Here is a 72089-nt window from a genome sequence, read left to right on the forward strand (position 1 = left end):
AGTGCGCGGATGCGGAAGAGACTGCTGAGCATGTCTTCTTCGTGTGCCCTCGTTTTGTGCATGCGCGGAGCGACATGATGGTAGTGAGCGGGCCAGACACCACTCCGGACAACCTAGTTCGGAGGATGTGTAAAGACCCAAACATTTGGAGGGCGGTTTGTACAGCCGCCTCTCAAATAGTTTTAGAATTGCAAAACAGGCGACAGGTTGACCACCGACACGCCAGTGTTAGCTAACGGCCAGTCTCCAGGTTAGTTAGCTAAGTTAGCAAAAAGACCTAAAGAACCAAGAGGGTGCACAGAGCACAAAAGCCGCTCCCCGAAGCAATACCTAGCGGTGGTCCCGGGGAGTATTATGGGCTGGAGACTGAAGGGGTTTTAGTGGGTCCGGTCACTGATTCAAACCAACCCCACACTCCCTGAGGTTGGTCACCTCAGGGGTTTGGATGCAAATTTCCCCTTCACCTGAAACAAAAAAAAAAAAAAAAAAAAAAAAAAAAAAAATATATATATATATATACAGAGCCGGATTTAAGGGGGGGGCCCGGGCCTCCACATTTTTGGGGCCCCCACAAAACGACAAAAAGTTATTTTCTCTATCAAAAATGAGATTCAATCAAAAGTTCAATTTACAGTTAGAAAATTTGAACAGACCATGCCAATCTGAAACTTTCCTTCAGTGTTATTTTTTCGCGAGCGCCAATATCACAACCACATCCATAAGATTTCACCTTCGATTCTCTTGGAATGACACACATTAACACACCATTTGAATCGAACCAGCGCGCATGGGAAATCAAGCAGGAAAGAAGATAATCCACAAGTTTTTTTAATACATTGCTGTTGATTCCGAAAATAAGTTTACCTATCCGAATCAGGGATACTAGGTTTGCGTTGCAAAATGCAGGGGTAAACAGGGTAAGACCGCCCTGCGGGGCAAGACCGCCCACTGTAGTTTTACTACCAAGTTATAAAATAATTGAAAAATTTCTTTAACGTGTCTATCACAGTAGAATTACATAACATTTTGCACGTTTTTCTGTTTTGATAGTGCGCGAACGGTCGCAGAAATAATGAAAAACAACCTTTCAGCTGGCAACCAGTCAATGCGCTATTGTTTTGCGGCAACGGGACTTAAGGTTTTTCAGTCTAAAAATCTATTGTTTTGTTCGTGAATATACGTTTAATCGCTTGCCTGAATCTATCTTCTTTCGGGAATATCGAAGCCGTGAGTAATCTTGTAATTTTGACTACTTTTTCGGTCAAATATGAAAATGTTCCACTGGGGGTAAAGTCGCCCACTATACAAGGGGTAAAACCGCCACGTATCCAACTGCTTGTTGTTTTACTTCACGACCCAAATGCCTCGACACTACAGAGGGAATATTTACAGGATCAGTAAAGCAACTTCAAGCCACATAAGACATCGATGTTAATCGACCATTTTCGATTTGGTTGAAGCATTTCTAGTAATATATTTTAACAAGACTTATTTTTGAAAAAAGTAAACCTGTGTGAAAATGGTGTTAATGAACCAAAATTATTTTAGAGCCATGACGGTTTGTTTGATTGGTATGACGTCTCCGGCAGAATTGAAAATAGTAGTTTTTTACTTCCGAAAAAAATACACACTCTAAAAAAATTTTAAGAAAAGATATAAAAATAGAATTAAAAATATATTTTTTTTTCAAATTTATTTGAAAAAATATGTTTTTGCCTGTAAAATCTACAAAGGATAAGCTAAAATTTTATGGTTGTTGGATCATGGAGTAATAGAAATATTAATAGCTAAATTTTTGTGAAGAATTTTTTTTTTGACGAATTGTTTGGTGTATGAAGTCGTTGATAATTTTGTTCTTCAAAAAAAAAAAACATAGAAAATTGAAAATATAAATAAACGAAAGAATAATTATTAGTATTTTTCTATACATAATAAGTCTTCAAAAGAATCATACAGACAGGTTTAATGAGTTTTAATGTTTAGCTTAAAGATAGGTATATTATGTATTCAATATCTCGAAAACCCCCAATTCTGAAAAATCTATTTATTTTGAAAACCAAAAAAGTTACCTAAACATTGATCCGAACTTGAATAATCAGAAAACAAAATAAGTTGAAACTTAGAAATTTTTTTTTCAGATTTTTCACAGTGTATATTTTATTTAAAAAGAAAAAAAAAATACCATCCACAACTTTGTCAGAGACACTATACCGATAAAATCAACCGTTTCGGCCCTAAAAATATTGTTTATCCTCAAAAAATAGTGGGCGATCTTACCCCGCTGGTGGGCGGGCTTACCCCGCATGAAAAAGATCTGCACATTTTCAATCAATTTTTAAAAATTGAAAAAAAACTTTTTAAAAATTGAAAAATAAACAAAAATATTTCAGTTCTTATTTTTTAAATGCGGGTATTGAATAGAAGAACCTCTTAGCGAAGAAAAAATGAAATTGCAGCTGCAACTTTTTTTTTCTATAAACAGAATTGCTTAAGGGGGCGGTCTTACTCCGCATACCCCTAGTTTTTTCCTAGGTTCTGTAGATTATTGCCAGCGTAGCCTTATATTTGCGCAGTCTTTCTCAGTTTGTGTGCAAATTTTTGCTTGCGGATCGCATTTTTTTCGAATTGCGGTAGGTTTTTATTTTTCAGATATCAAGAAAAAAATTCCGGATTTCGTGCAGTTGCATACATTTATTTATTTGAGCCTAATGATCTCGAACGCAACTGGAGAAAGGTCTTTTTCGAAGATGAAACTGATTGAAAATAGGTTGCGTACGACTATGAAGAGACTTTTTGCTTTCGTCTCGATTAGACGCAAATTGTTTATCTCCGTTTGAGTTCGCAAAAGAACAATACACGAGTTATCGTACGGGTGTTTTTTTTCGATTAGTTCTTGTGTGCGATAACAATAGCCTGCAATATATCGGCAGAAACATCTTCTGCACACTGGTAGGGGCAGGCTACCCCGCCAGTGATCTGATACGCAACTGATATATCAGCAAGAATAATTCTCCCGCAGCGCTGTTACCCCGCTAGCAGCACGGACCACCATACGATCGAGCGAGTGGAAGTCAACTACAAGTGGCATCTACAAGGTCGCGTGTAAGATACGGCCACTGTGTCACAACACGAAGCTGGATCGTCATTGTTTGTTCTGCGGAGACACTCGATTAATCCAACTATCAGCCGTGAGGTCGTGACTAAGACGTTCGGTGAAGTATTACATTTAGAATTTTTACTATAATTATCAATATTATTACTATGTTATAATATTATTATTAATATTATTATTGATATTATTATTATTGTTATTATTATTAATATTACTACAATTATTATTATTATTATTATTACTATTGTATTAGTATTAGTATTACTGTCTTTTTTTTTATTTGATCCATTGTAGATTGAAAAATTGTTTTTAAAATTTAATATCAACTACTTGAACCCCCCCCCCCCCCATATTCGAATATTTATCGTTTGTGTGCGGTAGAGCGTAACGCTCCCGCAAAATGGACGACATGCAGGTGCAACTTTTCCTGGATGTGGAAACAAACGGGGAAGAAATTGAAATTTCTCCCATCAGCTCACCCCTACCTTCCCCTGTACCCTCCCTGCCTCCTTGCCAAGTCCTGTACCAAGAGTACCGGAAGTACGGGTAAAAGCTTACCCAGATGCCGCTGGCGGTCCCTACGTTGTTTTTTTTCGGCCCATAAAGAAGCCATTGAATATTATTCAAATTGGCAAAGACCTGGCAAAACATTTTTCGGCCGTAACCGAGATTACGAAGGTGAGGCCGAACAAACTGCGTGTTGTCGTGAGTAGCTTGAAGCAAGCAAACGAAATTGCTGGCTACGAGCTTTTCACGAGAGAGTATCGCGTGTATATCCCTGCCAAGGATGTAGAAATCGACGGTGTGGTTACCGAGGGGAATCTCACTGTCGATGACATTTTGCGTCATGGAGTTGGCTGTTTTAAAAACCCCTTGATGCAAAGTGTAAAGATACTGGATTGCAAGCAATTGCATTCAGTATCCATCGAAGAAGGGAAGAAGAAATTCCTCCCTTCGGATTCCTTCCGAGTAACATTCGCCGGATCCGCGCTGCCGAACTACGTCCGCTTGGACAGGGTTCGTCTACCTGTACGCCTGTTCGTACCGCGGGTCATGCATTGCCAAAACTGTAAGCAGTTAGGTCACACAGCCACCTACTGCTGCAACAAGGCACGCTGTAGCAAGTGCGGAGGCAATCATGCTGAGAACGCTTGCAGTGGGGATACTGTAAAGTGTCTTTATTGCGAGGGAACTCGGCATGACCTTCCGGCATGTCCCGCGTACAAACAGCGCGAGGAAAAAAGTAAGCGTTCCCTTAAGGAACGATCAAAGCGCTCTTTTGCAGAAATGCTTGAGAGGGGTGAGCCACCCTTGACAGGAAACATCTTTTCCTTCTTGCCAACTGATGAGGGTACATCTGACGATCCCGTCGAAGGGTGTTCCAATGCCTTGCCAGAGGGATCTAGGAAGAGGAGAATGCTCAACTCTCCTAATCTTTCTCGCAAAGGTCGTAAGATAACCCCTAGCGGAATGACCAATAAGACAACACAAAAAGGAAGCGGTGAAGAAAAACCGAAGCAAGTACCCCCCGGTTTTAATTTCAAATCAAACCAGGAGTACCCACCGCTTCCTGGGGCACCAAAAACCCCTCGTGCACCCATTTCTCGATCAGAAGATAAAAAAGAAACAGGGTTCATAAAATTTTCTGATATTGTGGACTGGATATTTAAAACATTCAACATACCAGATCCCCTACAAAATATTCTTCTTGCCCTTCTTCCTACAGTGAAAACCTTTTTGAAGCAACTAGCAGCAACTTGGCCCCTCATTTCAGCTATTATATCTTTCGATGACTAATACGGCGAAAGAGGGTAGGAATTTTTTCACTGTATTACAGTGGAATTGCAGAAGTATCATCCCCAAATTCGATTTATTTTCTCATTTGATGAATACATACAATTGTGACGCATTCGCGCTCTGTGAAACCTTTCTCAATTCGAACGATCAACTCAATTTCCACGATTTTAACATTATTCGTCGAGATCGAGACTCACACGGTGGAGGGGTACTTTTAGGGATCAAAAAGTGCTATTCTTTTTTCAGAATCGACCTCCCCTCGATCTCGAATATTGAAGTTGTTGCCATTCAAACGAATTTGAATGGAAAAGACCTTTGCCTTGTTTCGTTATATATTCCCCCATCCGCGCGGATTGAACAGAAGCAACTCCTTGATATAGCAGAATTGCTTCCCGCACCTTTTATGATTTTGGGAGATTTTAACTCTCACTGTTCGCTATGGGGGTCGCTGTACGACGACAACCGATCTTCTTTAATTTGTAACTTGATCGACGACTTCAATATGACACTTTTGAATACTGGGGAAGCGACACGTGTACCTAATCCTCCAGCACGTGAAAGCGTGCTTGACCTATCCCTCTGCTCGACATCACTAGCGTTAGATTGCCAGTGGAAAGTAATCAACGATCCCCACGGTAGTGATCATCTTCCAATCGTTATATCAATTGCTAATGGTTCAACTCCCCCGTACCCAATCAATATTTCCTACGACCTTACACGTAATATTGATTGGAAGCGTTATGAGTTTATTATAGCGGAATCTATCGAGACTCACGTGGAACTTCCTCCGGAGGAAGAATACGCGTTCGTAGCTGGCTTGATAATCGACGCCGCGACTCAAGCTCAGACGAAACCGATACCCGGGGTAACGATTAGACAGCGCCCTCCCAACAAATGGTGGGACAAAGAGTGCTCTGAGCTGTACGTGCGAAGGTCCGCGGCGTATAAGGACTACCGGGAGTACGGCACTGTCAACCTGCTTCGAAAGTACGAGGCACTGGGCAGGCAGATGAAGAGCTTAGTAAAGGCGAAAAAACGCGGGTACTGGCGGCGGTTCGTAAACGCGTTGTCGAGGGAAACAGCGATGAGCACTCTTTGGGATACCGCCAGGCGCATGCGGAACCGTGACGTTTCGAATGAAAGCAAGGAGTATTCAGACCGCTGGATACTCGATTTTGCCAAAAAGATCTGTCCGGACTCTGTACCGGAACAGAAAACCTTTCGCGACGCGTTTATAGTAACTACGGAAGAGCCTTCATTTTCGATGTTGGAATTTTCAATTGCTCTCCTGTCGTGCAACAATAAGGCTCCAGGGTTAGATAGAATAAAATTCAACCTGTTGAAGAATCTACCCGACTCTGCAAAAAGACGCTTGTTGAATTTGTTCAACAAGTTTCTTGAGCTAAATATTGTTCCGCATGACTGGAGGGAGGTAAAAGTCATTGCTATTGGGAAACCCGGGAAACCTGCCTCTGATCACAATTCATATAGGTCGATTGCGATGCTCTCTTGCCTCCGGAAATTAATGGAGAAAATGATTCTCTTACGGTTAGACAAATGGGTCGAAACAAACGGTTTACTTTCAGATACTCAATTTGGCTTTCGCCGGGGCAAAGGGACGAACGATTGCCTAGCGTTGCTTTCTACTGAAATTCAAGTCGCATTTGCTCGGAAAGAGCAAATGGCTTCTGCGTTCTTGGATATTAAGGGGGCTTTTGACTCTGTCTCTGTAGAAGTTTTAAGCGCGAAACCTCATTCGCAGGGACTTTCACCAAATTTGAATAACTTTTTGCTCAAATTGTTGTCAGAAAAGCATATGTATTTCTCACATGGCGATTCGACAACTTCCCGAATTAGTTACATGGGCCTTCCCCAGGGCTCATGTTTAAGTCCTCTCTTATATAATTTTTACGTCAATGACATCGATGAATGTCTTGCAAATTCATGCACGCTAAGGCAACTTGCAGACGATAGCGTTGTATCCATTACTGGTAGTGAGGCTAGCGATCTGCAAGGACCATTGCAAGATACCTTGGACAATTCGTCTGAATGGGCTCTTAAGCTGGGTATCGAATTCTCTCCGGAGAAAACTGAGTTGGTCGTTTTTTCTAGGAAGCATAACCCAGCCCAGCTGCAGCTCGTACTCACGGGTAAAACGATCTCTCAGGTTTTAGTCGCTAAATATCTCGGGGTCTGGTTCGACTCTAAATGCACCTGGGCTTGTCATATTAGGTATCTGACACGAAAATGCCAACAGAGGATTAATTTTCTTCGTACGATTACCGGAACCTGGTGGGGAGCCCACCCAGGAGACCTTCTGAGGTTATACCAAACAACAATACTGTCAGTTCTTGAGTACGGTTGTTTGTGCTTTCGCTCCGCTGCGAACACGCATATTTTGAAACTAGAAAGAATACAGTATCGTTGTTTGCGTATTGCCTCGGGTTGCATGCAGTCGACCCATACGATGAGTCTTGAAGTGTTAGCGGGTATTCTTTCGTTGAAACATCGTTTTTGGAATCTCTCTTACCGGTTGCTAATTCGATGCACAGTTATGAACCCATTAGTAATTGAAAATTTCGAGAGGTTGGTCGACCTTCAATCTCAATCCAGATTTATGACTTTATATTTTGACTATATGGCTCAAGATATTAATCCTTCTTCATACGATTCCTCCAATGTCGCACTTTTAGATACTTCTAATAATGCTATATTCTTCGACACCACCATGAAACAAGACATTTCTGGTATCCCGGATCAACTGCGACCCCAAGAGATCCCTAAGATTTTTTCCAATAAGTTTAAACATGTTAGTTATGATAAAAGGTTTTACACTGACGGATCTAATCTAGATGAGTCCACTGGCTTCGGTGTTTTCCACGAAAATTTTACCGCCTCCTACAAACTCGATGCTCCTGCTTCCGTGTACGTCGCAGAACTTGCTGCTATTCAGTACTCTCTTGGAATCATCGAAACCCTACCCATAGACCACTACTTCATCTTCACAGATAGTCTCAGTGCCATTGAGGCTCTGCGATCGATGAAGCCTGTGAAGCACACCCCGTATTTCCTGGGGAAAATACGGCGGTTTTTAAGTGCTTTAACAGATAAAAATTACCGGGTTACCTTAGCGTGGGTCCCTTCTCATTGCTCGATTCCGGGTAATGAAAAGGCTGACTCTTTAGCTAAGGTGGGTGCTATTGATGGCGATATTTATGAAAGACCAATTGCTTATGATGAATTTTATAGCATTTTGCGTCAGAGAACACTCAACAGTTGGCAATCATCATGGAACTCAGATGAACTGGGACGGTGGCTACATTCCATTTTTCCTAAGGTATCGACGAAAGCATGGTTCAAGGGGTTGGATGTAGGTCGGGACTTCATTCGCGTGATGCCCAGACTTATGTCCAATCACTACACGTTAAACACGCATCTCTTTCGTATAGGGCTTGTAGACAGTAATCACTGCGTTTGTGGCGATGGCTACCATGACATCGAGCATGTTGTTTGGTCGTGTGCCGAATTCTGTGATGTTAGGTCCGAGCTTATAGATTCCCTCCGGGCCCGAGGAAAACAACCGAACGTACCCGTTAGAGACATTCTGGGAAGCGGTGATCTCCAGTACATGACACAACTGTACTGTTATTTGAAAAAGACTGACATTAAAATTTAATATTCTTTTGTCTATTTGTCAGAATACCCGTATACGGCGCTGGAGACACGAACACAAAGAGCCTAAATCTATGTTTAAAAAACAAAAAAGAACACCAGTCGAAACACAAATAGATCGTATATCTTAATTAGTTTTAAGCAAGAATTGTATTTCCCTCCTCTCACCTTAAATCCCCACTAGCTCGTAGTCGGCCGCGAGAATAAAAAAAAAGCCTCCCTCTTTTCCCTGCTAACGTATAATTAATACGAATTGTACTTGGCTCAGTAAAACAGAAAATGTATCGTGCCGTGTCAAATAAACTAATTTTAAACCTATGAAGAGTGAAAGGCTGTCAAACTTAGCATTGTTAAGTTGAGAGTACAATATTCTGAAGGAGCTGAATGTTGATTATTCAATCAATAAGTTCTCTGCAAAAAAAAACTCGTAACTTTTCAATGAGAAATATGGTAACTTTTCAATGAGAAATAAGTGTTTTTAACTCCCCGGGCCCCCACAATCGTAAATCCGGCTCTGTATATATATATATATTACTTGATACGGTCATTTTTTAACGTCGCGAGTGCAATGAAGTGCGGTATCGTAAACTGTGCGCAAGGTGACAATCGCTACCTCTGGCGTTGTCACGGAATCTGTAACCGAACATTTCATGCTGCGTGCATAGGTGCACAAAGAAATCACGAGGAAATCCTGCGGACTTTTATGCTGCCGCTATGTCAGGACTGCCAGGAAAAGTTCGTGACCGACCTAAATCTTAAGGCTCTGACATCTCATCTCAGAAACATCTCAGAAAATATCGGAAAGACGCTTGAAGTAAACCATAAGCTGCTTTCAAATTATAAAAATCTCAGCGCGACTCATGATAACTTGCTGGAGCATATTGAAAAAAGCCTGAATGAAATTAAACTTACCATCACCAACGCCGCGAGCAGCAACAAAACCAGTGCCGCAGAAATAAAAAACAAAATGTCAACACTTCTTGATACACATTCGGACACCTCAGCAGCTGTTGAAGCGATGGCTAAGTCAGCAGCGACAGCAGCAGTAGCAGCAGCTACAAACTCAACGACAGGGTCAATAAAAAAACTACTCGCTACAATTGAAACCGGTTCAGCGCAGTCTAATGCTGATTCTGCTCTTCGTGAAATTCTTGACGAGGTAAAATTTGTCTCTGGAGCTATTACCAGTCTCCAAATTAATCAAACTAGCGCATCACAACAACACAAGTCACTGCATGAAGAATTAAATCAAACTTTGGCAGCTAACAATAAAGCTACGCTGGATGCCAGACTGGTCGGATTATGATGCTAGACAACGGACTCGTAGGCTCCAAGAAAAGGCTGCCGAAAAATCTAGACGAAACAGGAAACGCAGGAGGCGACAATATATTGAATCGAAAAACTTCAACAACAATCGAAACCATACCACCAACAGCAACAACAACAGTAACAAGGCAACGAATAGTAACTATATCAACAACAACCACAAGTTCACACACACTTACCAAAACGACCAGATCCGTGTCAATGGATCGGATAAACAATTACTGGCAACCGCCAAAGTTAAATTTGCCAGACCACCATCAACTATTGACCACCCTATAGCAGGCCTCGCAGTTCCAAATTTCATCAACTTCCGGAAGGGTGAAACCATAAACCCTTACCGTTCAGACAACCAGAACCAACATAATATTGAATCGCCACCAAATGAGAACACTACTTCGAAAGCAACATTAGAATCGCACCCGACATCGTGGTCGCTCGATCCCATGCGGCCTCCTGTTGTCAACCTAACACAACAATCAGCTGTTGGAGACGGGCGTTTTCTGAAGGCGCGTTTACGAGATCCAAAAATTATGCACCTTGTACGTCTTTATCTTGCGTACATGCATGACAAAGACCCAACGGTTTGCTACGACGGTATGACGAAAACCAGCATACAAATTACTTTGGCATCAGAGGGACTACCAGTAGCTGCGGAGGAGCTCAGGAAATTTTTCTTCGAGGTACATGAAGAATTCGGCGTACCGAAACAAGCGGCTTCCGAAGACCTTAATTCTTATAGTAGACACTTGAACAACCAGAGGATTCAATCCCTGCAACGCGCAAGGGAAAGTGCCGACAAATTTTATAGACCGATTTTTCGGAAATAATGACTCCTTTCGATGAGAAAGAGAGTAATTCAAGACGTGGCTCTGAAGAGTTTGTAATTTATTGCCAGAATTTTAACAGAATGAGTAGTTAAAATTGATATTCTTAGTAAAAAGATTAGTGGTTGTATGTATTCAATCATTATAGGAACGGAAACAAGTTGGTCTGAAAGTATAAAGAGTGAGGAGGTTTTTGGAAACAGTTATCAAGTATTCAGAAGCGATCGTGATCTTTTGTTAACTGATAAAAAATCTGGTGGCGGTGTACTAGTAGCCGTCAAGACAAAGTTCGATGCAGAGTTGGTCCCAACGATGAAGTATAAAGAATTTGACGATGTTTGGGTCAAAACTGTATTAAACGGTCAATGCCACATTTTTGCATCAGCATACTTCCCTCCACAATTTGCAAAAAAAAACAATATTATGAATTATTTTTAGGAACCGCCAACTCAGTAATTTGTAACTCTGACCCGGAAATTAAAATTCATACATACGGCGATTTCAATCAAAAAGATGCAGACTTCATCAAGGACTGCGATAACGAATCACTGTTGCTTCCTATAGTAGGAGATAACGAGGCACTACAGCAAATTTTCGACACGACCAGTCAGTTAGGATTATATCAAGTAAACGCAATACGAAATGAACTGAACTGTTTTTTAGATCTCTTGTTCACAAACTGCACTGAAGATTTAAGCGTAGATAAAGCCGTTGATCCTCTATGGAAAAATGAGAAATTTCATACAGCCATTGAGTATTCATTGAACATAGATAGCACTAGATCACGTCCCAATGATAGTGAATTTGAGAATGTGTATGACTTTAAAAAAGCTAATATAACAGAAATCGACCGTAAACTCAGTGTAGTCGACTGGCAATCACTTTTGCGAGGCAAAGAGGATATTGAAAAAGCCGCGAATACGTTTCTCTCTCTATTATACGAAATTATAAATGATACAGTTCCTAGGACGAAAAAACGCACTAACTTTTGTTTCAAAGATCCCGTATGGTACACGCAACAGATCAAAAACTTGAAAAACAAAAAACAGAAAGCCCATAAAATGTACAAACACCATAAATGTGAGACCAATCTGGAACGATACAAGAACATATGCAGCGAACTAGATGCAGAAATCTCATTAGCTTATTTTTTTTTTTTAGTTTTAAATAGTTTATTTGACACGGCACGATACAATTTATGTTTAACTGAGCCAAGTACATTTTTTTTTTAAATTCTAAATTAGCAGGGAAAAGAGGGAGGCCTTTTCTTTATTCTCGCGGCCGACTACGAGCTAGTGGGGATTTAAGGTGAGAGGAGGGGTGTTACAATTTTGTTTTTAATTATTTTATATTACAGAATGTATTCATTTGTACGTGGCTAACCAGTGATGTTCTGTTTGAGCAGTTTTGGTCTGAGGTGTCTGCGTAAACATAGAGATGCCGAGTCTTCATTTAGTGTCTCCAGCCGGGTGTATCATTCTCTTTCAGTTTGTGACAGAAATTGTATTCTAGCAAATAGATAAAAGAAATCAAATTTTAATGCCAGCATTTTTTATAAACCCGTATAGTTGTGTCATGTACTGGAGATCACCGCTTCCCAGAATGTCTCTAACGGGTACGTTCGGTTGTTTTCCTCGGGCCCGAAGGGAATCTATAAGCTCAGACCTAACACCACGGTATTCGGTACACGACCAAACAACATGCTCGATGTCATGGTAGCCATCGCCACAAACGCAGTGATTACTGTCTACAAGCCCTATACGAAAGAGATGCGTGTTTAACGTATAGTGATTGGACATAAGTCTGGACATCACGCGAATGAAGTCCCGACCTACATCCAACCCCTTGAACCATGCTTTCGTCGATACCTTAGGAAAAATGGAATGTAGCCACCGTCCCAGTTCATCTGAGTTCCATGATGATTGCCAACTGTTGAGTGTTCTCTGACGCAAAATGCTATAAAATTCATCATAAGCAAATGGTCTTTCATAAATATCGCCGTCAATAGCACCCACCTTAGCTAAAGAGTCAGCCTTTTCGTTACCCGGAATCGAGCAATGAGAAGGGACCCACGCTAAGGTAACCCGGTAATTTTTATCTGTTAAAGCACTTAAAAACCGCCGTATTTTCCCCAGGAAATACGGGGTGTGCTTCACAGGCTTCATTGATCGCAGAGCCTCAATGGCACTGAGACTATCTGTGAAGATGAAGTAGTGGTCTATGGGTAGGGTTTCGATGATTCCAAGAGAGTACTGAATAGCAGCAAGTTCTGCGACGTACACGGAAGCAGGAGCATCGAGTTTGTAGGAGGCGGTAAAATTTTCGTGGAAAACCCCGAAGCCAGTGGACTCATCTAGATTAGATCCGTCAGTGTAAAACCTTTTATCATAACTAACATGTTTAAACTTATTGGAAAAAATCTTAGGGATCTCTTGGGGTCGCAATTGATCCGGGATACCAGAAATGTCTTGTTTCATGGTGGTGTCGAAGAATATAGCATTATTAGAAGTAGCTAAAAGTGCGACATTGGAGGAATCGTATGAAGAAGGATTAATATCTTGAGCCATATAGTCAAAATATAAAGTCATAAATCTGGATTGAGATTGAAGGTCGACCAACCTCTCGAAATTTTCAATTACTAATGGGTTCATAACTGTGCATCGAATTAGCAACCGGTAAGAGAGATTCCAAAAACGATGTTTCAACGGAAGAATACCCGCTAACACTTCAAGACTCATCGTATGGGTCGACTGCATGCAACCCAAGGCAATACGCAAACAACGATATTGTATTCTCTCTAATTTTATAATGTGCGTGTTCGCGGCGGAGCGAAAGCAGAAACAGCCGTACTCAAGAACTGACAATATCGTTGTTTGGTATAACCTTAGAAGGTCTCCTGGGTGGGCACCCCACCAAGTTCCGGTAATCGTACGAAGAAAATTAATCCTCTGTTGGCATTTTTGTGTCAGATACCTAATATGACAAGCCCAGGTGCATTTAGAGTCGAACCAGACCCCGAGATATTTAGCGACTAAAACCTGAGAGATCGTTTTACCCGTTAGTAGGAGCTGCAGCTGAGCTGGGTTATGCTTCCTAGAAAAAACGACCAGCTCAGTTTTCTCCGGAGAGAATTCGATACCCAGCTTAAGAGCCCATTCAGACAAATTGTCTAAGGTATCTTGCAATGGTCCTTGCAGATCGCTAGCCTTGCCACCAGTAATGGATACAACGCTATCGTCTGCAAGTTGCCTTAGCGTGCATGAATTTGCAAGACATTCATCGATGTCATTGACGTAAAAATTATATAAGAGAGGACTTAAACATGAGCCCTGGGGGAGGCCCATGTAACTAATTCGGGAAGTTGTCGAATCGCCATGTGAGAAATACATATGCTTTTCTGACAACAAATTGAGCAAAAAGTTATTCAAATTTGGTGAAAGTCCCTGCGAATGAAGTTTCGCGCTTAAAACTTCTACAGAGACAGAGTCAAAAGCCCCCTTAATATCCATGAACGCAGAAGCCATTTGCTCTTTTCGAGCAAAGGCAAGTTGAATTTCAGTAGAAAGCAACGCTAGGCAATCGTTCGTCCCTTTGCCCCGGCGAAAGCCAAATTGAGTATCTGAAAGTAAACCATTTGTTTCGACCCATTTGTCTAACCGTAAGAGGATCATTTTCTCCATTAATTTCCGGAGGCAAGAGAGCATCGCAATCGGCCTATATGAATTGTGATCAGAGGCAGGTTTCTCGGGTTTCCGAATAGCAATGACTTTTACCTCCCTCCAGTCATGCGGAACAATATTTAGCTCAAGAAACTTGTTGAACAAATTCAACAAGCGTCTTTTTGCAGAGTCGGGTAGATTCTTCAACAGGTTGAATTTTATTCTATCTAACCCTGGAGCCTTATTGTTGCACGACAGGAGAGCCATTGAAAATTCCAACATCGAAAATGGAGGCTCTTCCGTAGTTACTAATAACGCGTCGCGAAAGGTTTTCTGTTCCGGTACAGAGTCCGGACAGACCTTTTTGGCAAAATCGAGTATCCAGCGATCTGAATACTCCTCGCTTTCATTCGAAACGTCACGGTTCCGCATGCGCCTGGCGGTATCCCAAAGAGTGCTCATCGCTGTTTCCCTGGACAACGCGTTTACGAACCGCCGCCAGTACCCGCGTTTTTTCGCCTTTACTAAGCTCTTCATCTGCCTGCCCAGTGCCTCGTACTTTCGAAGCAGGTTGACAGTGCCGTACTCCCGGTAGTCCTTATACGCGGCGGACCTTCGCGCGTACAGCTCAGAGCACTCTTTGTCCCACCATTTGTTGGGAGGGCGCTGTCTAATCGTTACCCCGGGTATCGGTTTCGTCTGAGCTTGAGTCGCGGCGTCGATTATCAAGCCAGCTAAGAACGCGTATTCTTCCTCCGGAGGAAGTTCCTCGTGAGTCTCGATAGATTGCGCTATAATAGACTCATAACACTTCCAATCAATATTACGTGTAAGGTCGTAGGAAATATTGATTGGGTTCGGGGAAGTTGAACCATTAGCAATTGATATAACGATTGGAAGATGATCACTACCGTGGGGATCGTTGATTACTTTCCACCGGCAATCTAACGCTAGTGATGTCGAGCAAAGGGATAGGTCAAGCACGCTTTCACGTGCTGGAGGATTAGGTACACGTGTCGCTTCCCCAGTATTCAAAACTGTCATATTGAAGTCGTCGATCAAGTTACAGATTAAAGAAGATCGGTTGTCGTCGTACAGCGACCCCCATAGCGAACAGTGAGAATTAAAATCTCCTAATATCAAAAAAGGCGCGGGAAGCAACTCTGCTATATCAGTGAGATGCTTCTGTTCAATCCGCGCGGATGGAGGCATATATAACAAAACAAGGCATAGGTCTTTTCCATTCATATTCGTTTGAATGGCAACGACTTCAATATTAGAGATCGAGGGGAGGTCGATTCGGAAGAAGGAATAGCACTTTTTAATCCCTAAAAGTACCCCTCCACCGTGTGAGTCTCGATCTCGACGAATAATGTTAAAATCGTGGAAATTGAGTTGATCGTTTGAATTGAGAAAGGTTTCACAGAGCGCAAATGCGTCACAATTGTATGTATTTATTAAATGAGAAAATAGATCGAATTTGGGGATGATACTTCTGCAATTCCACTGTAATACAGTGATAAAATTCCTAACCTCTTTCGCCGTATTAGTCATCGAAAGATATGATAGCTGAAATGAGGGGCCAAGTTGCTGCTAGTTGCATCAAAAAGGTTTTCACTGTAGGAAGAAGGGCAAGAAGAATATTTTGTAGGGGATCTGGTATGTTGAATGTTTTAAATATCCAGTCCACAATATCAGAAAATTTTATGAACCCTGTTTCTTTTTTATCTTCTGATCGAGAAATGGGTGCACGAGGGGTTTTTGGTGCCCCAGGAAGCGGTGGGTACTCCTGGTTTAATTTAAAATTAAAACCGGGAGGTACTTGCTTCGGTTTTTCTTCACCGCTTCCTTTTTGTGTTGGCTTATTGGTCATTCCGCTAGGGGTTATCTTGCGACCTTTGCGAGAAAGATTAGGAGAGTTGATCATTCTCCTCTTCCTAGATCCTTCTGGCATGGCATAAGAACACCCTTCGAGGGGATCGTCAGATGTACCCTCATCGGTTGGCAAAAAGGAAAAGATGTTTCCTGTCGAGGGTGGCTCAGCACTCTTCAGCATTTCTGCGAAAGAGCGCTTTGATCGTTCCTTGAGGGAACGCTTTATTTTTTCCTCGCGCTGTTTGTACGCGGGACACGCCGAAAGGTCATGCCGAGTTCCCTCGCAGTAAAGACACTTTTCAGTATCCTCACTGCAAGCGGTCTCAGCGTGATTGCCTCCGCACTTGCTGCAGCGTGCCTTGTTGCAGCAGTAGGTGGCTGTATGACCTAACTGCTTGCAGTTTTGGCAATGCATGACCCGCGGTACGAACAGGCGTACAGGCAGACGAACCCTGTCCAAAGAGATGTAGTTCGGCAGTGCGGATCCGGCGAATGTTACACGGAAGGAATCCGAAGGGAAGAATTTCTTCTTCCCTTCTTCGATGGATACTGAATGCAATTGCTTGACATCCAGTATCTTTACATCTTGAATCAGGGGGTTCTTGAAGCAGCCAACCCCGTGACGCAAAATGTCATCGACCGTGAGGCTTCCTTCGGTAACCACACCGTCGATCTCCACGTCCTTGGCAGGGATGTACACGCGGTACTCTCTCGTGAAGAGCTCGTAGCTAGCAATTGCGTTTGCTTGCTTCAAGCTACTCACAACAACTCGCAGTTTGTTCGGTCTAACCTTTGTAATTTCGGTTACGTCCGAAAACTGTTTTGCCAGGTCCTTGCCGATTTGAATTATATTTAGAGGCTTCTTTATGGGCCTGAAGTAAACTACGAACGGACCTTTCGAAGCATCTGGGTAAGCTTTCACCCGTGTTGCCGGTACCCTTGGTACGGGGCTAGGTAGCGGGGAAGGTAGAGGGGAATTGATGGGGGAGATCTCAATCTCTTCCCCAGTTGTTTCCACATCCAGGAATAGTTGCACCTGCATGTCGTCCATTTTGCGGGAGCGTTACGCTCTACCGCACACAAACGATAAATATTCGAATATGGGGGGGGGGGGGGGTCAAGTAGTTGCTATTAAATTTTAAAAACAATTTTTCAAACTACAATGGATCAAAATAAAAAAAAAAAGGCAGTAATACTAATACTAATAACAATAGTAATAATAATAATACTAATAATAATAATAATAATAATAATAATAATAATAATAATAATAATAATAATGATAATAATAATAATAATAGTAATAATAATTATAATAATAACAATAATAATAATACTATTAATAATAATGATAAAAATTCTAAAGTGAATACTTCACCGAACGTCTTAGTCACGACCTCACGGCTGATAGTAGGATTAATCGAGCGTCTCCGCAGAACAAACAATGACGATCCAGCTTCGTGTTGTGACACAGTGGCCGTATCCTACACGCGACCTTGTAGATGCCACTTGTAGTTGACTTCCACTCGCTCGATCGTATGGTGGTCCGTGCTGCTAGCGGGGTAACAGCGGTGCGGGAGAATTATTCTTGCTGATATATCAGCTGCGTATCGCATCACTGGCGGGGTAGCCTGCCCCTACCAGTGTGCAGAAGATGTTTCTGCCGATATATTGCAGGCTATTGTTATCGCACACAAGAACTAATCGAAAAAAAAACACCCGTACGATAACTCGTGTATTGTTATTTTGCAATCTCAAACGGAGATAAACAATTTGCGTCTAATCAAGACGAAAGCAAAACAACGAATGTCATTAGCTTATGAAAACTAATAATTTTCCATCACGCATGCATTTTGAAGGTAACGAAAGTACCGAGTCTCAGCTTATTTGCAACCAATTTGCGAAATTTTTCCAGACCGTTTACAAAAACCCGGATGAAAAAAGAGATTTTAACTACTTCACGCATTTACCTGAATGTACCAATAGTGTATCAGTTCAAAAAATAACTGTTCAAGAAATATTAACATCATTAGAATCCCTAGATGCAACTAAGGGTGCTGGGCCAGATGGAATTCCACCATCTATGCTTAAAACATTTGCTTCTTCTTTTGTAAAACCACTGTTTTGGCTTTTCAATCTTTCAATCAAAACAGGTGAATTTCCTTCCATGTGGAAAAAATCATTTCTCATCCCGATCTTTAAGTCAGGTAAACGCTCTGATATAAAAAATTATCGCGGCATAGCAATCATCTCTTGTATTCCGAAACTATTTGAATCAATCGTTAATAAAATAATTTTCGAACAGGTGAAAAATAGTATTACAATCAACCAACATGGTTTTTTCAAAGGAAGGTCCACAGCTACTAATCTATTAGAATTCGTTAATTTCACACTCGCTGCAATGGATAGAGGTAACTACGTTGAAACATTATATACCGATTATAGTAAAGCTTTCGATAGAGTCGATATAACATTACTGATTTTCAAACTAAAACGCATTGGACTAGATAACCAACTCGTGAAATGGATTGAATCTTATTTGACGAACAGAACACAATTTGTCCGTTTCAAAGGCCATCTCTCTGATCCAGTGAAGGTAACATCTGGAGTTCCGCAAGGATCACATTTAGGACCCTTACTATTCATTTTGTTCGTTAATGATGTAACCCTTTTACTTAACCAGATCAAAATTTTAATCTATGCCGACGATATGAAATTGTATATGGAGATTAAAAACCAGTCTGACCTCGAATTGTTTCAGTTGCAGATCAATACCTTCTATACTTGGTGTCTGAAAAGCTTACTTGATATAAATATTAAGAAATGTAATGTCATATCATATACAAGAAAACTTTCAATGCAAACTATGAACTATTACATAGGCCAACAACTTGTAGAGAGATGTACCAAAATGAGAGACTTAGGAGTGATCCTCGATTCGAAACTCACTTTCGTGAATCATTATAACACAATAATCAACAAAGCCAACAGTATGCTTGGTTTTATTAAACGTTTCAGTTATCATTTCAAGGACCCATACACAATAAAAACTCTTTTTGTGAGCTATGTTCGATCAATATTAGAGTACTGCAGTATAGTTTGGTCCCCATATCAAGAAGTTCATATCAATCGTATTGAATCAGTTCAAAAACAATTTCTGGTTTTTGCATTAAGAAAACTCAATTGGGCATCATATCCTCTCCCTTCTTACGAATCTCGCTGCATGCTTATTAATATCGAAACTCTGAAGAAACGACGAGAAACAACCATGATTACCTTTGTAAACGATATGATCTCACAACGTGTTAATTCACCAAATCTGCTGGAAACTCTTAACTTTTATGCTCCTTCTCGTCCTTTAAGAACGCGCAATATTTTTACTAACAATAATTACCGGTCACTGTACGCCAAACATGGACCAATCAACAGCATCATGAACGCATACAACAAACACTGCGAGATTATAGACGTTACCATGTCCCGGAACGCATTAAAAAGCGCATTACGTGCTAGAACTCGATAGCTTAAGATTAACGTATACATTAGAATTGTAGTCTACATTGATTGACGAAATAAATTTAAACTATTATGTTAACTAATAATAAGTGTATTAATTTTAGGTTATGAAATTACTTAATTTAAGGTATATAATTGGACTGCCTTTCTATTTGCTGTGTTTAATTTAAAAATTTGTAATATTTTTATGATATTATAAAGTTATGATTATGTTTATTACACAATAATTATTGAAAATGATCGTAAAGGATTAAAGTTTAAACCTCTAATCAATCTTATGACGTCCTTCTGGTCATCCTTGAAGTGCCAGGCATCTGGGGTTTTAAAAAATTAAATTATTATGGCTACGAGACGCTAGAGTCCGTGCACTTCTTATTCACCCGGGCATCCGATAACCATTTTGGTTCGGGCATCTGAAGCAAAATTCCATCCAATTATTTTTAATATTTTATTTATTGATTGGGTGCAGGCCTGCTACCCTATTCTACTATATTTTATAACATGGCTCCCAGGAATATATTTTTCTTAATTTCTATGCCTTGCTATGGATTTTTAGCCTATTCGCATAGCAGGGCAGGCTGCTAGGGATTTTGAGCCTATTCACCTAGTAGCTCTTTAATAAATAAATAAATATTTGTTTATTTTACTGCGGGCTTCCACCTCGCTCTCAGAGTTTAAAGTTCATCATAGTTCGTTAGTTTAAAGTTTACAAAAAAAAATATTTTAAATAAATGAAAATTTTATTGCATGACATATCACGGTGAACAAAAAAAAAGTTAGTTTTGAGATATTATTCTCACTTCAAGCTGGTCAGGCTGAAGATGAAAGCTGTTTCATTATTCGGGTACACAGAAGTGACCAGCCTCGTGTACCGGAATAAAAAAAATTATAATAAAGTGAAATTCATGATTTTTTTTTGAAAATATAAAATAATTGTCTGCAAGGAATGAATGAGAAGCATAGGTAGTTTGTAGTGTAGGGGGTGAAAATGAAATTGAACATAACTGAAATCAGCTGAAAGTTGATTTTAACCTAGTTTAGATTTTTAAATATTTAGGTTGGAGTTGCTGATATGTTTTTTCAGCATGTTTTAATTTTGAACCTTCACTTTTTTTGAACTAAAACAAAAACGCACAAGACCCGTAATTTATTCCAATGGGTTATTTTTCCTAGAATTAACCTGATTTATTATTATTTTTTTTTATACTGTTCTCTGTACTTTTATTAGAAATATCTTTATTCGTTATGAAATATTTTATTTTTGTAATATTATTTTTGTTTGAATCGATTTGAATCCGGATTATTTGTTTTATGGTGACTCAATTTTCTTCCTTTTCTGTTACTGCTTACTATTAGTATTGCGTTTCTCGTATTCGCCAATGTTTTTTTTTTGCATCTTTTTAAAAATTCATTTTTTGATAATAGCTATGGTTGCTTGCATGTTTCTAAGTATTTATCCATTCACTGTTTCCACTCTTCGTATAGCCTCAGATATGATTAATGATTAACCTATTCTCAACCATTTTCAGTAGCTTCAAACTATTACTTGTATTATCGTTGCCTTTTTTTGCAGTTGCTCCTAAATGGGTAATTCGTTTCGTTCCATGTTATTTGTGTGTATTTAACAAATTTTAAATTATTTAGAGAAGTTTGATTAATGCCGAATACGCACTTCTTTTCGGTTTCACAATTAAACTTATCTCACAATGCTCAAGAGACTACTATAACAGTAATACATGTGTAATCTGTGTCTTTCGATAAATTATTTATGCATATTATTTTTTTTTGCTTGCACAATAGTCATAAGAGAACTAAAAACTGAATCTTGTTGAACTATACCTAGCAAATTGAAACTTCTCTCACTTTTCGTTGTTCGTCGCCATTTTCAGTTCACAATATTATTATTATTTCTGTTTTTATCAACACACTTGCATACGATGGATTAGTAGTTTCACCTCATTACATTTAGTTACATCGTCTACCATATCATCATATTACAAAAATTAATAAAATATTATTTAATATTGTACACTTCATTCATCAAGATTGATCAAAATACATATATATATATATATATATATATATATATATATATATATATATATATATATATATATATATATATATATATATATATATATATATATATATATATATATATATATATATATATATATATATATATATATATATATATATATATATATATATATATATATATATATATATATATATATATTATTTCACAACATTAATTACCGTTCGCCGACAAAATTTTTCTCATGCTGCATCAATTAAATCGTTTCACCATACGTTGTTTTCTAACTATTTTGGTGTATAATGTTGAATTGCTCGTGCGCCAAAAAAAAAAAATCACAAGAAGGTTGTATGCAAAGCCACGACCGCAAGGTTGAAGTAGAATACTTTTAAAGGAAAGATAACCCGGCTGCTTGCGTGTCAGTCATTTTTTCTAGTAAATAAACGTTGACCGTTCATTGGCAGTATTGTAATTTCTTTTTGTTTGATGTTTTGAATGAAGTTCATTGAATAATTTTAAATTTTGTGCTAATGAGAAGTTGAAGTGCTCCCGAATTGTAATATGCACATTTAATACAACATCATTAAACGGGAACGGAACGAAGGCTACGGTTATGCAGAACGCGAATGCCGGCGCGATGCGATTCGCCTTACCGTGGTGAAATGTACAGCTCTTTTTAAGGCGAAGTAGAGCTATACATTTCAACAGATTTCGTCTTGCCGAATCGCATCGCGCCGTTATTTGCGTTCTGCATGACCGTTGCCAAACACTAAGCGACGCAAACACGTAATAATAGTCAGAGTATGCATGTAGATGAAGATAATTAACTTTGGATTATAGCGCAAAACGAGAAAATATTAACTCTTCAAACATTGATTTGTGTTCTTCAAATTTCAGTTGTTCAATTTAATATCCGATGAAATGTCTGTTTATTATCTGATGAAGCTCTTATATAGGCCAAATGATGCATTCCCAATTTACTAGGTTTATAACTCTGCCGACCGTGCTTGGGAAAGCGCGGTATAACGACCAATCAGAGGTCGAATTTTGTGATTTGACAAGGCTTAAGTGTTTTCAATAGTACAATAGTTCGAATGATAAAATTGCAATTTCATGCATTTGGTAGGAATCTTAGAAGATTTTCTAATCGATTGCTGCAAAAACGAAGGAAATCTATCGGAAACTAACCGATTTATTAGCATTTGAAATTTTTCTCACTTTTTTCAGTTTTAGATTTTCATTTCACATCCCTATGTAGCCGAACTTCCTGAGAGAAGTATTCTACTTCAAAATTAAATCTTCATTAATTCATTTGTTGTCCTTATGAAGGACAATTGTTCAATTTATCATAGGATGTAGTGTTTATCTTACATTTCTGTGTTACCTTGATAGTGAGGACTAAGGCTCACGGTCAACACAATGAGAAAGGTGTTTTCACATTGAAAACTAGACACGGCTTTACTGGAGGAAGTATTGGCAAATGCATCTACCGCTAATACCACCGCTATCATACGAAAGCGCGTCGTTTCATGTGGGGAATATTAACAACGAAAACTGACGCGCGTCTAAGCATAACCCGAACTGTTTCGCCGTGCTGCTCCCATTTACTTCCGCATCGGCCTCAGGGAAGTACCGGCTGCATCTGCATCTACCGCTGAGGCTGTCACTATACTGCTATTGTTACCAAAAGCTATTAGCTCTTCAAATAAGTGTTTTTTTTTTGTTCTCAAAAGAACAATTGTTCAATTCAAAATCGGATTTACGCAATCGCATCTCTGTAATATTTCCGACAATAATATTCTTCTGAACAAAATGATTCAACTTTCCCATTAGGCCTCTGCCATAATAGACGCGAAAAGCGACGCGAACCGATTCGCTCGGCTGTAGGTTAATGTACAGCCATCAGTGGAGCTGTACATTAACCTACGGCCGAGCGAATCGGTTCGCGCCGCTTTTCGCGTCTACTATGGCAGAGGCCTTAGAGAAAGTTGCTGGCTGATGTATTCACTTCATGCAAGCCTGCTGCTGATGCTTCCCGCTACCACACTGAAACAGCATTTTAGTGAAGGGAGTGTCGTTGCATCAGCTGACCCTGCTACTTTCGATGCTGATATACCCGCTGCAACAGCTACGCTATGCATAGCCATGCCACACATGTGGCCGCTATACGCTGGACCAACTGCTGAGCAATTGCTTCGCTTATCCGCAGCCATGCCACAGTTGTGGCCGCTATCCGCTATCGATGGTACCCACTGCACTGCTCCCGCTGCTGCTGAGGGAGAACTGCTGTCGTCGCTGTTCAGAACTATTATGAGCGGCTTCGAATAATACAGGCTCCTATATAGGGATGAAAATAGGAATGAATTATTTTTCGTACGTGGTGGAATGATATAACTTGAAAAATATGTGTGACTTCATTCTGGCTCAGGGCGATCATTTGATAAGCTCCACCTCTTTTTTCAGTTTCTAAAGTTATTCCTCAGTTTCGTAGCACGTTTGTACAAAAATGATTTCTTGTGGATATTCTGTCGAGCCGGACCGATAGCACTCTCATTGAAGCAACAAAATAACATGTTTTGTGTCGTGTTGCGCAGCTTGGTCGAAGAAAATGGTCCCGTCCCCGTGTCGTATGAAAGCAGATTATTGCGTGTTTGACATTGCCGATGGTAGACATGAGTATGAAGGTCAAAATTCTGCTGAGGTATCAAAATATAACCGTTTCAATTTAAGACGCAAGAGCGTAAGTGCTGCGTTTCTGTTATCTGCTGCCATCCAGCACGAGAACAAGTATTAATTATAACTGGTCCTACTCAGGGCCACCAACACGTTCTTGAGGCAATGTTGAATTTTTCCTCGCTTGCAAATGCTGAATTTGCGGTTTCCGTCTGTTACACATGATGAAAAATTTTAACTACCTCAATCACATAGTTGAAGAGCACCAAAAGGTGCTATTATATTTCACAACAGTAACAACACTGGCAAGTTTGTTCAATTATCATCATTCCGGATAACCATTCGCCGATGATTCTAGATTTCCCGGTTTCTGTAGTAGAATTGCCTGCCATTTCCGAAAATACTGCAGCTACCGAAAACTCCATAACAGCCGCCAGATAGACAGGTGCTTAAGTATCAACGCGCGCAGAACGATCAGCCAGAAATTGAAACCCGGCTTTTCTTTCTTCTTCACGATCAGCAACCAACTAAATTGCTAGGACGCAACACAGAATGCTTGCTTGCGTTGACAAAAATTATTAACTTTCAATGACTTGTTTATTTGCCTTGAAAAAGGCATTTTGATTTCCAAAATTGGATTTCCTGATGGCAATCTTCATGCTGCCCCAACACGCGGGGAATAATGGCTGTTTGGCGACACACGCTGAGAAAAACCGCGCTGCTCCTGAGACGTGGTGACCAACCACAGGGCTAGTGCTGCTGCTAAGGAAGGACGACTGCTGTTGTCGCTGTCTAGAACTATTATGAGCGGCTCCGGCTGAAATAGGCTCTTATATAGGCCAAATAGCATGTTTTCAATTGCAAGGTATATGATCCTGTCGACCGTGCTTGGGAAGCAAGCATATAACGACCAAACAGAGGTCGAATTTTTCGTTTTGACAAGGCTTGACTATTTTCCATAGTACAATAGTGTGAATAATAAAATTACAATTATCTTATTTTGGGAAGAATCTTAGAAGATTTTCCAATCTATTGCTGCAAGAACGAAGGAAATCTATCGAATACTAACCGATTAATTAGCATTTGAAATTGGACATATTTTTCACTTTTTTCGGTTTTAGATTTTCATTTCACATCCCTATGTAGCCGAACTTCCTGAGAGAAGTATTCTACTTCAAAAAAAGAACGATGCAGCAATATATGTGGGTGAAATGTTCGTTCTGCACTAAGTAGCTGATAAAATCATTTCAACCACATCGATTGGAATAGGCCACTTACAGTCCATAAAGTAGCCTCGTGGCGACATTTGAAACCACGATTCAGTTTGTGTTTAATACGCAAAGTACATAGGTACTAAGCGATTCACTTAGATTATACTCTTATGAAAATGCACCGGAATAAACATGAATGATCACTTTTTGGTTTGGTTTTTTTTTCGTCTGTAATTAACCGATAAAGCACGGCCATCACTGTTGATGACACAAACTGTTTTTCGCCATGCTTTTATTTATTGCTTCACTGAGGCTGAGCGTACAACGCAGTATTTTCATTTGCTTCATTAATTCACTGGACTGGTGTAAATCTGCATGATTGGAGAAGGCGATTGATTCTGTATTTGAATAATACCGTCGATAAGCGTAGATTTCCGTAAACAGATAAATGATATTTGGTGATCATCCACCTTTCCGGAACGGCTCCATTGGATCTTGAAATTGGCCTGTCCAAAATCACCACGAACAAAACATTTGTCTTTGCTGTTCACAATCTCCGAAGATCGATTTGACCATGTCATAGGTCGCCATGTGGTAAATTCTTTCTTCAGTCCGGCTTCCAACCGGACCCGGGAATGTCATCACTTATTGACTATACACGATGAGTGTTGTTAGTCGAATGAATCGCACTGAGCGATCAGTTTATTGTACACGTCGGTAGCAATACCCTTTTCTGCTGATGCAGCGGGTGATCGCACCGTCGTTTTATGCTGATGCGATATATGATCGCACCGCTTGTTTTATATTTACTTATATTCTAAATGGTGCTTGGAAGAAGTCCATTACAGAGGGCCTAAAGTTCAAATTTTAAACGAAAGCAATTTTAAAACAAATCATATACCTATATAGGTAAACAGGTAATTTCGTGACCCTTTTGAGCGTAAATTTCGCCCGTTTTACATTAAATTCTACCGTTTTTGAGATATTCGCAATTTCAGTGTACACTCTCTCAATCTCGGGGTATGTGATTATAAGGAAATGCACAATGTGCCTGTATAAGTTAACACGTCATATTCTCAAATATATATCCTCGCAATGGACATCATTGTTCCTTCGAAAAGAGTGCAAAAGAGAAAGAAAGAGAATGGAAAAAGGGAAACTAAGAAAAGTCAATTGCGTGTAATGCTTGTATTTAATCTTAAGAAACTAGTAAATTTCAAGTTTGTGACGTTCCATATTTTAGCTTTCCCTATTCTTTTTCTTTCTCTCTCTTTTGCACTCTTTTCTGAGGAACAATGATGTCTATTGCAAGAATATATATTCGAGAACATGACGTGTTAACTTATACAGGCACATTGTGCATTTCCTTATAATCACATACCCCGAGATTGCAAGAGTGTACACTTAAATTGCGAATTTCTCAAAAACGGTTGAATTTAACGCAAAACGGACGAAATTTACGTCCAAAAGGGTCACCAAATCACCTGTTTACCTATACAGGCATATGTTTTGTTTTAAAATTGCCTTCGTTTAAAATTTGACCTATAGGCCCTCTGCGCCCCCTCTAGACCTTAATGAAATTCAACCAATTTTTTATATGTTGCTTTTTGAACTTCAAGGAGGTCTTTTTGCCTGGGAAAACAGGTCCGGCGAATATTTTCGAAAATAAGCCCCACCCTACTACGTATTTTCATAAAAAATCAAATAAGAAAATCGTTCTTCAAATTTTAAGCAAAACATTTTTGAAGTGAGGTCTCGTGAATCAATACGCGATGAAATATTTATTTTAGCATGCAAACATTTTGAAAAACCAGTTCAAATTCACCAAAGTACGTATTTTCATGGAAACCTGATTTTCTCAGTCTCCCACGGTAGGTTTCAACTTAGCTCTTCAATTTTCAAGCTCTATATTTTTAGAGTAACGTTTTCTGAATCCAAAGATGGTGAAACATTTTTTCTAGCATTACTCTTCTGAGAAATCAAAGATTTGAGACTAAAGTTGAAAAATTGAAACCATATTCAAAACCTTTTTGGAAGCTGTCGAAGATTCTTAAGAAACCTTCAAAGCCTCTTCCAGTTTTAAAAGATGGTGAACGTTTTCTTGTATCCAATGAACAAAAGGCTCAAAGACTTGCTCAGCAGTTTGAGAGTGTTCATAACTCAAATTTGAATTTTGTGAGTCCAATTGAAAATGAAGTCACACGTCAATTTGATTTAATTTCTTCCCAGAATTTTTTATCTGCAGAAATAATTGAAACTAACTTGAATGAGATTAAATCAATTATTAAAAATTTCAAAAATATGAAAGCACCTGGTGACGATGGAATCTTTAATATACTAATCAAACATCTCCCTGAGAGCACAATGGAATTTTTAGTGAAAATTTTCAATTGCTGCTTCAAAATTGCATATTTTCCCAAATTATGGAAAAATGCAAAAATTACTCCAATTTTAAAACCGGATTAGAACCCAGCTGAAGTTTCAAGTTATCGACCAATCAGTTTGCTTTCTCCAATAAGTAAACTGTTTGAGAGAATTATTCTTAACAGAATGATGTCACACATCAACGAAAATTCAATTTTTGCAAATGAACAGTTTGGATTTCGCCATGGGCATTCCACAACTCATCAATTGCTCAGAGTTACTAATATGATACGAGCTAACAAATCTGAAGGTTATTCCACTGGAGCTGCTCTTTTAGACATAGAAAAAGCATTCGACAGTGTTTGGCATAAAGGTTTGATTGCGAAATTGCAAACTTTTAATTTTCCAATTTTCCTAATCAAAATTTTAAAAAATTATCTTACTGATCGAACTCTGCAGGTTGTCTATCAGAATTCAAAATCTGATAGATTTCCTGTCAGAGCAGGTGTACCTCAAGGTTCAGTCTTGGGTCCAGTCCTGTACAACATATTCACTTCAGATCTTCCTGATTTGCCTCCAGGATGCACAAAGTCATTGTTCTGCGATGACACAAGCATTTCCGTAAAAGGAAAAAGCCTTCGTGTCATATGCAGTCGATTGCAGAAAAGTTTAGATATTTTTTCTTCCTACTTGCAAAAGTGGAAAATCTCTCCCAATGCTTCTAAAACTCAAATGATCATTTTTCCGCATAAGTCTAGGGCTTCTTTCCTCAAGCCAAACAATAATCACGTTGTCAAGATGAATGGGGTTATTTTAAGTTGGTCCGACAAGGTTAAGTACTTGGGACTAATTTATGATAAAAAACTTATTTTCAAAGAGCACATTGAGAGTATACAAGCCAAGTGCATCAAATATACGAGATGTTTATATCCTCTCATCAACAGGAATTCTAAACTTTGTTTAAAGAACAAACTTTTGATTTACAAACAAATTTTTAGACCAGCAATGCTCTATGCTGTACCGATCTGGTCAAGTTGCTGTTCAACAAGGAAGAATACGCTCCAAAGGATTCAGAATAAAATTCTGAAAATGATTTTGAAGCGTCCTCCTTGGTTTGGTACACTCGAATTACATAGACTTACTGGTGTTGAACCATTAGATGCTATGTCAAATAGAATTATTAACAATTTTCGACAAAAATCGTTGCAATCCTCAATTGCTACGATAAGCTCTCTTTATAGCCAATAAGTTAGCAATTAAGTTAGTTGTAAGTTAACTTCCCCTTTTCTGACAAGTAGGTTTAAATCCCTACGAATGATAAGTCCTAACTGCGAAAGCAAACAAATCCTAACAATTAAAATTACAAATTTCTAACAGTGTTGAGAAGTCACCATTTGTGATTGGACACACATACTCATTATTTACTAATATTTATCATAAATACTTAAGCTACTAACAAATCCCCCCTTAAAAAAAAAAAAAAAGTGTATGAGTGAAAAATAAATTGAATTAAACATGGGGATTTATTTTCAAGTATTTTTTTTTTGTATTTAGTTACCATTTGTATTTTTGTACGTTTTTCTCAGAACCTGAAGGGGGGGGGGGTGTAATCGAATGCTACGTTTTTTTCAGAGGGGGGTTGAAGTTTTATGACAAAATGCTACAATGAGGGAAGGGGGGGGTTTGAAAATCATGAAAAAAATGTTACGTCATTTAAGTATGTTCCCTTACTCCTTAATTTATCACATTCAACAATATGCAGTTTGCTGAGAATGCCTGTCAAACCGCATTCAAACCCAATCTTTTCATTTTTAGATGCATAAAATTTACAAAAATTCACAGTAGAAGTATGTCCTCCTCAAACCTACTATTTCTACTCTAAAAATACCGATGATGATCTTTAATATAATTAGTCCGAAATATTTCCATACACAGCTCTAAATATAGAGGTGGGCCATAATAAAAATGTGATGGTCCAAAATATGTTTTCAATACTTCGTAGAAATTTTGCTATTTCTAGGATATTTTTCACTATAGCGTTATTGAACGATGTATGTTAAAATAGACACTTAGCTCTTAAAAATGGTATAATAGAGTAAGTATCTTCTGGGTTGGGTTTCGGCTACGCAGTCTGTCACGGATTCAAAACGGGTGTTTTCAACGTTTCGGCCAGGGATTTTGGCCTTTTTCAAGAGAAACTGTTAAAAACATTTATTATAAAACTATTTTTTGAAGCACAATTTAATGAGGACTCACTAGATTATCGTTTTTTCGTCAAAGTGTCTGTTTTCTGTGGAATAGCATTGTTGGGTTTAGTCCCCTATCTGCATCTAAATTGATTGAATTTTTAAGCTGTTTTTTTTTTATTCTCGCTTATTTTCCGTCGGTCTAGTTCCGCCACTGTTGTGGCCAATCACCGACGCCCAGGGAGGCGGCTCCACACCCAGGACCCTAACTCACGACCCGTTTATTAACGGACCGGCGCCAACGGCTTTACTTCCTCATGCGATGGAAGGCGTGATCTTAGAGATTTTTCGCCTCAGAAAATCTCCCGGTGTCGGCTAGGATTGAATCTAGACCAGTTGGGTTGGTTGTGAGTGGATCACGCCACCTCACAACCATCGACACCTATGTCGGCGGTGGGATTCGAACCCAGGCGTCGAGCGTGGTTGGCGGAGACGTTACCAACCACACTAGGCCCCCGCTCTAATTTTTAAACTGTTTTACAAACTAAACTAATTTGAAAAACTTACAATAAATAAATTTTTAATTGTTTAATTTTTTGCCTTTCTCCTAGAAAGGTATAGCAATCACTTGCAAAACCGAAAGTATAAAAGGGCTCCAAAGGGCCGAATCACTCGACTCAGCTCGACGAGCTGAGCATTTTCTGTATGTGTGTGTGTGTATGTGTGTGTGTATGTGCAGATTATTATTCTCACTCACTTTTCTCAGAGATGGCTGGACCGTTTTTCACGAAATTAATTGCAAATGAAAGGTCTCTTTGTCCCATACGACCCTATTAAATTTCATTGTAATCGGATTTTTAGTTTAGAGGTTATGTTTCAAAATGTAAAAATCATGAAACATCATTAACTCAAAAACTACACAACCGAGTTGAACAAAATTGATTTCAAATGAACGGGCTATCTGAAAAACCCTTAACTTTTGAATTTCATGAAGATTGAACTTGTGGTTCAAAAGTTATGACAAGAAACGTGTTTTGAAGCTTACTTAATCTCACACATGTTTCTCAGAGATGGCTGAACCGATTTTCATAAAATCAGTGTCATATGGAAGGTCTAGTTGTCCCATAAGACCCTATTGATTTGTTTTGCAATCGGACTATTACTTTGCCTGTTATGTTTAAAAATGTGAAATCGTTATGTATTAAATTGTTAATAAAACAATGAGAGTCTATTATTTCATATGACTTATTTGAACATAACTAGTGTCATACGAACGAGTCATCTCTCAAACTTACAAATAACAAACTTCATAACAATTTGATATGTGGCTCAAAAGTTATGGAAAGAAAAGAAATTCAAAGACTGTTTAAAACTATACCTGCTTTGATTGATATATTTATGTGGCTGTTGCGATAATTGATTGGACACCAAAATTCTGCTAGCTGTTACTTACAGCTTCAAAGCTGCAATTTATTCAAATTCATTTCGAGCTTACAAGGCTAACTAATTAAGTGCTCACATTTTAGTATAATTACGGTGTGTTTTTAACAGCAATTATCCTGATCGGTTTTTATGAAAACGATGAATCTAAATTATAATTTATTTTAGGTTAAGTTACAATTATATTATATTTATTATATTTGGCTTACGAGTGACAATTTATTGGTGGCCACATACTCCTTGGGCACAATTAACCTTTTTATATATGCTAATGTTCTATTCAATTTCATTTATTAATTTTTAGAACCATAACTTATCAATTTTATCTAACTAATAATTAAACTAACTTCCGCGCGTGGTGTGATCAATTTTATTTCAACGGTTGGTGTAACTGGCTTGATCTGTCACTTACGCCGAGGGGGTTGTCGCAACATTCCCCGACCCGTGTGACCCGGAACTTGTCTGGACATCTAAGATTGCTAGCTTCGCAGTTGGGCGTAAGATGATACCTGTTGCTGTTTGAACATTGGCTTTCCTGACTTGGCCATCTGTGCCTGTGAAAACCTCCGTAATCCTTCCCCTGCACCATCGATTTCTCGTCGTATCGTCCACCACGACAACAATATCTCCCACCTGAAGTGGCTTAACCGATTCGAACCATTTAGAGCGTCTGGCTATAACCGGAAGGTACTCTTTAGTCCAACGGCGCCAGAATTCGTCAATCATCCACTGAGCTAACTTCCAACTATCCCTCAAAACGCTGCGATAGTTTGTTGGTTGTACTGCTGGCTGGTTTACTCCCTGCGTTCCATACAGCAAGAAGTGGTTCGGCGTAAGAGCCTCTTGATCCGGCGAATCGAGGGCGATATATGTTAGCGGGCGTGAATTTACGACTGCTTCGGCTTCAAGAACAATGGTTTCAAATGTTTCTTCGTTTGGGTGCCGCAGTCCATTTCCAATAGCAAGCATAGAAGTTTTCAGCGATCGTACCATTCGTTCCCACAGTCCGCCCATGTGCGGTGCTCAGGTGGATTGAAAATCCATTTTGTGCGTGCGTTTGTGAATGTTGCAGCGCAGTTTTGATTGATTTTCTTGATTTCAATTTTTAATTGTCGATTTGCTCCGACGAAACAGGTGCCGTTATCACTGTACACTTCAACTGGCGCGCCGCGTCGTGCCACGAATCGTCGGGATGCCATTATGCACGATTGCGTCGATAAAGTGTGTACGACCTCCATATGTACAGCTCGGATAGTCAAGCAGGTGAACAAAGCCACCCAACGTTTGACTTGGCTTTTGCCCACTTTTATCAACATCGGACCGAAGTAATCGACCCCAATGTACGAAAACGGTTTTATAAATGGAGTCAGCCGTGCTCTCGGTAATGCTGCCATCCTGGGGATCCGGGGAACTGCTTTCGCGTTATTACATTTTTGGCATGCCCCAGCAATTTTTTTCACCAGCCGGCAGGAATGTAGAATTTTTGCCTTATCTTGTTGACAACCGTTTCATTGTTGGCGTGAAGGAAACGTTGGTGATAACTGTTTGTGAGAAGAAAGGTAATCGGATGCTCCTTCGATAATATGATGGGATACTTAGCTTCATTCGGGACGTATGGGGCAGCCCTAATACGACTGCCCATTCTGATGTCACCCGACGAATCCATAAATGGCGAAAGTTTATATAGTTGGCTTGATTTGTCCAATATCGATTCATTCTCTGGCACATTTTCTGTATTTAGACGTATATACTCTCTCGGAAACGCCTCCATCTGCGATTGTCGCCATAGAAAATTTTCGGCTGCTTTAAATTCGTCTGAAGTCAACATTCCTCGATGGTTGATACTAGGGCTTCTTTCCTCAAGCCAAACAATAATCACGTTGTCAAGATGAATGGGGTTATTTTAAGTTGGTCCGACAAGGTTAAGTACTTGGGACTAATTTATGATAAAAAACTTATTTTCAAAGAGCACATTGAGAGTATACAAGCCAAGTGCATCAAATATACGAGATGTTTATATCCTCTCATCAACAGGAATTCTAAACTTTGTTTAAAGAACAAACTTTTGATTTACAAACAAATTTTTAGACCAGCAATGCTCTATGCTGTACCGATCTGGTCAAGTTGCTGTTCAACAAGGAAGAATACGCTCCAAAGGATTCAGAATAAAATTCTGAAAATGATTTTGAAGCGTCCTCCTTGGTTTGGTACACTCGAATTACATAGACTTACTGGTGTTGAACCATTAGAAGCTATGTCAAATAGAATTATTAACAATTTTCGACAAAAATCGTTGCAATCCTCAATTGCTACGATAAGCTCTCTTTATAGCCAATAAGTTAGCAATTAAGTTAGTTGTAAGTTAACTTCCCCTTTTCTGACAAGTAGGTTTAAATCCCTACGAATGATAAGTCCTAACTGCGAAAGCAAACAAATCCTAACAATTAAAATTACAAATTTCTAACAGTGTTGAGAAGTCACCATTTGTGATTGGACACACATACTCATTATTTACTAATATTTATCATAAATACTTAAGCTACTAACAAATCCCCCCTTAAAAAAAAAAAAAAAAAAAAGTGTATGAGTGAAAAATAAATTGAATTAAACATGGGGATTTATTTTCAAGTATTTTTTTTTTTTGTATTTAGTTACCATTTGTATTTTTGTACGTTTTTCTCAGAACCTGAAGGGGGGGGGGGTGTAATCGAATGCTACGTTTTTTTCAGAGGGGGGTTGAAGTTTTATGACAAAATGCTACAATGAGGGAAGGGGGGGGGTTTGAAAATCATGAAAAAAATGTTACGTCATTTAAGTATGTTCCCTTACTCCTTAATTTATCACATTCAACAATATGCAGTTTGCTGAGAATGCCTGTCAAACCGCATTCAAACCCAATCTTTTCATTTTTAGATGCATAAAATTTACAAAAATTCACAGTAGAAGTATGTCCTCCTCAAACCTACTATTTCTACTCTAAAAATACCGATGATGATCTTTAATATAATTAGTCCGAAATATTTCCATACACAGCTCTAAATATAGAGGTGGGCCATAATAAAAATGTGATGGTCCAAAATATGTTTTCAATACTTCGTAGAAATTTTGCTATTTCTAGGATATTTTTCACTATAGCGTTATTGAACGATGTATGTTAAAATAGACACTTAGCTCTTAAAAATGGTATAATAGAGTAAGTATCTTCTGGGTTGGGTTTCGGCTACGCAGTCTGTCACGGATTCAAAACGGGTGTTTTCAACGTTTCGGCCAGGGATTTTGGCCTTTTTCAAGAGAAACTGTTAAAAACATTTATTATAAAACTATTTTTTGAAGCACAATTTAATGAGGACTCACTAGATTATCGTTTTTTCGTCAAAGTGTCTGTTTTCTGTGGAATAGCATTGTTGGGTTTAGTCCCCTATCTGCATCTAAATTGATTGAATTTTTAAGCTGTTTTTTTTTTTATTCTCGCTTATTTTCCGTCGGTCTAGTTCCGCCACTGTTGTGGCCAATCAGCGACGCCCAGGGAGGCGGCTCCACACCCAGGACCCTAACTCACGACCCGTTTATTAACGGACCGGCGCCAACGGCTTTACTTCCTCATGCGATGGAAGGCGTGATCTTAGAGATTTTTCGCCTCAGAAAATCTCCCGGTGTCGGCTAGGATTGAATCTAGACCAGTTGGGTTGGTTGTGAGTGGATCACGCCACCTCACAACCATCGACACCTATGTCGGCGGTGGGATTCGAACCCAGGCGTCGAGCGTGGTTGGCGGAGACGTTACCAACCACACTAGGCCCCCGCTCTAATTTTTAAACTGTTTTACAAACTAAACTAATTTGAAAAACTTACAATAAATAAATTTTTAATTGTTTAATTTTTTGCCTTTCTCCTAGAAAGGTATAGCAATCACTTGCAAAACCGAAAGTATAAAAGGGCTCCAAAGGGCCGAATCACTCGACTCAGCTCGACGAGCTGAGCATTTTCTGTATGTGTGTGTGTGTATGTGTGTGTGTGTGTATGTGCAGATTATTATTCTCACTCACTTTTCTCAGAGATGGCTGGACCGTTTTTCACGAAATTAATTGCAAATGAAAGGTCTCTTTGTCCCATACGACCCTATTAAATTTCATTGTAATCGGATTTTTAGTTTAGAGGTTATGTTTCAAAATGTAAAAATCATGAAACATCATTAACTCAAAAACTACACAACCGAGTTGAACAAAATTGATTTCAAATGAACGGGCTATCTGAAAAACCCTTAACTTTTGAATTTCATGAAGATTGAACTTGTGGTTCAAAAGTTATGACAAGAAACGTGTTTTGAAGCTTACTTAATCTCACACATGTTTCTCAGAGATGGCTGAACCGATTTTCATAAAATCAGTGTCATATGGAAGGTCTAGTTGTCCCATAAGACCCTATTGATTTGTTTTGCAATCGGACTATTACTTTGCCTGTTATGTTTAAAAATGTGAAATCGTTATGTATTAAATTGTTAATAAAACAATGAGAGTCTATTATTTCATATGACTTATTTGAACATAACTAGTGTCATACGAACGAGTCATCTCTCAAACTTACAAATAACAAACTTCATAACAATTTGATATGTGGCTCAAAAGTTATGGAAAGAAAAGAAATTCAAAGACTGTTTAAAACTATACCTGCTTTGATTGATATATTTATGTGGCTGTTGCGATAATTGATTGGACACCAAAATTCTGCTAGCTGTTACTTACAGCTTCAAAGCTGCAATTTATTCAAATTCATTTCGAGCTTACAAGGCTAACTAATTAAGTGCTCACATTTTAGTATAATTACGGTGTGTTTTTAACAGCAATTATCCTGATCGGTTTTTATGAAAACGATGAATCTAAATTATAATTTATTTTAGGTTAAGTTACAATTATATTATATTTATTATATTTGGCTTACGAGTGACAATTTATTGGTGGCCACATACTCCTTGGGCACAATTAACCTTTTTATATATGCTAATGTTCTATTCAATTTCATTTATTAATTTTTAGAACCATAACTTATCAATTTTATCTAACTAATAATTAAACTAACTTCCGCGCGTGGTGTGATCAATTTTATTTCAACGGTTGGTGTAACTGGCTTGATCTGTCACTTACGCCGAGGGGGTTGTCGCAACATTCCCCGACCCGTGTGACCCGGAACTTGTCTGGACATCTAAGATTGCTAGCTTCGCAGTTGGGCGTAAGATGATACCTGTTGCTGTTTGAACATTGGCTTTCCTGACTTGGCCATCTGTGCCTGTGAAAACTTCCGTAATCCTTCCCCTGCACCATCGATTTCTCGTCGTATCGTCCACCACGACAACAATATCTCCCACCTGAAGTGGCTTAACCGGTTCGAACCATTTAGAGCATCTGGCTATAACCGGAAGGTACTCTTTAGTCCAACGGCGCCAGAATTCGTCAATCATCCACTGAGCTAACTTCCAACTATCCCTCAAAACGCTGCGATAGTTTGTTGGTTGTACTGCTGGCTGGTTTACTCCCTGCGTTCCATACAGCAAGAAGTGGTTCGGCGTAAGAGCCTCTTGATCCGGCGAATCGAGGGCGATATATGTTAGCGGGCGTGAATTTACGACTGCTTCGGCTTCAAGAACAATGGTTTCAAATGTTTCTTCGTTTGGGTGCCGCAGTCCATTTCCAATAGCAAGCATAGAAGTTTTCAGCGATCGTACCATTCGTTCCCACAGTCCGCCCATGTGCGGTGCTCAGGTGGATTGAAAATCCATTTTGTGCGTGCGTTTGTGAATGTTGCAGCGCAGTTTTGATCGATTTTCTTGATTTCAATTTTTAATTGTCGATTTGCTCCGACGAAACAGGTGCCGTTATCACTGTACACTTTAACTGGCGCGCCGCGTCGTGCCACGAATCGTCGGGATGCCATTATGCACGATTGCGTCGATAAAGTGTGTACGACCTCCATATGTACAGCTCGGATAGTCAAGCAGGTGAACAAAGCCACCCAACGTTTGACTTGGCTTTTGCCCACTTTTATCAACATCGGACCGAAGTAATCGACCCCAATGTACGAAAACGGTTTTATAAATGGAGTCAGCCGTGCTCTCGGTAATGCTGCCATCCTGGGGATCCGGGGAACTGCTTTCGCGTTATTACATTTTTGGCATGCCCCAGCAATTTTTTTCACCAGCCGGCAGGAATGTAGAATTTTTGCCTTATCTTGTTGACAACCGTTTCATTGTTGGCGTGAAGGAAACGTTGGTGATAACTGTTTGTGAGAAGAAAGGTAATCGGATGCTCCTTCGATAATATGATGGGATACTTAGCTTCATTCGGGACGTATGGGGCAGCCCTAATACGACTGCCCATTCTGATGTCACCCGACGAATCCATAAATGGCGAAAGTTTATATAGTTGGCTTGATTTGTCCAATATCGATTCATTCTCTGGCACATTTTCTGTATTTAGACGTATATACTCTCTCGGAAACGCCTCCATCTGCGATTGTCGCCATAGCAAATTTTCGGCTGCTTTAAATTCGTCTGAAGTCAACATTCCTCGATGGTTGATACTCTCGCTGTCTTTCTTGAAGAGTTTCGTCGCTTTGCACACGTATGCTGCTGTTCGTTGCAAGCGATGCCAGCTGGAGAAACGGTTCACCTTGATGATTGGATCGTGTAACTGCTGCCGATGATGATACAAGTACTGTACTTGTTCTTCAGCAGTTTCTTGTGGCTTCCTTTGAACTGGCCATTCCGACTCAGGCAGGTGCAGGAAATTGGGTCCATTGAACCAGAGACTTGTTTTGCTGAGATCGGGACCAGCTTTCCACTTTGTAGCATCATCTGCTATATTTTGTTTTGATGGAACATACCTCCATTCATCAATCTCGGAACTGGAGAGAATTTCTCCAATACGAAATGCTACGTATTGATGGTAGTTGAATGTATCGGAATTTAACCAAGAAAGTACTGTGGATGAATCCGACCAAAATACTCTTCGAGTAGTTGGAAGCGTCAGATGCTGACATACATGCTCCATCAAGCGGGCTCCAATAAATGCTGCCTGTAGCTCCAATCTTGGTATTGACACGGGTTTCAAGGGAGTGACTTTACTTTTAGCTATGATGAGGGAACACTGAACTCCACTTTCGCCTAGTGTCCGAAGATAGATAGAGCACGCGTATGCTTGTCGGCTCGCATCTACGAATGCGTGAAGTTCTGATTGCTTTGTTTTATCCATTCGAGTGCAGCCCAAAAGACATCGCGGAATTTCTATTTCGTTCAAATGTTTCAGGTACCCTCGCCATGCTGCCCAACTATCGAGCAAATGTTCTGGAATTAATTCGTCCCAATTTGTGCCAGCTCGCCAGATATGTTGCATCAGATTTTTTCCGTGGATTATATATTGCGATAATAATCCTAACGGGTCGAAAACACTCATAATAATCCACAGTACTTGCCTTTTTGTCGGGATTTCTAACTGGTTATCTGAACCGGAAATTTCAGCTTTTGATGGGGACGTGAACGTAAATACATCGCTACTGGGAATGCAAAACATTCCCAAAACTCTTTCCGACTCCGAATCAAAGTTCAAATTTTTGGTCGATATATCCTGAACAACTCCAAGGTTACGTAACACTTCGGTTGAATTTGATACTAGCTGGCAAAGCTCAAATCCTCCGTTGGCGTGAATATATTTCACCTGCTCCATCAACTCAATTGCCTTGGCTATCGTGTCAATGCTATCGAGATAGTCGTCGACATAGTGGTTGTCAATTATTGCCTTCGCGGCTCGTGGATACTCTTGAGAAAACTCTTCCGCATTTTTGTTCTTTACGAACTGTGCTATACAGGGAGAACAGGATGCTCCAAATATCGCCACGTCCATGACGTAGACCTGCGGGAGATCTTCGGGATTGTCACTCCAAAGGAAACGCAAAAATTGTTTATCTTCTGCTCTTATACCGATTTGGTGAAACATTTCTCGCAGATCTCCACCAATCGCTATGCTTCTCTCTCTGAACCTTATCAGCACGCCTATTAGCGAGACCTTTAAGCAAAAGATCGTTGAAACATAGTCCTTCTACAGTTGCGCCGCATTCCAAATTAATCTTATTTTATTGGGTTTCTTGGGATTTTGAACAACCCCTAGTGGTAGGTACCAGGTGTGATGCTGGTTAACTGAATTTATTTCACTGTTGGACGCGCGATGTGCATAGCCTTTTGCTATGTAATTTTTAACCAATTCTTTCACCTTAGTGTACAAGTCTTGATTCCGCGATAAGCGTTTTTCTAGGCATTCTAAACACCGGAGTGCTAAGGAATAGGTGTTGGGTAAATTATATTCATCTTTCTTCCACAACAGTCCTAATTCAAACCCGGTTGGGACACGAACTGTTGTTTTTTGTAGAATTTGAACTGCTCTTTTATTATCTTCTGATTCTGGTTTGGATGTGATACACGAATCTTCGATGCGGAAAAATTGTTTCATTAGATCATGCAGCATTGTGTTGTCAAGAACTTCATTATTTTGAACCGTGTGGAGGTGCAGATGCTTTCGATCTCTGGAACCCAAATGCCGACCGTAAATGCTCCAACCCAACCTCGTTTTAGAGGCTATGAGACCTCCACTACCTCCCTCTCTTATCTTCAGCGTACTGATTAGTGTCACATTATCGACTCCAATAATGAGCTTTGGTCTGATATCGGAGTAGCTTTTTATGGGCAACCCTTTAAGGTACGGATGCATATGACAGATATTTGTATATTCTAATGTTTGGCTCGGCAATTCAAGTTGTTTAACTGTTCGTACGTTCGACAAAGTATATTGTTTTTTCATACTTTCTCCGGCAACACTCAGTTGAATGCGCTGTGATTGTTCTTCCACTCTCGTCACATCACCTGTCCAGCAAAGATGCAATGGTTCCTGTGGACCTTTCACTCCCAGCAGTTCCGCAGTTTCCGCTTCTATGATCGTCGATGTTAATCCGTCGTCTAGAAATGCGAACAATTTAACTTGTTTACCATTTGCATGAAGTGTGACTGGTAGATAACGCAGGAGCGAACACGCCTGCAGGAAATGATGGTTTTGATGTACGATATTGTTCCTGTTCGTAAAATTATTTGGGAAATTATGTTGATTACTCTTCGGGACTGTGGAATGCAACAGCGAATTATGACGTAACCGACAATTATCAATTCCGCATTCTCGTTTCGATCGACATGGCCAAGATTTGTGTGGTACTAAACAAATGCGACACAAATTCTTTTCACGAACGGCTTTCCATCGACCCTCTATATATAATCGTTTGAATGAAAAACAAATTGCAACGAGATGTCCACTTTTATTACAATAGGAACATGTTTTTACTGGTTTCGATTCTTTAGAATCTTTAGAACATATCTCTTTGTCACCTGAGCCTGTGCTCGTTTCTGTATGGTGAATGAATAACTTTTTCTTTGAATGATTTTCCCGCTTGTGCTTATCTTGCCTTACATGCGTCGCATGCATGGGATCAACATGCATCGTCACATCGCTTGCCATTGCGACCAAATCCGCCATAAATTCTGCGAACGTGCTCAAATTCACGTTTATTTTCGTTCGCTTATAGTTTGCTCACTCCAGTTTGAAATTCGGTGGCAATCTTTCTACCAACTCGTAGAGTAACATGGGATTTGACAAATGATGATGCTGTTCCGCTACCACCATGTGGTCTACTAGATTTTGTACTGCCATGCCATATTTAATCAACGTCTTGAGGTCATCTGCCCTCGGAGCTGGCACGCTACGCAATTGGTTGAGTAAAGCGTTTAAAATAACCTCTGGTCGGCCATACAATCGCTGTAGAGTGGCTATTACATGAGGAACCGACTCAGGAATCAGGAGTCGGCTCCGCACGGAGTCTAACGCGTGACCCCGCAAGCATCGTTGAAGACGTGCTAAATTTTCTGCGTCGCTGTAACCACATACGTCAGTAGAGTTGCGAAATGAGCTGTAAAATATGGGCCAATCTTGGAGATCTCCCGCAAAAACTGGTAGTTCTCTTGATATGACCTGTCTAGCTGCTATTTGTATTGCATTCAGTCCAACTGAGTTTATTTGATTGATCTGCCCCGACCCGTGAGAGACTACCGTACTTGGAATGTTTTCGCTCGTTCCTAAAGTGAATTGTCCACACCCATCAGGAGGAATTTCTGGCGCCTGTGTTTTACTTAGTGGCAGAGCAGCATTCCTACCAAAATTTGCGAGCGATGCTGTTCTTGTAGACGAGTTGATCGTTGGGAAACTGCATGATACCGGCCAATCCTGCCCCGATGATGGCACTGTGAGCATGTAACGATTCGCTAGAGGTGCATTGTAATCCCCTGTCTCGATCCTATATGTTTGGTTCGTATTTGTCGGCATTGTTGTTACATTGTGCAACGGCTCCAATCCATACTTTGGCTGGGTGTAATACTGCGACGGCTCCAACCCGGGTGGTGGATGTCAAACCAAAGGAATACTGTACGAAGGCACGGGATCGATCGTATTTATTATTGGCGCTGTTGTTTCACGACCGTTGTCATTTCTATAATTTTAGTACTCTGCTCTCGTGATACCTCCCGACGTTGACTCCTCATCAATATTGGGGAGGGTTGGCCTCGAATGTCCTCTTGGGTTCAATCTATGTGTATCAAAATGTGAAATTGATAATACAGGCTGCACCTGAGCCGACGATATAGTTGTCATAGCGTTTGTGACTGACTTCGGTGGTAACACTTGTGGTGATGAATGAAAGGTAAAATCATTTGCTTCTACTGAAGCGATCTTGTTAGAAACTGGTGTTGGCACTATTGGTGCCGATAAAACATTTCCGACGATGTTGGAAACCGGAACATTTTGTCCGACGATGTTGGAAACCGGAACATTTTGTCTTGTTGAAGGCACTGTTGTTATCGAATCGACTGCGACAACTTTGTACTGCATTTCAGTTCCCGACGACGGTGTCGGTACAAGCGTATATGATGTACGGCATCCAGCCTTGTGTTCTACTATAGAAACGGTTTGTGATTGAGCGGTTGTCTTATCGACGCTCGGTGGAAACTGCTGGTTAATTTGCTTAATGAACGACGTGGTAGCATTACTGCCTGCTCCTTCTGTCTGTCCTGCTTTTTCAACCCACGACGCAGTATTTTCCCTAACTACTCGCCCACTAACTGCACTTTTCTTACTGGAATCATCTTCTTCGTGATTAAGTGCTGCTTGAAGTAGCTCAAACTTTTTTTTCATAAGTGTTACCTCTGCTGCCAAACGCATTCGCCGAAATTTTTCCTCCTCGTCGATTTGCTTCATGCGGAGTAAATTTTCTTCTTCTAATTTCTTCATACTTAATGCCAACTGCATCGAGCTACGGCTACTGTGAGACTTTTGACTCGAGCGCCTAGAGACGCTTGATAACAATTCATTTTTCTCTGCGCACAGCTTACAAACGAAACTGCGATCAGGGTCACATAACGATTCATTCACTCCCGCGCAGCTAAAGTGCAGAAAATGATCACAACGGTCACACTGTACCAAATCATCGTCCGAGTCCAGACGATCGCACAAAGGGCAATGCTTTTCGATTACTTCTTCTGGGTTCTGAGTAACATTGACTCTAGAATCTCGATTTTTATTCAAGCAATCTTTACACTCGAAATTGCGACCCGTTTCAGATATCAAATCGCCAGCTTCTGTGCAACAATTGTGCACGAACTGATCACAGCCGTGGCACCGCAACAAAGCATCTACCGGATCGGTACGCTCACACACAACACAATTCCTTCTGTTTATCTCTCCTGGTCCTGGCATATTCGAACAGACCGTCGCTTTGGGTTTCGTGACAAATAAAATCTTTGAAGAATGTTGCGATAATTGATTGGACATCAAAATTCTGCTAGCTGTTACTAACAGCTTCAAAGCTGCAATTTATTCAAATTCATTTCGAGCTTACAAGGCTAACTAATTACGTACTCACATTTTAGTGTAATTACGGTGTGTTTTAACAGCAATTATCCTGATCGGTTTTTATGAAAACGATGAATCTAAATTATAATTTATTTTAGGTTAAGTTACAATTATATTATATTTATTATATTTGGCTTACGAGTGACAATTTATTGGTGGCCAAATACTCCTTGGGCACAATTAACCTTTTTATATATGCTAATGTTCTATTCAATTTCATTTATTAATTTTTAGAACCATAACTTATCAATTTTATCTAACTAATAATTGAACTAACTTCTGCGCGTGGTTGGGTAATCGAAAAGTGCGGGTGTGATCAATTTTATTTAAACGGTTGGTGTTACTAGCTTGATCTGTCACTTACGCCGAGGAAAGTGCCGGGCGCACTATCATTCGAAGACAGCCAGGGGGTTGTCGCAACAGTAGCCTCAACATAATTTAAATGTGGTTTTGTACTATTTGAACGTTCCAAAGCATGGGCGTAGCCAGAATTTCAAATAGGGGAGGGGGCAAACTCTTCAAAATTTTAAAAGTAAAAAAATGGTCGCTTTTTACGCGCTTGTTTTTATGTGGATTCCGGAATTTACGCGGTTTTTAACGCGGATTTCGAAATTTACGCGTTTTTTTACGCGGATTCCGGAATTTACGCGTTTTTTACGCGGCACGTAACCCCCGCGGATTTCGAAATTTACGCGTTTTTTTACGCGGATTCCGGAATTTACGCGGCACGTATCCCCCGCGACTTTAGTGAGTTTTGAAACATTGAAAGGCAACCAGTGAAAAGTTGTCCTTGAGTGGAAAATTTGATTATTCTTTGTCCAACCTCGAATATAAATAGATGTTCTTTACTAAAAACTCTTAAGTTCATTTAAACCTTTGAACATATTATTTTGGCGACGAAGATCTCAAGAATCCACGAACATGGCAGAAGATAGAGTTGATCAGCAGCTGCAACCGGGAATTCAAGATATGATTCACAAGATGGCTCAAATTTTACAGCGGATAGCGGTCCAGCAGCAGCAGCGTCAGTATCAAAACCCGGAGCAGATTTTGGAGTCCCTCTCTACGGACATCATCGAGTTTTGTCGAGTTTCGCTGAATGATGCGGCGAAGGTACGTTTACTTCTCCGGAAGCTGGACTCCCATTCGCACAGCCGCTATCTCAACTACATCCTATCACCTTTTCACGATTGTTGTTGACCATCTGCCGATGAACACTCAGCAAGCAGAGAGCACTCAACCGCTGTTCAAATATTGTTGACCTCAGCCAGGTTTTCACCCGACGTAACGTGCTGAACGAGCGTTCAATCGTGCATGTTTCCATGGTAGGGCAAGTGCAATTTTAACTGCTTTCTCAGTCGCAGGGAAGAAAGAACGGGCTTTACCTAGCAGGTCTATAAGATCCAACTCTCCCAAGTTCTTACGGTCTGCTCTCATACTGCTGCAATGTTACTACAAAACTTCCACCTCTCCAACAAAATTGTCAACTTCATAAAAAATTACGAAATTTTCGGTTTTGCGCTTGAACTTTTCCAACGACATGCGTATTACGTTAGCGGGATGCAGCAAGGACAACGCGTAGGCAGGTGCACTATCTTCATCGAACCGTGTTTCCAGTGAGGTTACATGAGAATCAAGGTAAGGAATTGTCACAGCTCGGTTCCAATACTCCAAGCTAGTTGATGCAGGCGGATTTGCCCGGTACTTTTGCCGCTTCAATATCCTTGATGGATCAACTGAAAAACCTGTGCAATTACACGCAACATAGCGCAAGCATTTCAATCAATTATTTTTGATCTTGCTGTTACTTTACACAGATGTTTCTATGGGCTAAAGATGTCGTTTTGTGCTATTAGAATTTTTGAAAACAAAATTCTGCACCAATGTCAACATTTAGGGGGGGGCAACGTCCCCCCCCTGCCCCCTCTGGCTACGCCTATGTTCCAAAGTCATTGATTCCTTGCGATGTGTTCAAAGTCTGCAAATGTACGACGAATCGGCCATAGGATATGATCAAAGTCAATCGTTTGGTTTATCGGTTTTATTGGTTTTATCGAAGTGACAACATCCTCGACTTTTGGCTTCTGTACATCGCCCTAATTCTGAATATATTCATATTGGGTGGTATTCGGTCATTTTCAGCAAATTTTCTGGCATCAATCTAACACCAGAAATACCCATATTGGGAGGTATTTAGTTATTTTGGTTGTTTTCCAGAAACTAACAGTGGTCGTCTTTAAATTCAAAATGGTGTCAAGGGTCAATGTTTGGTTTCTATGCATCATCTCGATTACGGAAATATCCATGTTGAGTATTATTTGGTCATTTTCGACTGTTTCCTATAAGTTGCCATTTAGCGATTCAAAATGGTGCCTGAGGTCAATTGTTAGCTCATTGCATCATTCTGGTTCCAGAGATACTCATATTGGATGGTATTTGGTTATTTTAGGCTGTTTTCCACAAACCGGAAGTCGCCATCTTGGATTTCAAAATGGTATTTAATATAATCTCTGGCCTCTGAGCGTCATTCTGGTTGAAAAAACACCCATATTGGGTGTAATTTGATCATTTTCGATTTCAGCTGCTGTGTATCATTCTAGATCCGGAGATACTCATGTTAGACGAAAATCGGCCATTTTTGGCTGTTTTCCAAAAACCACAAGTTGCCATCCTACAATTCATAATGGTGTCTGAAGTCGATGTGTGGCTCCAGTGCATCATTACGATTCCGAAAATACTCATATTGGGTGGTATTTGGTCGTTTGCCGCTGGTTTTCCGTAGCCGGAAGTCGCCATATTAGAATTCAAAATGGTATCTGTGGTCGAATTTAGCTCCTGTGTATCTTTCTTGTGGTCCCCGTGGCTTTGTGGTTAGCGATGTCGAGGATCTTTTTGAACTGGAAATTTTCTCGACTCAGCACTGGGGCACGGTGTATCGTTGTACTTATCCTACACATGCAAAATGTGCCAAAAACAATATCCAAAATGTTGCCTGAGGTCGATTATGGAACATATTTGTTACCACTAAAAACACTCACCTGCCAAATATGGTTCCATTTAGTTGATTAGCTCGCGAGATGTGCAGAAATTTGTGCAGAAACATGTGCTTCCATAAGAGGGAGGGGCGTCGAACCATTATGGACATATTTATTACCCTTTAAAACATCCACATGCCAAATTCGGTTTCATTTGCTTGGTTTGTTCTTGAGTTGTGCAGAAATGTATGTTTCATTTGTATTGGACCCCTCCTTTCCAGAAGAGGGAGGGGTCTTAAACTATCATAGAAACCTTTATCGGGACCAAAAACCCCTACATACAAATTTTCACGTCGATCGGTTCGGTAGTTTTCGAGCCTATATGGATCAAACAGACAGACAGACAGACCGAACTGCATTTTTATATGTATAGATTGCAACATCAATATTTTAGAACCTAAAGAGTGAATATACGTTTATTGGATTGAAGCGTTCATGTAAATCTATTTTTACAAATGAAAGTTTGAATGAGAAAGGCTGGGTCTGACCGCTAGGTGGATTAATTTAGGTTTTTTTTGTTTCGAACTAATGTGCACTAATCACTGCCGTACCGCACTGCTTAATCTATACCATATACCTATCTGCAATTTGTTTCGTTAAGTTTTGAGTACTAGCTTTGACAATTATGGGATTTGTTCTCTTCTCACTCTGTTTCATTACGAAATGGTGTTTTTGATGGTGTGGAGTAACCCAGCGTAAGTGGTACTCCGCTGGTCTACGTCCGTACGATGATTGACGGTGTTTGTCGTGTTTGTAATGTGGCACATCTCCAGTATTGGCAAAGCTGTGGCTCGTTGGGTGTAGTCTAATATCGTCGTTTTGGTTAGATCGAAATTGTGTCGTAGTTGGTGAATGAGTGCTGTTTTTTCACTTAGCGCTGCTATGTTTTCTGTGTACAAGTTGGCAGATCGGTTTTCAATAAGGCTGGCATACTTGTTTATATTGGATTTGTGTCCGCTGAGCCGTGTTTTTAGTTGGTTCCTGGTCATTCCTATGTAGCACATCTGGCAATCATTACATGGAATGCTGTATATGACGCAAGATCGTTGGGTGGATGGTACTGGATCTTTGATGGGGGGTAGTAGCTGTTTGATGGTTGCGATCGGTATGTATGCAAGTCGGATTTGTGGAAAATCGGAGCTGATGATCCTTGATATTGCTGTGTTTAATTGTGGAATGTTGGTGATTGAACGTATTTATGTTGGAAAATTGTGTTTGTTTTTAATACAGTGTGAGGTCACTTCCCAAAGCTGGTTAAAATACCCCCGTCACCCTATCTTTCGCTAAACGTTTTGAAATATTCTTATATTTATATAAAATAACAATATCATTATTCTAATTTAAGTTTAAAATGATCTATAACTTTGGATGTTTGTTAAAAAGTGCGGATTTTGAATGAGATATATATTTTTTTGCTATGAATCAACAACATGCAATATAAACTGAAGTTCGTCTCCATTATGTATTAAACCGTGTTATAGAGTTCTCCGAGCAAGATCTCACGAACATTAGCACCATTGCAATCTAAGATAGTGTGCGTAGAGTTCATCTCTGTTTATTTATTTTTTGTTCGAGATTCTTACAGCTAACAAAAAATTCTTACAGCAAACTATCTCACTAACACTAATGCATCACAGTAATACAGAATCAAATGGAGAATTCTATAATCTTTCGTAATTTACATCGAGTAATTTTTTGACAGAAGTTTGCCATTCCTCATAATTTTCCTCTTTGGCAGGGTTACGGTCTAAAAAAATCAATATTAAGTTCAAAACTCGGAAAGAAAGCATCGGTTTTGTATGAAACGAGATGTGATCACATACTAGTAACTGTTCAGGATTTGTATGCTTGAGATGCTCGATAAAAGCTACAAAAGGATCCCTCGCTTTCAATCGCCTGATCATTTTTCGTTTGATTTCAAGCGGGACATCTGAGTCTAAAAGAGCCATTCTAACTTATCCTGAGATAAAATACCACAAGTGGTTCTTCATCATTTCGGTTACAGCGTCTGAAACTACTTTGTTGATCTCGGCACATGCGAAAGAATCATGTAGAAAATTCATAACTCGATTAGGACATTGAATAGGCTGCGTACATCGGAAATGTGCCGGAATGTAAAGTTTGACTATAAAAACAGAAATGTTTCGAATGCAATTTAATTCTTCTGTGGTCAATGATCGGAGCAAATTTATTTTCAGGCAATAAACGTTTGTTGCCATGAATCTTGCGTGGGATGAGTGAAAAGGGGGCGCTTTACAACCAAGAAATATGAATGCCAACTCCAACAGCTCTTTAAGGGAGCTGCGTGGCCGCAAGTTTACAGAGTCCGATTTGCTAAGCGGATGGTCGTAGGTTCGAATCCTAGTAGAATCTGGCCATTCGTTGTCACAAAGGACTTAAGGTTGGGTTTATTTTATTAAAATACCTAAGTGTGCTTCCTCTGAACAAAATAAGTCCCTCTCATAATAAACTGACCAGAAGCACGCTCAAAAAAACGTCTCCAGGGAATTATATTTGGTGATATTTGGCAGAAGGAACAAGGCTTGGTATAGTATAGCAAGTCAGTGTGTAAAAAAAAGGGTAATATCTTTACACACAAGCAGGGATAAAATGATAATGCCACTTCTCAATAGCGGTATTGCTTATAACAGAAGTACAGGATACAGCAGACACCCGGGCATATCTCACAATAGGTCAACTATTCTGGTCGCAGCGAGGGGGTCCATACAGGAAAAAACAGCTCTTTATAATCGCCGCGAACTTGATTGCGCTTGAGCCGGTTTAAGCGAACTTTTGGACCATTGATTGGCTACGAATGAATTGGTTTCGTTTGATGCTTTTGTAAAACGGTTGAAGACAAGTGTTTAAGGTTTGCTGCTTTTGCCATATATTATTTTATTGCAAGAAAGTTCATAGATATGAAGAAGACGAGTAAGATTGCTTAGCTTTTTACAGAGCAAATCACTTAACAGAAAACAGCAACACAAATTTGTCCGAAATACTCCAATCCACTAGCATTATGCACTTCTTTGGCGATATTTTTGCCGGAGCTTAAATCAATTTTAAGTGCCCCCAAAAACTTCGCTGTTCCATCGTAACTCACAAGAATTACAATTTGATCAACATAAGGTCTACCGACTATATTTGTTACAATTTTACCGTCATAATGAAGTAGATCTTTAGTGCTGAACTATTTCATAAAAAAATAATAATACTAAAGGCCCGAATACACACACGGCGTAATGACTCCTTCTCCATACGAATTAGAAGGCCTAATCGCGCCTTCCGCTGGGACGCCTTTTAACCAGAACCTCCTAGCTTTGCCTTTTAGTGAAGAAGGTAGTCGTTCGTCGCCTTCGGTTGCGTACTTGACTGCCTTCCGTGTAGACGCATCGTGTCTTCCACACGGTCTTGTATCCCCTTCTTTTGGTGAAGGCGCTGGCAACGCCGTGTTGTATCATTTTCCGCCTACTGGTGATTGTAGATGTGTGTTGCTTTATTTTTTCTTCCAACAAACAAATACCTAAACATGAATATAAATGCATGACGACAAGAAGGTTAGCACACGGCGCAGTTTGAGACGGCGTGGTTGCGCCTTCCGTGTAGACTAGTGAAAGGTGGTAGATGCTAGAAGGCACATAAGAAGATTTCAAGAAGGTACTGACAATTTACGTCAGAAAGGCGTTGTCACGCCGTGAACGGGCCTTAAAACCAACATCAAATTTATACGAAAAGTTCCAAACAATAATTTCCAGAATACTACATTGCCAATGAAATCGGAATTTGCTTCACCATTTCGATTTTAACAGTTCACTTCACGGATTTGCTGCAATGAAGTATGATTTAGGGTATAATCACTAAATGGCAGCTTCCTTTGCAGGACTTGTTTACTATTGAACTATCCAAGAAAATATTTTTTGCATGGTTTTTAAATGTAATCGAAGACTCAAAATCGCATTTTTAAAGTTCGGAAGTTTTGTTTCTATTCGCCCCACTGTTTCTATTCACCCCGTTTTACGGTAGCTGCTTGCGGGGCTCCAATCTTATCCCTTGAAACTTTGTATCCGGGAGGGCTAGGCGGTGGAATGAGCGGTGTAGAGTACTAACAAGTGAGTGAAAAGGGCAGTAGGATTCGAACTGCAGAGCGAGTCAGTTGAAATATAGATAGTTTCCCGAAAAACAGGTTTTATGTGGTTTATGGAAAGAAACCCCTCCCCCAATGCACCCTACAGGATTATACAAGTGGCGACGAGGATGGGATCTGTAGCAAGTTTTGTTTAATGGCTAACCGTTGTTGCTCAATAGCTTGAGATTCGGTGACGGGCCGCCATTTATATTGAAAAATTTGCTGTTGCATGGATTTGTTGAACTTGGACCGAGAGAGGCCAAAGTAAGTACATAAGTGAAAAGAGAAGAGACCGATTATTGTCGCAGCACAAGAGTCCGACAGAATCGAAGCAAACCAATCCCTACACATTATGTGATCTTTGAGTCCGGTGAGAGAATAGCACATAAATGCACACACCGTATTCTGTAAAAGTACTGAGGCCGGTAGAAGCCGAAGCAAGTGCAGAGAGTCCGATTTTTGTCAAAGCAAAAGAGTCTGACAGAATCGAAGCAAACCTAGTCCCCATGTAACTGTGTAGCGTGTATCTTTTGAGTCCGGTGAAAGCATAGCAAAAAAAATGCACACACATTTCAAAGTATACGTGACACCCCTGTCATCGAGAGCAAACAGATTTTTGTTTTATTTTTATAAATAACCACAGCGTCTCTATGGAAGAAACGAAAAGGAAATAATAACTGCTTCACATGTATGTAGTTGTGTAACACAGTGACGAGCGGATGAGTTTGTAGTATTTGTTGTGCGTATCGGGAAATCGAGCAGAAACCGAAGCGAGAGTACATAAGGCGATCCTGATTTTCTTGTTCCCAAACTGGAAAACATTATTATTTGACTAAAAACTGGATAGGATACACATCGAGCAAATTGCGTGTTGTGAAAGTGAACAGAATTAGTGAAAATAATTGGAATCGATTAGAAACTGAGTAAAAAAAAGAGCAAAAGTGAATAGGTAGTTTTCATTAGGAAATTGAAGTCGTTTGAGCTGAATTATTTTGAGGTAGTTATTTTTTAGCAATGCTTGAATCTTTGTAGATAGTATTTCAGATTGTGGCAAATTTGAAATATCTTTAACAGTTGATAGTATTAGATGTAGAATGTAAGCAAATGAAATCTAATTATGTTTATTTAATTCGTTCGTTCCGTTGTACAGAAGTATGGAGGCCACTTCATTCTTTCAACGAGGCCGTGGATTCATCGGATCTGAGAAGAGAATGGGAGAAATGGCATCGTTCTTTCGAGCTCATCTTAGAGATGAAAAGGATTGAGTCTCAGCATAAGAAGCTTGTGTTGCTTCTGGCTCGTGGAGGTCGCGGTTTACAACGTATCTACTATGATTTGCGACCAGTATCAGAGGAAGTGTATCCTGAACCGGTGATGATACCACTAATGCCGAAGGAAACGCCAGAGTATGACAACGCAGTGATTCGGCTGAACAAATTCTTCATTGGAAAACGGAACATTCGCGTTGAACTCGAAATATTTCGCTTACTCAAACAAGCTGAACTTGAGCCGTTTAATCAATTTATGTTGCGATTGCGTACTCAAGCCACATGTTGTGACTTCCAAGAGCGCGAGGAGATCGAAATTTTTCAACAAGTGTCAATGGGAGCGTTTGACGAACGGGTACGTGATAAAGGGTTGGAAGGAACGTTCAACCTCGACGAGCTTACAAATTATGCCATTAACCGTGAGATGCTTGTTAAGCAAAAGGAGAAGGCCAAAGTATCGCCACCCACTTTTGCAGTTGTGAAGATTGTAATGAAAGCACAGGCTATCGTAAACCACCTTCAAATCAAGGTAAAAACCGAGGGTTTCGAGCAAATTCAAGACGAGCGAATATTGAATGCTATCGATGTGGATCATATCGTCATACAGCAGATGCTCAAAACTGCCCAGCTACTCAGGCTCGCTGCAATAAGTGTACCAAAATTGGCCATTTTGGTCGAAAATGTCGTCAGGGCTCCAACAAATGGAATGAATCTCGGAATACATCGAAGCGCGTAAAGGAAGAAACATATGCTGTTGGGTCGCAGGAAGTGTGGAACGAGGATCTGCCACGTCGCACAGCGGGGCGACTCCATACAAAGGCTGGCTAAACTTAGTATTTACATAATTTCGGGGCGCTGAACACGAATTTGGCATCAATTTTTTATTTGGGGCCGTCCATAAAGCACGAAATTCAATTTTTAATATTTTTTGGACCTTTTTTTCTTTTTTATAGAATTATATGATCCTTGACCACAAGTAGTGCCACCGGGCGCCCTCCCCATTAAAAAAATACGTAATTTATGGACGACCCCTCGAAATAAACAAATTTTGCCTAAATATAAATATTTTTCTTAATAAACTAAAACAACATAAGTAATACAAACTAATTACAAATTGGAAAAAACATCATCAGCATCATCATTTTCTGCTGTGATCACTTAAATCTCGTGTTGAATTGTTTCCTGAAAATTTGAAGTTCATTATACTTATCAGCAGGAAAAATGTGTTTCGTTGCAATTTTCATTCCTTCTAGTCATTTTCGATGTTTCATTGTTTCATATATATATGTTATCTTTCTAATCCGGTTTCTATGGTTGAAAGAGGACATTTAAATACATGTATAACACCATGAATTGACAACTTACTAGAGATTAAATTAGGTGATGCCGCTGAAGTTAAAGGCTCCATAATAAAATTCAACGAATTTATGAATTTGAAAACCAAGAAACTGGAATGACACAACGTTCAAAATGAATACGAAAAGATGCGGAGGGCGACGACTGTTCTTTGTTTTTTTTTCTCATAAAGCAAAATGTGTGCTTTACTTTTGTATGCAAACGAGTGCGAAGCACAAGCAATCTTCAAACGGGCTCTTGTTAGCCGGAGTTTGATGGCATGAATTTGCTGCTAGTATTTGACACTTCAATCAATTTAGCAAATTTCATGATCATAAATTGAAAAGGGCTGAATGTTTTTAATATTGTTTTAAATTTGCAGAAAGTGATAAAGTTTGACATAATTAAAATTTCATAAAAATTTTTCTACTGTTTTCTTGTTTTACACTTATATTGTAATTTTTTATTGATAATTTTTGTGATTTTTACCCAAATTTATATTCTATCTAATCTTCATTAACGGGGTATCATGGTTATGATTAAAATTAATCCTGGATGAAATTTCAACTCAAAAAATAAAAACTAAAAAAATCTGCTATCACTTTCTTTACTAAAGTGACAATTGGCGCAGTTTTGCGCAGCAGCGGACAGTATGCATTTGAAAGCTTACGTTTTTACCTAAAAAATAACCTAAAAAACTAAAAAAATCTGCTATCACTTTCTTTACTAAAATGACAATTTGCGCAGTTTTGCGCAGCAGCGGACAGTATGCATTTGAAAGCTTACGTTTTTACCTAACCCCTAGGTACCTGCTTGAATGTAGTCACAACCGTGGCAAACTGCGGCAACTAAACTTTCAAGCTACTTTTTCACAAAAAATCACTTTATTTTCTCATTTTTTTTAGTGTCAGGCCTACTATGACCAAATTTCACAATATCTAATGAAAAGGGTTTGTTTTGCACAATATTTACAACAACTTTTCCTTTGACGTCAAAAAAATCCAAGCTATCATTGAAGCTACAGAGCGTTTCAAAGTAATACACTTTTTTTCAAAAAAATGTCAAAAAACGTCAGTTCGCCAAGTTTGAAAAGTCATAAAAAATTCAGATTTCATGATATTGCGCCCAAATTTTGGATTTAGACACTTGAATGTTATAGCAATAAAGGAAAAATGTTATGAAACAGCTAACGAAAAAAATTTTTTTTGGCTGATGGCCAGCGATTCCCCACTGTGCGTCGTCCCGTTCAGAAGGATATACAGCAGGTAATTTAAGTTGATACGTTGTATTAGTCATATACGATTAATTAAGCTTGCCTCCTCCGGGTGCGGGAAATAATCAGATTGAACGCAATAAAGAATCCAATCAATAAATATAATAATAAATCAAACTTTCGCTTCATTAGGTTGTACTTAATTCCGACAGCACTGGAAGAATAATTTGCATGATTGACAATTTTCCCGTCAAATTCATCATTGACTCTGGGGCAGCAATCAACACCATTACTGAGGAAGTTTGGAAAAAGTTGAGAAAAGTAAAACCGTTGTGTACAAGCAAAATTCCGTTTGTAACCGTCAGTTCACTTCATATGCGAATGAAAAACCCCTCCGTGTTTTAGCCGTGTTTGAATCTAGAATCTACGCAAATCCTTCAAAACCTACGGCATACGGAGAATTTTTCGTTATTGAGGGAGCGAAAAAACCGCTTCTAAGTAAGCAAACTTCTGAAGAGTTAAATGTCCTAAAAGTGGGTTTGGATGTACAACATGTTGAGCAGATTAAAGACCCTTTTCCTAAATTTCCAAATGTACAAGTGAAACTTTCAATTGATCGTTCAATTCCTCCTAGAAAGATTGCTCATCTAAGAATTCCAGAACCAATGAAGAATAAAGTTGAGGACAAAATCGAGGAGATGCTGCGTCAAGATATCATTGAGCCAGTTGAAGGTCCATCTGATTGGATTTCACCGATGGTTATCGTGCCGAAAGGCAAGGATGACGTTAGGCTTTGCGTAAACATGAAATTTCCAAATGAGGCCATTAAAAGGGAACATTATCCGATGCCGGTCATTGATACGTTTCTCAATGAGCTTCGGGGAGCTGCGTACTTATCAAGACTAGATATGACTTCAGCATACTACCACTTGTAACTTCATCCGGACTCACGAAATATAACTACATTTATGACAAACCAAGGCTTGATGCGCTTTAAGCGGCTCATGTTTGAGATAAACTGTGCACCCGAAATTTTCCAACGGGTGATGTCCCAATTATTGGCCGATATAGAGGGAGTTGTCGTATATATAGACGATATTGTTGTAACCGGAAGAAATCGAGAAGAGCACGACATAAGATTGAACAAAGTCCTCACGGTCTTGAGGAATGATAACGCTAAACTTAATCTGGAGAAGTGCGTGTTTGGTGTCAAAGAGTTAGATATACTAGGGTTCAAAGTAAGTGCCCTGGGAATCTGTCCATCCGACGAAAAGATTTCAGCAGTTAAAAACTTCCGCATGCCGGAAACTAAAGAAGAAGTTCGGAGTTTCTTGGGGCTTGTTGGCTTCATGGGACACTTCATACCGGATTTGTCTACCCGCACAGAACCGCTTCGCCTGTTTATTCGTGGAGAAACTACTGTTTTTGGAGAAAGTCAGCGAACTGCTTTCGATGATCTACGTCAGGAGCACAAACAAGGTACGGAAGCTGGGATTCTATGATCCCAAAGACACTACGGAGCTATACGTAGCCGCCTCTCCAGTAGGACTGGGAGCAGTGTTGGAGGATCATCAGTTTTGCCTCTAAGGTGAGAAAAATAAATGAGAAGTGCATAACTAAGTATTGGCCATTTCAAATTGTCATAATGTTTCTTTGATCTCGTTAATTATTTGCTATTCTTAATTTGAATTATTTCTGGTTTCTTCGTAAGGGCGGTGGAACGATATTATTTGTATCTGTTTGGACTCCAGTTTACTATTTTCACCGACCACAAAACGCTCGAATACATTTTTAAAGGGAAATACAGAGACGGTAGACGTGCATGCTCTCGTGCTCAAGCATGGGCTCTACGCCTCCAGACTTACGATTTTCAAATAAGACACATCAGTGGATCGAGGAATATATCAGATGTGCTGTCTCGCTCGGTAAGCGGGCAAGATGCAGCATTCGATGACGAAACACAGCACTTCTTGTGTGCAATCGGAGAATCTCCAACAGCTATTTCTCTTGAGGATGTACTCAACGAAACCAAACAAGATCCCGCACTCAGCGGTGTTATTAGGGCATTAGAAACGCAGATTTGGCCAAAGGATCTATTCCGATACCAGGCATTTAGCAAAGAGTTGGGTTTTGTGAATGGAATTGTTGTTCGAGAAGACAGAATAATCTTGCCAATGAAATTGCAACGGATATCGTTATAAATCGCTCACCGAGGGCATCCCGGGATCGTAGCAAAGCGCAGGAATCTTCGACAGTACGTATGGTGGCCTGGCATGGATCGCGATGTATGTAGCACTGTAAAAGAGTGCATTGGTTGTTCTGCGGTCAGTTATCAAGATCCACCGGAACCCATGGTTCGTAAGGTAATGCCGGACAGAGCGTGGCAGCAAATTGCCATTGATTTTATTTCTGCAAAAGATTGTGCCACATTTCTGGTTCTAGTTGATTACTATGATAGATTCACTCAAGTAGTTGAAATGAAAAGTGGCACAACTGCACTCAAAGTGGTTGAGGTATTGGAGAGAATTTTCGAAAACCAAACATACCCCGATGTAATTCGCTCGGACAACGAGCCGCCTTTCAACAGCGAAGAATTCTTTAATTATTGCAAAAGCAAGGATATCAAGGTGAATCATACTATACCATACTGGCAGCAGATGAATGGGCTGGTGGAGCGGCAAAACCAGGGGATCCTGAAAGCCCTACGGATTGCTAACGTAACAAAATCTGATTGGAGAAAGGCTCTTGAAAAGTACGTTTATGTGTACAACAGCACCCCACATTCGGTTACGGGGAAAGCTCCCTTTGAATTGCTGATGGGACACCCAGTTAAGGACCTCTTACCATCATTGCGCACTGACTATAACTGGAGACGAGATGAAGAGGCTCGAGAATGCGATGCTATTAAAAAAATGCAAGGTAAATTGTATACCGACAGCCGCAGGCATGCAAGACATTCTGAAATATCCACCGGAGACGTAGTTATGATGAAAAATTACGATCGAGGAAAACTTGAGCCAAAGTTCAAATTGGAAAAACTTACAGTTGTGAAACGATCCGGTAATGACACCCTAGTTACTAGTGAAGATGGTGTAACTTACCGCAGGCCAGTTACCCATTTGAAAAAGTGGCCATCATTATCAGGTCATTATCAACTTACAGACCAGCAGCCAACTCCATCGTCGACGAAAACAAACTACCCGCGAAAGAGAAAGAATTCCGGTGACTTCGAGCAATCGAACTGCAAAAAGAAGCCTCATGATGTCGGTTCAAATCGTCAATCTCCGAGACGTTCTAATCGGGAAAAGAGAATCCTAAAGCGTTTTACATAATGGTGTTTCCTTTTCATTTTATATTATTATTTTGATGAGAGTAGGAGAAGGATGTAGAGTCCTGACAAGTGAGTGAAAAGGGCAGTAGGATTCGAACTGCAGAGCGAGTCAGTTGAAATATAGATAGTTTCCCGAAAAACAGGTTTTATGTGGTTTGCGGAAAGAAACCCCTCCCCCAATGCACCCTACAGGATTATACAAGCGGGTTTTCATCTCCGCGTTCGTCGTCCATGTTGGACGCGTTAGCCACACACGCAAAATGCCAATCAGCAAATAATATTGTAGAAAATAAACTACTTAACTTCTGCAGCAGCTCTCCACCACAATCATTGCACGGGCAATGCCAATGTCTAGTCCTTCACACAAGAGTCCGGTAGCAAAAGCTGCAGCCGTTCCAGCCACACGGCAGCACCAATACAGCCAAACAGCAGTGCGCCGGGTACTGAATCTCTTCAAGTAGCGGCACAACGCACGAGTCTGTGGCGTACGGTAGCAAAAGGCGATGATGCGTTCCTTTGTCTTCCATAGACGACGGCAACGAGCAGCAGTGCACACGCGACACAATGCACGGTGACCTTGAAGGCGGATTACTGGTCGGCACTATCGAGATCGAAATAAAATTGCGACCGAACACGACGAGAGCCCAACTCGGAATGCGGTCAACTCTTGTTAGGTCTTGATTATCGATTTGATAGTTGAATGCAATTGGATTCATTTTTTGGTGAAAGGTCATCACTTGACACTTGCCAATGCTAATCGTCAACAGGTTTTTGCGACACCAGTGAACAAACTGATCCAAAAGTCCCTGAAGCCGCCGAAAGTCGTCGATAGAGCGTATTATCAGATATAGCTTGAGATCGTCTGCGTATACTAGTTTACAGCCAACATCCAGCAATAAGGAAACATCATTGAAGAACAGCGTAAACAGCAATGGTCCTAAGTTGCTACCTTGATGGTCCTAAGTTGATAACGAACAGCAGGAATAATGTATACTCGTAGAACTCTATCGCATAAGTATGAGCTAAGCAAACCGACAAACCTCTGCGATGCACCAAGCCGTAAGATTTTTTTAGCAATATTTTTTGGTCAATCCGATCAAATGCTGGTTTTAAATCTGTATAGATTACGTCGATTTGAGCTTTTTGTTCGATGCGCGATATGCAAGTCGACGTGAAGTCAAGCAAGTTTGTATTTACTGAACGACCAGTAATAAAACCGTGTTGGTCATTAGAAACATAACTCTTCGTGCGTAAGAGCATAAACGTACTCACAATTATTTCGAATTATTTAGATGCAGCAGAAAGACTAGTGATGCCTCGGTAGTTCCTAACGTTTCGGCGGTCCCCGTTTTTAAATATCGGGAACATGTAAGAATGTTTCCAAACTGTGGGAAACTTGCCTTGCTCGAAAGATTTGTTATAAATATGGTAATGGGGTTCGGCTAAAGCGTGTAAAAACGACTTATTTAACTGCCGGGATTCCGACGGGTCCTGCAGAGTACGGGTTTTTTAATTTTTTTTGCAGCAGCTTTTATCATGTGAGAAGAGATGTGAAATAAATCCAGATCTACCAAATCGACAGGAACAGACTCAGCAGCAGCCTCAGCATCGAGATAAGATGCGGTATTATCAGCGAACACAGAAGCAAAAAATTCTGCAAACATTTCACACGTGTCAAAATCACATTTAGATTCTAAATCATCGAATCACGTTTGCGGGGATTGTAGTACATTTTCGTTTAGAATTTACGAAATTCCAAAAATTTCTGGGATTTTTTCGAAGGTCGCATGACGTAGGATTTATACAAATCAACATTCAACCGACGATAATCATCGCTCGATCGCTCAAAACGACACTTGGTATCGACAGTTTAAGTACGACGATATTTGTGTCGCCAACGATTGCGCACACGTTTCAATTCTCACAGACGCGACGTGGCCCGTGGTGGAAAAACCGGCGCTTTTACTAAAGGTAGATTCAAATTGAGCCACTCAAGTAAAGTATCACTAAACAGCGCCACCATTTGATCAACTTCGGGTTGTAGGGAGAGAGTTTCCTAGTTGATGCTTTCCAAATATGTATTGAACGCTGCGAAATCGATTTTACGATAGTTTAGCTTTGTTTCTGTCGCTCTAGAGCGCTGTGTTGGATTACTGGTACTTCGTTCAATTGGCACGGTAATGGTTAAAGCTGGGTGATGAAGATCGAGTGGCAATACTAATGGAGCGTCGCACGCATCGACCGCACAACATCGAGAGTCAGAGCAAAATACTAAGTCAAGCACACGTCCTAGGTGATTGGTATTTTTATTAACTTGCCGGAGATTTGAAAACTCAATACCATCGACCAGCGCCGCACCAGCAGCAGAAAGTAAGTTCGAGCTGGTGTACTGACCGTTATTGTTCCACACAATGCGTGGCTGATTGTAATCGCCACAGACCAAAACAATTTCGTCCTCAGAAGTGCTTTTGCCACACAGCTCCGCGATCGAGGCAATTCGCTCATCAACCGTATTAATCAACTGACTTTTATCAGGCGGAATGTATATACAACAGATCAGCAGTTTTGCCCCACGCACAGTCGCTCTAACGCAAATTTGTTCCAAACAATGGCCGCTCACGGTTTCGACGATAAAACTCCTGTGTTCTCGCGCAATCAGTACGCCTCGAAAGGATGTTTTATCACTATTGCGACCACTACGATCGCAGCGAAATACGTCGTATGTCGATCTGAAAAGTTGCAAAGAATTAATACGCTCGTCCAGTCCAGTCTCTGTAAAAATAATAACGTCATAGCAGCATTCACGCGTTGTCAGGAAAACATCGTCGATTTTTGTCTGCTATCCTCTGGTATTCTGATAGTAGAACGATATTTCGTCTGCGTCAGATCGATCACGCTGCAACATGCAGTTCTGACGTAGGACTACGTCTAACCGCACTATATCGAGATACATTCTCTGAAAAACTAAAACCAAGGTGAAACTATAGAATGAAATATTTCAAACGGTAAGACAGATGACGGATCATAGTAATCAATATGCCGTTGGAATGATAGAATGATGGACAATTTTGTGATTCTTCATATATCATTGTTACCTGATTGTTAAACAGTGACTATATTAATGTCTTGAAAGTGAAGCTTTTTCGGAAAGTTCGTAACAACCTCCTTTATTAGACAATTAAACGATCTGCTGTGAGAATGTTATTAAAACTGATGTCTTGAAGGAAAACAAGCTGGCACAGCCAACAGTACTGCACCGAGCCATGTAAAGCCTGTATCAGACTAACCGTCGTAGCGGTTGACCGTTACCGTTCCGTTCCTTTTCGACCAATCAGAGCACAGCGGTCGACCGTCGCTTGTTGTTGTTGCAAAAAATAGAATCTTTTCTATTTTTGCCGCCGACCGTTCCCAACGGTTGCCGGCTGCTGTCATTGACATGGCAAAGGCAAACGTGCCTCTTCACACCTACACAAAGTCACATATAGAGACTTATCGAATAAAAATGTGTGCTTCTCTTTTTGGCACACACGACAGCCAGTCAAAACATTAATAGCACCGGCAACGCTGCTTGGCGATGTCAAATTTCGACAAACGGGAAGGAAAAAAAGAAGTTTTGTTTTGATCGTGCGCTAGGAACTTGTTTTTTTTAAATCTGTGTTTCGTTTGTAAGAAATAGTTCCAGTGTAAGTGAAAAAAACTTGACCGTTCGTGCCTCTCCGGAGGAATATAGTCATACGGTCAGACTCCGCTTTTTTTGCTGCTGCGATTGCGCGTTTTTGTCGTGTTCGCGTAGTGTTTGTTTGGTGATGCTGAATCAGCAGGAATCACGTAGGAAAACCAGCGAACAAATTGGACGCTAAATCCAGTCGTCCTCTGGAAGCTACCGACGATGTTCGAGGATGAATCCGGGTCCGGAGCACGGCATCGGCGCTGGTATCGACTGCATGGTCATCTCCTTCGCTATTGAACCTATCCTGATGATGAAAAATACAAGCCTCCAATCGGAAGTATTGATTTGCTGAAGTGCTCAGAAAGTAACTATTGCACCCAGATTGGTATGCTTACGATTGAACAAATTATTATTATTTATTAATTCCGACGTCCACCACCGCCGGATGATGTTGAATCGCTGGTGCTAGCAAAGCAAGGCAATACTGCTATTCAGCGGTAGGTTTGTGTGAATATATGGCTTTCACCGGATACTAATATGTCGTTCTATATTTTTATAGGTATTTGCTGTCTGCTGATTGTGAGTAGTATTAAGATGAGTATCTTAGTTAGTTATTAGTTAAAATTATGAGTTCGATGAGCAGGTGAAGATTAGCGTTTTTTTTTTTAATTTTTCTGTGATGAAGTAAGTAAGTGAATTGAAATAAAACTTGAACCTAATCTTACATTTATCTTTTACTGACTATGATTGAGAATTGCCACGATTTTTTCGGAACTTATTCGACATATTTTATAATGTTTACACATTAGTAAGCCTATGTACAGGGGTCAAAATAAGTAGTATAGGCAAGTGCCGGTAGGCATGACAAACCTGCTAATTTTTGGATGAATTTGATAATTGGTTACCTGATAAAAATGCTTATTTGCATCATTGGCATAGATGAAAAAACCATTTCTAAAGTGAATGTTTCATCAAGATCGGGAATCGGTAAAGAGCTCATTGAGAAATGGCTATTTCTCATCCGGAAATCCCCAGAGGAACCTTTATCAGGGGACATTTACAATTCTGCATAAAAATATAGCGTGAGACAACTCCATCTTCTGGATTTTCCATCAGGAATCTTTCATATCAGGTATATTTTTTAATATAACCTGGATGCCCCGAAGGAACTCGTAGTTGGAGAATTTACATATCTGCAATAAAATATAGCATGCGACACGTCTATCTTCAGGATTTTTCTTCAGGAATCATCCAAAAGACATATTTCTGAACACAGACGGCATTGGCCACTACCGGAACAATCCAAATGCCCCGGAGGAACCCTGAATGGAGAAATTACATTTCTGCATCAAATATAGCGTGCGACACCTATCTTCAGGATTTTTCATCTGGAATATTCCTAGAGACATATTTTTGAACATATGCTTCGATGTCGTTTAACGTACACCTGTCCCATCGTGCAGAAGGTTTGCGAAAAACATAAAATAAGTACAAGTCGGACTCAATTATCCGGAGTTTTAAAAAACATTTCGCTCCGGATAATCGAGCCATTTTTTTTTTAATTTGTAATATCTTTCATCTAGAACAGTGAGTTCTCTATTATAAAATTGTAAACAATACATGTGCCGACAAAAGAATTGAAAATTATCTTTAGACTGTTTGTTCGGCGTTTGTTATACATATACACTCCCCGTCATAAGATTGGAATCGCTTTACTGAGTATTGCAACACCCAGTTTGAATATTGCAACGCCCCGAAAAGTTTAGCATCACCTGGAATAGGCGGATATCTCGTGTTTTTGACTACCTAGAAAGTTGCGGTTTTCAGCAAACTTGTTCAGAAGGTCAAAGGCTACTGTATGGTGGTAAATTCAGTGTGAAATTTTACCGCTACGTGGCGCTAGTGAGCACACAATTTGTCGTAGTTTTAACTCAACTAATCTCGCGATTCCGACCTGCTAGAGGGTTGCGGTGTTCAGCAAACTTGTTCAGGATGCTCAAGGCTTCTACATAGTAGACAATTTAGTACTGAATCATCTCACTATGCGGCGCTAGGGTACATGTGGCTCTTCGTATTCAAACTTCAACTTATCGCGCGAGCTAAATAGCTTTCAAAACACTTAAAACTTCATGCACACTAGGGCTGCGTTGTGGCTGAATTCCAAACTATACTCTCCTCAAATCACAAGTCCTTGACCCCCTGAGCAACTTTACTGAAGACTTCAACTCTCTAGGTTTCCAGAATCAAGAGGTAGAGTTGAGTTAATCTGCCCATATCAAGTGATGCTAAACTTTTCGGGGTGTTGCAATATTCAAACTGGGTGTTGCAATACTCAGTAATACGATTCCAAACTTATGACGGATAGTGTATATGTATAACAAACGCCGAACAAACAGTCTAAAGATAATTTTTAATTCTTTTCGTCGGCACATGTATTGTTTACAATTTTATAATAGAGAACTCACTGTTCTAGATGAAAGATATTACAAATTAAAAAAAAAAATGGCTCGATTATCCGGAACATTTTTTTAAAACTCCGGATAATCGAGTCCGACTTGTATATATTTTATGTTTTTCGCAAACCTTCTGCACGATGGGACAGGTGTACGTTAAACGACATCGAAGCATATGTTCAAAAATATGTCTCTAGGAATATTCCAGATGAAAAATCCTGAAGATAGGTGTCGCACGCTATATTTGATGCAGAAATGTAATTTCTCCATTCAGGGTTCCTCCGGGGCATTTGGATTGTTCCGGTAGTGGCCAATGCCGTCTGTGTTCAGAAATATGTCTTTTGGATGATTCCTGAAGAGAAATCCTGAAGATAGACGTGTCGCATGCTATATTTTATTGCAGATATGTAAATTCTCCAACTACGAGTTCCTTCGGGGCATCCAGGTTATATTAAAAAATATACCTGATATGAAAGATTCCTGATGGAAAATCCTGAAGATGGAGTTGTCTCACGCTATATTTTTATGCAGAAATGTAAATGTCCCCTGATAAAGGTTCCTCTGGGGATTTCCGGATGAGAAATAGCCATTTCTCAATGAGCTCTTTACCGATTCCCGATCTTGATGAAACATTCACTTTAGAAATGGTTTTTTCATCTATGCCAATGATGCAAATGAGCATTTTTATCAGGTAACCAATTATCAAATTCATCCAAAAATTAGCAGGTTTGTCATGCCTACCGGCACTTGCCTATACTACTTATTTTGACCCCTGTACATAGGCTTACTAATGTGTAAACATTATAAAATATGTCGAATAAGTTCCGAAAAAATCGTTGCAATTCTCAATCATAGTCAGTAAAAGATAAATGTAAGATTAGGTTCAAGTTTTATTTCAATTCACTTACTTACTTCATCACAGAAAAATTTAAAAAAAAACCGCTAATCTTCACCTGCTCATCGAACTCATAATTTTAACTAATAACTAACTAAGATACTCATCTTAATACTACTCAAAATCAGCAGACAGCAAATACCTGTAAAAATATAGAACGACATATTAGTATCCGGTGAAAGCCATATATTCACACAAACCTACCGCTGAATAGCAGTATTGCCTTGCTTTGCTAGCACCAGCGATTCAACATCATCCGGCGGTGGTGGACGTCGGAATTAATAAATAATAATAATTTGTTCAATCGTAAGCATACCAATCTGGGTGCAATAGTTACTTTCTGAGCACTTCAGCAAATCAATACTTCCGATTGGAGGCTTGTATTTTTCATCATCAGGATAGGTCCAATAGCGAAGGAAATGACCATGCAGTCGATACCAGCGCCGATGCCGTGCTCCGAACCCGGATTCATCCTCGAACATCGTCGGTAGCTTCCAGAGGACGACTGGATTTAGCGTCCAATTTGTTCGCTGGTTTTCCTACGTGATTCCTGCTGATTCAGCATCACCAAACAAACACTACGCGAACACGACAAAAACGCGCAATCGCAGCAGCAAAAAAAGCGGAGTCTGACCGTATGACTATATTCCTCCGGAGAGGCACGAACGGTCAAGTTTTTTTCACTTACACTGGAACTATTTCTTACAAACGAAACACAGATTTAATAAAAACAAGTTCCTAGCGCACGATCAAAACAAAACTTCTTTTTTTCCTTCCCGTTTGTCGATATTTGACATCGCCAAGCAGCGTTGCCGGTGCTATTAATGTTTTGACTGGCTGACGTGTGTGCCAAAAAGAGAAGCACACATTTTGAAGTAGAATACTTCTCTCAGGAAGTTCGGCTACATAGGGATGTGAAATGAAAATCTAAAACCGAAAAAAGTGAAAAATATGTCCAATTTCAAATGCTAATAAATCGGTTAGTATTCGATGGATTTCCTTCGTTCTTGCAGCAATAGATTGTAAAATCTTCTAAGATTCTTCCCAAAATAAGATAATTGTAATTTTATTATTCACACTATTGTACTATTGAAAATAGTCAAGCCTTGTCAAAATGAAACATTCGACCTCTGATTGGTCGTTATATGCTTGCTTCCCAAGCACGGTCGACAGGATCATATACCTTGCAATTGAAAACATGCTATTTGGCCTATATAAGAGCCTGTTTCAGCCGGAGCCGCTCATAATAGTTCTAGACAGCGACAACAGCAGTCGTCCTTCCTTAACAGCAGCTAGTGCTTTGTGGTTGGTCACCACGTCTCAGGAGCAGCGCGGTTTTTCTCAGCGTGTGTCGCCAGACAGCCATTATTCCCCCCGTGTTGGGGCAGCATGAAAATTGCCATCAGGAAATCCAATTTTGGAAATCAAAATGCCTATTTGAAGGCAAATAAACAAGTCATTGAAAGTTAATAATTTTTGTCAACGCAAGCAAGCATTCTGTGTCTAATTTACTGAATGTGAAATAGCTTCCACAGTGCATGTTGCCCGTGTATCTTAATTCCCCCAATGTTAGGGCAGCTCAAAGGTTGTAATTAGCAACCGATTTTGAACCGCAACATGCTTTTTTCAGTACAAATGAAAAAATAATTGAAGGTTAATAATTTTCTGGCATCAACACAAGCAGACATTCTGTGCGGGATGCAATCAAATTCTGTTGTAGTTGTCTAATTTTCACTTTATTTAGTAAATCCCCCACTGTAGGGGCAGCGCAAAGGCTACGATCAGCATAACCGACATTGAATAATAAACTGCCCTGTTAGTACGCATTCACAAAAGCAGTTAGTTCGACTATGCAGAGCTAATATGAAGTCGGTTCAATCAATCAGCATAAACAGAATTTCGTCGTCTCCCAGCTGCCAAGTTGCAACATGATGCAACACGCAACAGCGAGCAAACGAAATCGCTTGATGTTACAAACCGCAATAAGATACGGGTTAAAACCGATTCGCTCGGCCGTAGGTTGATGTACAGCTCTACTGATGGCTGTACATTAACCTACAGCTGAGCGAATCGGTTCGCGTCGCTTTTCGCGTCTATTATGGCAGAGGCCTAATGGGAAAGTTGTATCAGTTTGTTCAGAAGAATATTACTGTCGGTAATATTACAGAGATGCGATTGCGTAAATCTGATTTTGAATTGAACAATTGTTCTTTTGAGAACAAATAACACACTTATTTGAAGAGTTAATAGCTTTTGGTACCAATAGCAGTATAGTGACAGCCTCAGCGGTAGATGCAGATGCAGCCGGTACTTCCCTGAGGCCGATGTAAGGGTAAATGGGAGCAGCACGGCGAAACAGTTCGAGTTATGCTTAGACGCGCGTCATTTTTCGTTGTTGATATTCCCCACATGAAAAGACGCGCTTTCGTATGATAGCGGTGGTATTAGCGGTAGATGCATTTGCCAACACTTCCTCCAGTAAAGCCGTGTCTAGTTTTCAATGTGAAAACACCTTTCTCATTGTGTTGACCGTGAGCCTTAGTCCTCACTATCAAGGTAACACAGAGATGTAAGATAAACACTACATCCTATGATAAATTGAACAATTGTCCTTATAAGGACATCAAATGAATTAATGAAGATTTAATTTTGAATTAGAATACTTCTCTTAGGAAGTTCGGCTACATAAGGATGTGAAATGAAAATCTAAAACTGAAAAAAGTGAGAAAAATTTCAAATGCTAATAAATCGGTTAGTTTTCGATGGATTTCCTTCGTTTTTACAGCAATCGATTAGAAAATCTTCTAAGATTCCTACCAAATGCATGAAATTGCAATTTTATCATTCGAACTATTGTACTATTGAAAACACTTAAGCCTTGTCAAATCACAAAATTCGACCTCTGATTGGTCGTTATACCGCGCTTTCCCAAGCACGGTCGGCAGAATTATGGACCTAGTAAATTGGGAATGCATCATTTGGCCTATATAAGAGCTTCATCAGATAATAAACAAACATTTCATCGGATATTAAATTGAACAACTGGAATTTGAAGAACACAAATGATTATTTGACGAGTTAATATTTTCTCGTTTTGCGCTATAATCCAAAGTTAATTATCTTCATCTACATGCATACTCTGATTATTATTACGTGTTTGCGTCGCTTAGTGTTTGGCTACGGTCATGCAGAACGTAAATAACGGCGCGATGCGATTCGGCAAGACGAAATCTGTTGAAATGTATAGCTCTACTTCGCCTTAAAAAGAGCTGTACATTTCACCACGGTAAGGCGAATCGCATCGCGCCGGCATTCACGTTCTGCATAACCGTAGCCTTTGTTCCGTTCCCGTTTAATGATGTCGTATTTAATGTGCATATTACAATTCGGCAGCACTTCAACTTCTCATTTGCACAAAATTTAAAAATATCCAATGAACTTCATTCAAAATATCAGACAAAAAGAAATTACAATACTGCCAATGAACGGTCAACGTTTATTTACTAGAAAAAATGACTGACACGCAAGCAGCCAGGTTATCTTTCTTGTAAAAGTATTCTACTTAAACCTTGCGGTCGTGGCTTTGCATACAACCTTCTTGTGATTTTTTTATTCGATAAGTCTCTATATGTGACTTTGTGTAGGTGTGAAGAAGCACGTCTGCCTTTGCCATGTCAATGACAGCAGCTGGCAACCGTTGGGAACGGTCGGCGGCAAAAATAGAAAAGATTCTATTTTTTGCAACAACAACAAGCGACGGTCGACCGCTGTGCTCTGATTGGTCGAAAAGGAACGGAACGGTAACGGTCAACCGCTACGACGGTTAGTCTGATACAGGCTTTAGACGGTCGCTCGTCATCAGTGCAGTAGCACTCAATTGCCATTTGTGTGCAGTCAAGCCAAGTGGAAACAATGTGGCTGCTGTCGAGCTACAGTGGTGCGTGTTCGCACACTACGCTGTGCGGCCGGGGATAAAATAGTTCTGTACGCAAGAGTATATCACGATGTTGGATGTTGCAACTGAACGGATTTTGACCACCAATGCTTTGATCGAACGACGAAGGTTGCCAAAGCTTTGAATAGTAGATTAGTAAAAAGTTCAGTTGAAATCCACTTTTTCTAGTTCAGTTTCGCAGCTTTCAACCAATCACGAGCTCGCTTTATATAGCTGCAACAGATGTTTTCTCATCGCTTTAAAGTGGTTATTGTATTACTACCCCTGAACAGATTTCAAACACCGATGTTTTAATCGACAGGTGGGTCAGAGTTCGTGAAACGGATCACTAAAAATCGCAATGTCTAATTTTTTCAAATAAGTATTAAAAACTTCGAGAGTTTCACTCGGGAAGTTGATTTTCCAATTTTTATTGAATTTGAGTAAGTTTTCAAGTTGTTATTGTCATCTGAAATTTAGGTCAAAATTGTTTTAAAATAGACATAGCTTCAAAAATATTGCATCGAATTTGATGAAATTTCACAGCTGGTGCATCCTAAGTTGTAGTTTACGAAAATATTTTTTTTTTGAGAAAAAAATATTTTTTCAATAGTAACTATTTAAAACAATATGTTGAAAATCTATGTTCTGGTGCACTGAAAACTCTGAAAAAAATCACAAGTATTTTTGATGAAAATTCGAAACTTCCCTGAAAATTTCGCGGTGGTGTTATTTTTTGATCAAAAGATGGGCTTTTAAAGTGTGCTACAGCTACAGGCACTCTTTTGAAAGGTTATTAAATTCGTTTCGTTTATCTCAAAACACCCCCAATTTTTTTTAAAAGCTGATGTCACCAATGTTTTCAGCGGAAAATTTTACATGAGAATCACCTATCCACTAAATGCAATATGCGCCGTTGCGGAGATATTCCACTTTTAAGATAACGAGTTCGTTAAATTCACACCACATATGTGACCAAATGTTGAAACGCACTCGAAACAAAAGCACTATTTCACATCGTAAGTGTGGGTTTCTCATGGCCTTTTTGATGGATTATTCCTTTGTTTTTTATAACGTGGTTTCTGTCAAAACATACGCAGGTTGATTTGAGTCTTCACGACAGTGAAAATACTACAAGGTATACAGCCCTAGGGGTTGTATGAAATGGTGACGTAGGACTAAATGTATATTTTATATGCTGCGCTAAACTGTTCATAGGCAACACTAACATTTTTACAGGACGCTGATAATCGCACCATCGGTAGCATTGAATATTTTGTTGGCCGCGCATAAAATTTGCTCTCCGCTGTTGCCCTCAAAATATCGTGCAGTGTACGATGGTGCCTGTTGCTGCCGTATGCAAAATAAAACTGAATCGCGTTCATATTCTTCACGTGTGCAAAACAACAACAGAACGAACAGAAGCTGATGATCGCACCAACGGTTGCTTTGTATATTTTTCTTGGCCGCGCATAATAAAATTTGCTCTCCGCTGTGCCCTCCAGTAGCTGTGCCAGCAAAATATCCTGCAGCGAACGATGGTAACTGTTGCTGTCGTATGCAAAATAAAGGTAACATGCTCCGCAGTGCCTGGAAGTTGACTGGTATGCAGCTCTCGTTTCTCAATGTCGCGTACCTTTAATAGCTGCACTGCACTCGCTATTTTGTAACAAACTAAACTGAAGCTGAATTTTCTACACGCAGTCTTTTGTATCGAGTTCAGAGTAGATTTTTACCATTAGTGCGTGGCCACGCAGCTTAGAGAAAGACACAAACCAAAACACTGTGTTGAGTCAAAATATGTAGGCAGTGGAATTTATTTCATCCATGTTATTGTTATCTGTGCTCGGGAAGCAAGCCAATAACGAGGGAAATGTATGGGAAAGCTTGACCTTGGAACTTTTCACCTTTTTCCACCATTAGGCAGTAAAGCAACAATGTTGAACATTATATCAAACAATTGATAAACATTTTATCTATCCACCGACATATAAATGACTAAGATGCATTAAATCGTTCGCTTGCTATAATCGTTTGAAATCTGACGCAACATTTGCCAGTTTCATTTCCAATTTCACAAAGTGTAATCTAGTATAGAAAACAAAGACGTAGTATTACGTCAAAAATGGCGTGTTCAATAGGTTTGAGTTTAAAAAGTAAGTGTACAGCTGAACATCACAATCGATTGCACTTAACATCGCGAGAATGGATTTTGTTCAAACTTCGGTATGGTGTTCAACGTTTGCAAACTATATGCGGAAGCCATGAAAAACAGTTTGGCCAATATTTCGCAGCTAGTCAGAAACAATGCTGCAATCTGCTGAATTGCCATGGCGGTGCTCGTGAGAAAAATTTAAAAATCATTTCGTCACGTTTTCATGACAGGTTTTAGGAGTTCAATCAGGAAATAGAAGAAGTTCGATAGACATGCATCCAATGTGATGCAGCACTGAGGGCGGAGGTTGTAAGGATTAATTCGCAAGATAGACTGATGGATCAGGAAACAGGTGTAGCAATTGATAAAAATAGTATGCCTCAGCACAAGTAATGTTACAAGCATTATACTGCCGTAATCTCGCAGACTGACGCATGCGACAGCGAGTAAAATTTTCAGTACGAAGCTTTTTCCAAAAATGTTTGTATAATGAGTGTTAGGACGAATTTCAACAATCTGATCTGTACATAATGCATTCATATAATCACAAAACATTGCCGAACGTATCATTTGTTGAAAAAGGTTCATTAACTGAAGTTATGTTACCAACGCAATTTTGTTGTAAACACAGCGATTTTTATTTCACTGTTTCTACAACCGATTGACGTACATCCTTCGTAGTATGCGACAAGTTGCTCAACTTTTTTTTTTCATAATCAGGCAAATAATCGCAATTCGAGAATACTTAGTTTGGAATATAATAGCATTCGTGGCCTCTGCCATCTTCCATCTGCACTTCTTCCGTACAAAAAACAAGTGCGCTTTAGTTGTCCACGAGCATGGACCAAGCTTCGTGACCCTAGAGGGCTACAGTATGATCAAAGTTTTGTAGAAAGTCAACTTCGTTCCGCGGCGAGTTTTATTCGAGCAGTGCATCCTCCGGAGTCCAAAAAAAGGCACAATTTTCCGCCATAGGACCTCGACGAATTTC

General features: G+C 39.8%; 1 protein-coding gene across 1 annotated transcript; it reads right to left on the reverse strand.

Annotated features, from left to right (window-relative positions):
• Positions 1-37878: 37878 nt before the first annotated feature.
• Positions 37879-39678, reverse strand: LOC129716916 (uncharacterized). Its single transcript, XM_055666761.1, has one exon. The coding sequence runs from the start codon at positions 39676-39678 to the stop codon at positions 37879-37881; it is 1800 nt and encodes a 599-aa protein (XP_055522736.1).
• Between the last annotated feature and the right edge of the window lie 32411 nt (positions 39679-72089).

The sequence above is a fragment of the Wyeomyia smithii genome, chromosome 1 (assembly GCF_029784165.1).
Source record: "Wyeomyia smithii strain HCP4-BCI-WySm-NY-G18 chromosome 1, ASM2978416v1, whole genome shotgun sequence".
In the NCBI taxonomy this organism is placed as follows: Eukaryota; Metazoa; Arthropoda; class Insecta; order Diptera; family Culicidae; genus Wyeomyia; species Wyeomyia smithii.

What these genes read in the sequence shown, in the direction of transcription:
- LOC129716916 (XM_055666761.1), bottom strand. Translation starts at nt 39,678, where the DNA reads ATGTTTCACCAAATCGGTATAAGAGCAGAAGATAAACAATTTTTGCGT.